Source organism: Arachis hypogaea, chromosome 15 (assembly GCF_003086295.3).
Source record: "Arachis hypogaea cultivar Tifrunner chromosome 15, arahy.Tifrunner.gnm2.J5K5, whole genome shotgun sequence".
Classification (NCBI taxonomy): Eukaryota; Viridiplantae; Streptophyta; class Magnoliopsida; order Fabales; family Fabaceae; genus Arachis; species Arachis hypogaea.
The window spans coordinates 27,190,926-27,263,014 of record NC_092050.1 but is presented as its reverse complement, the minus strand read 5'-3'; the positions used below and the strand labels follow the sequence as shown (position 1 = coordinate 27,263,014).

Genomic DNA, 72,089 nt, shown 5'->3' with positions numbered 1-72,089 from the left:
CGTAATTTTTTTTATAATTGTTAAGGATAAGCATACAAATAGAAAATAGTTTGTTAAAGTAAGCATACAAATAAAAAATAGTTTCTTAGCCAATTGTAGCTAGTGTTAGTTAGTAGTCACTAAAGGTTGGTATTTTGTTATTCTATTTTATTCATCTCAGCAGCTTAACTAGCTCTTCTACTCTAGTGAGTGTGTATATATATACCTCTTCAATGTATGAAAAATAATATGAAGTGATCAATTATGTTCTGTGAGATAACTCTCCCTTCCTCATATTGCGTTTTTAACAAAAAACTAATTGCTTAGTGTTTTCACTGAGATTTTCAACTACTGTGAAGTTCTATCATCGGCTATTCATTCTTGTAACATGGTATCTAGAGATCAGTTGAAAAGATCCATGGCGCTTCGAATTCAACCCCTACTATCAAGAATGCCTTGGTTCCAATTCAAGATAATCTTGAAGAAAATAATTTTTCAACATGGCAGCAAGCTGTTCTCCTTACTCTTGAAACCCTCGAACTTAAAGATCACTTGGATCCTTCAAAAATTCCTTCTCAATTCGATTCACAAAAACCTATTCAAGAAAAGGCAGATTCAGATTCAACAAAATAATTCATCCCTACAATACCGTCAACTACTCCTTCAATCAAGAAAGAATCAACCAAATTTAAAGAATGGAGGTAGAATGATAAAGATCTTATGACATGGATTTTGGCTTCCATGAGTGTAACATTCAAGCATAAAGTGGTGAACTGTACACAATTTTATGAGGTATGGAATAGAATTCATTCTTATTTCACTACATCTTCACGAACCTAAATTCAAAGTTTAAAGACACAACTCCGATCTGTTAAGAAAACTTCAAGTGTAACTGAATATTCGGCTATAATTCGAAAGCTTGTGAATTCTCTTTTAGCCATTGGATATCCTCTCACTGAGGATGATCATATTCAAGCTATTTTAGATGGTCTCACAGAAGAATATCATGGATATGTTACATCGGTAGTGTCGCGCATGTCAAATTTTACGGTTCAAGAAGTTGAGTCATTTTTACTTGCTTACGAAGATTTACTTGAAAGATATAAAAGGCCTGACCAGGGAATTGCTTTGGCCAATTTAGCACAAACTCCTTTAACTCCTTGGTACAATTTTAATAAAAGGGCTGGTGGAAGAAGAGGACGTGGAGGTAGGCTTGGACGTGGTGGAAGGTTTGGTACTTAGCGGCCACAGTGCCAATTATGTGGCAAACTTGGTCATATGATGCAAAATTGCTTCTTCAAATATGATCCTCAATACCAGAACTCAAATAACTCTTTACCCTCCAATCCTCAATACCAGAATTTGAATAACTTTGTCTCATCCAATATACAACCTCCTACACAAGTTCTTTATAGCAATTTTTTTTCACCACCACCCTCCTCATCATTCCACCAACCAAGAGCCTATCTTTCAAAAAATTTAGCTCTCCCAGATACAGCATAGTACCCTGATTCAGGCGCTAGCCATCATCTTACTCTGACTATGCTAATCTTCTCAATACATCAGAAACTTCAACTTTTTCAGAGTAAGTCTTTGTTGGTAATGGCCATGGGATTCCTATTTTGCACCATGATTCATCTCTTTTATATGATAAATGTCGCAATATATGTTTTAAATTAAATACTCTTTTATATGTTCCTAATATTTCTCAAAACTTATTAAGTATTTTTCAATTTGCAAAAGACAATAATGTATTTTTTGAATTTTGGCCTGACTTTTGTGTGATTCATTATCAGGTTACTCGGGATCATCTCCTTCAAGGAATAGCTAAAGGAGGAATCTATTGTTTTAATCATTTAGTTGTTCCAAGAAATAGGATGATTATATCTACTGCTGTTAATTCTAAATGCTTAGCTAATTCAGATAATTCAAAAAAATATATTACTTCTTTCAATTCTGTTGCTGCGTGTAATAATCACATTTGTAAAATGGGATGATTACATCTACTGCTGTTAATTCCAAATTCTTAGCTAATTCAGACAATTAAAAAAAATCTATTACTTCTTTCAATTCAAAAAATCTATACTTCTAATAATCACATTTGTAGTGCTATTAATAAAGATACTAAGATCAATAAAAATGACACTAATTCTTCTATGAACCTTATAAAATCTCCTAGTCTTAACTCTGATCCCTTGTGTGACAAGTATAACTCCTTTTCTACTTTTCATAATACTATTGCTTCTGATGCTACATTGTGTGACAATTTGCATATACCTATATTGTGTGACAATTTGTATATACCTGCATCTTCTGTTAAGAATTGTGCTTTTGCTTCTGCTGATAAAATTCATCATATTAATGATAGTTCTACCAAAGCAAAAGAGGCCCCTAGCAATCTGCATTATAACTACATTCCTATTGCTTTAAATACTCAACATAAGCCTATTAATAAACTACTACTTTATGGTTTATCTTGTGCTCAATTGAGTGGTTTTTATCAAGCACTTGCACACTTATTCACATAATTTGCATGATTTTATAATTCCTTCCTAGTTTTGTTCTATAATTGAAAACTTGCTTTCTGAGCCTTTAAATTGTATATTTTGATTCCCCTTTATACCATTCGATGCTGTGATCTGTGCATTAAGTATTTTCAGGCTTTATAGGGCAGGAATGGCTTAGAGGATGGAGAGGAAGCTTGCAAAAATGGAAGGAGCATAAGAAATAAAGGAGATAACCAGCGAGGAGCGACGCGCACGCATGGCTCACGCGTGCGTGTGAATCGGAGTCTGCACGGCGACGCGTGCGCATGCCTGACGCATACGCGTGATACGCGAAGATGACCAGCGACGCGTACGCGTGACTAACGCGCACGCGTGACATGCGCTACCTGCAGAAATCGCAGAAAATGCTGGGGGCAATTTTGGGCCAAGTTTGGACCCAGTTTTCGGCCAAAAAACACAGACTAGAGCCAGGGGACAAGCAGAGACTCAAGACACATTCTCATTCACATAGTTTTTAGTTTTAGATTGGAATCTTAGAGAAAAACACTCTCTCCTCTAGGTTTCCTTCACATTCATAGATTTCCAGTTCTTATGTTTTTTTTATGCTTTTGCTTTGGATATTGAGAAGAGTCACTACCTCCGTTGAAGTTTTACTATTCTAGTTTGCCTTCTTATTCCTTTACTCTTTTGATTACTTATTAACCCTATTCAGATACATATGTTTATGATTTTGGGATTATTTAATGCAAAGAACTACTTTTACCTTTAATTAATTTCCAGTTATTATCTTATTCAGTTTATCATGTCTTCTTCTTATTCCTTTATGAAAATTACATTCATGTCAATGGAGTAGACTCCCAACTTGACTTGGGGGTTGATTAAAAGGAGACCATTGAGTTGGAATACTCAAGTATTAATTGTAATTAGAAGTTGTTGGCTAATTCTTTATTTACTAACGCTAATCCTTTCACAAGGAGAGGATTAGGACTTGTGAATAAGAGTTAGCTCAATCACTTGACTTTTCTTTATTTAGTAAGAGTTAACTAAGTGAAAACAACAACCACTTGCTATTACACTTGGAAGAATCCAACAAGGATAGAACTTCCAATTAATCATTCCCCCGATCAAGGTTTTTAATTGATTATATAAATTCTCTGGCTAATTTTCATTGCCTTAAATTACAATCATTTATTTTTCTGTTCTCCAACTCTTAAAATTTCTCAAAAACCTCCTGATTAATAAAATAACACTCTTTTGTCAGCTCGTTCGGAGACGACCTGGGATTTTTACTCCTAGTAATTTCATTCTAGTTTTGTGACAACTCTTCTAAATTGATAAGTGAATTTTCGTCGATTAGGAACTGTACTCGCAATGTTATTCCTATATTAATTTCTTAATCGGCTAATTTTCGCCTCGTCAATTTTTGACGCCGTTGTCAGGGAGTTGCAATAGTGTGCTAAATTATTTGTTGGTGTAAATATTTTAAATTTTATATATTTGCATATTTTTATTTTATTTTATTACCATGAGCTGTATGTTTCTTTCATTGAATGACGCGTTCACTACCTGATCCAAGCTTAGCCGCATTTGATCCTGAAATTGAAAGAACTATTTCATGTATTAGGCGAGCTCGGCGTCGGTTAGCCTCTGAGGGCAAATCTGAAGTGCCATCAGAGGAAGAAACAAGCTCTTCTACTACTGATTCTATTGATTTACGTGCAGGTAATATGGCGGAGCCCAGAAGGATTACACTCTAGGAAGCAGGAGCTCCAAACTTTACACTGCAACTGTATCAAGCGCGTCACCCAAATCTGGCTACAGATTTTGAACTGAAGACTGCGCTAATCAACTTACTGCCCAAGTTTCATGGCTTACCTGCTTAGGAGCCCATAAAGCACCTTAGAGATTTTCAGACAGCCTGCTCAACTACTAGGCGCCATGGTACATATGAAACTACTATTTGGCTATATGCTTTCCCATTTTCTCTTGAGGGAAAGGCAAGGGAGTGGTTCTACACTCAACTTGAAGAAGTCGTTACTAACTGGGATCTGCTCAGAAGAGAGTTCCTGGAAAAGTACTTTCCAGCTGAAGTTACAGACAGACTGAGGAAAGAAATTTTCTATATTATTTAAGGTGAATCAGAGACTCTTTATGAGTATTGGGAACGCTTTAGAAATCTCCTAGATTCATGCCCCCACCACAAGATTGACCAGTTGGTGTTGTTCAGCTACTTCACATAAGGCATGAAGCCTCAGGATAAGACTACTCTAGATGCTGCAAGTAATGGTTCTCTGAAGAAGTACAAGACGGCGATAGAATGGCAACTGATCACTGATCTGGCTGAGTCTATCTGGAATGTCAGGCACAGGAACAACCATCCCAAGGCTATTACGGAGGTTTCCTCTAGTAGTGAGACTGTTGCTCTCACACAGATTCTGGAAGAGATGATCAATATACTGAAGCAGCTACAGCTGAGTCAACAACAACCTCAACCTCCCCACAACAACAAAGTCAACAGTTGGTTCCTCAGAGAGTGTGTGAAATATGTGCCTGCTACACTCATTACACTGATGAGTGTCTACAACTCTAACAACAAGAAGACAACACCTTGGCAGCTACTCACAATTTCTATGACCGCCCGAATCAAGGATACTATCAACAAGGAGGCAACTACAACCAGGGTGGGAACTACAACCAAGGTTGGCAAGATAACTCCAACCAAGGCTGGAGGGATAATTCCAACCAAGGATGGAAGGACAACTACAACTGAGGAGGCAGAGACAACAGTGGGAATCAGAGGTGGAACAATAACAATAACAGACAGCAGAACCAAAACCAGCCTTACAAAGCACCACACCTAAGGCAGTCCCAGGCGCCTCAGAACAACCAATAGCAAGCCCCTCAGATTACTTACCCCCTTCTTCTACCAATGATGAGGTGCTTCACTCTCTTGTACAAGGACAAAAAGACCTTCAGAATACACTTACATCTAGCATCAATGGTCTTACCTCCACTTTACAAGCTCTCATCTCCCAGATGGAACCACCTTCCACTCCCAACAATCAACCTTCAAACTCCAGTGCACTGCCTTTTCAACCTTTATCCAACCCCAAAGGTGGAATCAATGCCATCACTTTGAGGTCTGGAACCACACTGCCAGAGAGGAGTCAAGAGGAGCCAAGCTCAAAGGAAGATACTCAAGCTAAAGATATTGTTGAAGTGGAGGATGTTGCAGAAGAGGAGGAAGTATAAGACATGGTTGAAGAAGAAGCAGCTCAACCAGGGAAGGGAACACCAAAAGAAGATGAAGTCACAGGTGAAGCCATTCCCATTCCTTTTTCACACCTTGCTAGGAAGTCCAAAAAGCAGATGGAGCTAGACCCCAAGATGGTGGAGATCTTCAAAAAGGTTAAGGTAACAATTCCCCTTTTTGATGCCATTCACCAGGTACCTAAATATACAAAGTTTCTAAAAGATTTATGCACACATAAAGATAAATTACAGGATTTAGAAATTGTTCCTCTAGGTAGCTCCATATCTGCTTTAGTGGGTGATATACCTGAAAAATGTAGTGACCCAGGTCCATGCATGGTTACTATTACTATAGATGTTGTGAAATTTTCTGACTGCATGTATAATTTAGGGGCGTGTGTTAGTATAATGCCATTATCTGTATATGATGCTTTGAGGCTCCCTCCCTTAAAAAGGTCGGCAGCACGTCTTCTTTTGGCAGATAAAAGCATTATCTCTGTGGTTGGAATTGCTGAGGACGTGCTGGTAAGCATTAAGGGGCTCACATTCCCTATTGATTTTTATATTTTGGAGATGCCCCCTAATGACTCAGAAAGACCATCATCCATCCTGCTTGGAAGACCATTTCTGAAGACTTCAAAGTTCAAGTTGGATGCATTCTCAGGAATTTATTCCTTTGAGATAGATGACAGAGCTGTGAGCTTCAACCTAGATGAAGCTATGAAGCATCCTTCGGAAGATAATTCCATCTTCCAATGCGACATTATTGATGAAACTGTCGCTGCAGTTCACCAAGAAGAAGTAGAATAGAGGCACATGGAGCAAGATGCAAGTGTGGGGACACCCCCTGAGCCTACTGAAGATACCTTGCCACCATCACTAGCTCCAGATGATCAAGAGCCTAGCCATGAGCAGAAAATGGAGTTGAAGCCCCTTCCACCCCACCTCAAGTATGCTTACCTTGAGGATCATCAGAAGCTTCCAGTTATTATTACAAGGGAACTCACTTCCCAACAGGAGGAGCAGCTGCTTAGTGTGATGAGAAGACACAAGAAAGCAATTGAGTGGAGCTTGGCGGATATAGTAGGCATCAGCTCTCAAGTTTGCGAGCACAGAATATTTTTAGAAGAGGGAGCAAGGCCTGTCCGTCAACCTCAAAGGCAGTTGAATCCCACCATCTTAGAAGTTGTCAAGAAGGAAGTGACCAGACTGCTTGAAGCTGATATCATCTATCCCATCTCAGATAGTGAATGGGTCAGTCCAGTATAAGTAGTGCCCAAGAAGTTTGGAGCCACAACAGTGAAGAATGAGCATGGAGAGCTCCTGACAACTAGAGTACAGAATTCATGGAGGGTGTGCATTGATTATAGGCGCCTCAACCAGGCTACTCGTAAGGATCACTATCCCCTGCCATTTATCGATCAGATGCTTAATCGTTTGTCAGGCAAATCACACTACTACTTTTGAGATGGTTACACAGGATATTTTCAAATCTATATAGCTCCTGAAGATCAGGAGAAAACTACTTTTACATGTCCCTTTGGAACGTATGCTTACAAGAGGATGCCTTTTGACTTATGTAATGCACCGGCTACTTTCCAAAGATGCATGATGAGTATTTTCTCAGATCTTATTGAGAACTGTATGGAAATTTTCATGGATGACTTTAGTGTGTATGGTGATTCATTTACCCTTTGCTTGGATAGTTTAGCTAGAGTATTAGACAGGTGTGTTAGTTCAAACCTTGTATTAAATTTTGAAAAATGTCACTTTATGATACAACAAGGTATTGTTCTAGGACATATTTTTTCTAATACTGGTATTTCTGTAGATCCAGCAAAGGTACATGTGATTTCTAGTTTACCTTACCCCTCCTCCGTGAGGAAAGTCTGTTCGTTCCTTGGTCATGCAGGTTTCTACCGGAGATTTATCAAGGACTTCAGTAAGGTAGCATTGCCTTTATCCAAACTACTACAGAAGAATATTGAGTTCGAGCTGAGTGAGGACTGCATGGAAGCGTTTGATAAGCTAAAGATCGCCTTGACTTAAGCTCCGATTGTGAGAGGACCCGACTAGAGCCAGCCTTTCGAGATTATGTGTGATGCCTCCAACCATGCAGTGGGAGCGGCGCTGGCTCAACGCAAAGGTAAGAACCCTTTTGTAATTGCTTATACATCTAAGACCTTAGATGCTGCTCAGTCTAATTATACTATAACTGAAAAAGAGCTTCTGGCTATTGTTTTTGCTCTGGATAAATTCTGAGCCTATTTACTTGGCACTAAAGTGGTAGTATACTCAGACCATGCAGCTCTAAAATATTTATTAGCTAAAAAAGAGTCCAAACCAAGGTTAATACATTGGATATTGTTGCTGCTAGAATTTGATTTAGAAATTAAGGATAGGAGTGGTTCCCAAAATTTAGTGGCGGACCACTTGAGTCGCCTAGAGCACATTAAGAATGACTCCACTCCTATCAATGATGCTTTTCCATTTGATAACTTGCACGCAATATCTGAAGTAGTTCCTTGGTATGCACCTGTAGCTAATTATCTAGTTAGTCACACCTTCCCTCCTAATTTTACTAAGCATCAAAGAGACAAGCTGAAAAGCGAGTCTAAATATTATATATGGGATGACCCATATTTATGGAGGTATGGTGCTGACCAGATAATTAGGAGGTATGTGCCTCAATCAGAATTCTAGTCCATTTTACAGGCCTGCCACTTCTCTGAGAGTGGTGGACATTTTGGCCCTTAAAGAACAGCTAGAAAAATGTTAGACTGTGGATTCTGGTGGCCCACTCTTTTTAAAGATGCTACTGCCTTCTGTAAATCATGTTCCCCATGCCAAAAATTTGGTAATATATCCAAGAGAGATGAAATTCCCTAACAGCTTATGCTATTCTGTAAAATTTTTTATGTTTGGGGCATTGACTTCATGGGTCCGTTTCCAAACTCTAGTGGTTTTCTGTATATACTGTTAGCTGTAGATTATATTTCTAAATGGGTGGAAGCAATTCATACCCATACTGATGATGCTAACATTGTTGTCTCCTTTGTTAGAAATTATATTATCTGTCGCTTTGGATCACCACTGGCAATAGTGAGTGATCAAGGCACTCACTTTTGTAACAGGAGATTAGCAGGTCTACTGAAGAAGCATGGGATTGTTCACAAAATAGCAACAGCCTACCATCCTCAGACCAATAGGCAAGCCAAGGTGTCTAACAGAGAGATAAAGCGCATACTGGAGAAGATAGTCAAGCCTCATAGGAAGGACTGGAGCACCAGACTTGTAGATGCGCTCTGGGCTTATTGGACAGCGTACAAGACACCCATCGGGATGAGTCCCTTCTGCTTAGTCTATGGCAAAGCTTGTCACCTCCCAGTGGAGGTGGAACACAAGGCTTTCTGGGCGGTAAGGGAATACAACATGGGATTTGAGAAAGCTGGTGCTGAAAGGAAGCTGCAACTAGCAGAACTGGAGAACCTTCGACTCGAAGCATATGACAACTCCAGACTATATAAAGAGAAGGTGAAGGCTGTACATGACAAGCATATTAAACAAAGACATTTCAAACCTGGGGAGCTAGTTCTCCTCTACAACTCAAGGTTGAGACTTATGCCAGGCAAGCTGCGTTCAAGATGGGAAGGCCCCTACAGGGTAGAAAAGGTAGAGCCATACGGAGTCTTTCACCTTAGTCATCCTTCAAGTTCCAAATTCATCAAGGTCAATGGACATCGCTTAAACCTATATCATGGTGAGAAGATGAAGTACAATAAAGAGCTAGAGGTCTTTCTCTTGGAGGATCCACCAATAGAAGCAGATTGAGCTTGAGGACCGTCCAACTTAAGGACGTAAAAGCAAAAGTGCTAGGTGGAGACAACCTACCATGGTATGATCGTCCTTTTTCATTCCTAGTTTTAGTTTCTTTTTTTTTCTTAGTAGTCATTCATAATTTCTGCATATTCATCTGCATTCTGCATTTTGCATTTTGCATATATATATATAAAAGGGCACACGACGCGTACGCGTCATATGTGTGTGCGTGAAATAAAGGAATTGAACAGAAAGATGTGTGGGAGTGGTGCTGGACACGTGCCCTGCGCACAAGCAAGTCCACGCGTACGCGTCCCTCACGCGTACGTGTCGCATTGCGATTTCAGCCCATCACGCGTACGTGTCACTGACGCGCACGCGTGACCATGTAAAATTGGCGTAAATAGTGTTTACCCAGAGTGTTATGATGGTGTGGGGCTGAAATTGTACTGGGAGCACAAGCCCCATCACGCGTACGCGTCCCTGACGCGTGAGCGTCGTTTTCCCATCCAGGCCATCCACGCGTGCGCGTCCCGTACGCGCACGCGTCGTCTGCAATTGTGGCACATGTGCATATTGAACAGAGAGTTGTGTGTGCGCGGGGCTTCCTTCGCACCATTTGCACAACCACTATCACAGGACGCGTACGCGTTGCCTGAAATTTGCGCGACCCATGTGTACGCGTGATGCACGCGTACGCATCGCATGCGACGCACAATTAAGCCACCTCAGCGCCTGATTTCAAATTACCCTCCCCCAATCCTAATTCTTTTCCAACCCTAATTATTTTTTCATATTTCTTTCTTTCTTCTTCTTTATTCTTTCTTACTTTCTACTACTTTCTTCCTCCCTTATTCATCTTCACCATAAGGTTTCTTTTCTTCTTCCCATCCACTCTTTCATTATTACATTAATTTATGTTTCTTTCTTTTCTATTTTTTCTTTTAAGTTTAAATTATCCATGGTTTCTTTTTCTTTCTTTTTCATGCATTCTTATGTTAGTATTGGAGCTTTCTTTGGGTATTACCCTACTATATTGAAGCTTGTGGATATTCTAAGAAGTGATTTGACAATTGATATTTTAATTTGGCTCTCACATACATTTGGATTATATTATTTTCATTCCTACTTTAACTTGCTCACCAAGTGTTTGTGAAAAAGCACCTATGGCATCTTGAACTCTATTTTGTTTCACTTTTTTCCTTAAATGCCTCTTTTTCACAACACTTACACTCCACATGTATTTGGGATTATCATTCACAATTGTCATCATCTACGTACTCTGTAAATTGGCACATTTAATTATTGATGCTTGAGTTATGCTTCTCATGCCTATTCCTTGCATGCTTTCACCTCTTGCATCTATTTAATTATGAATTGCCTTCTTTCTCTTAATTGTTGTCTTACCTACATGTTGTAGCTACCATGTATTTAAGCTATTATATTTTCTTTGGCATTCATTATCACTTGGAATTTCTTCCTTCCGGTTGTTTGGTTATCTATATTTAACAATCTTCCTCTTTCCTTCTTCCTTAGGCATGGGTACCAAGAAAGGAAAAGAGAAGGCCACTAACAAGACACCAGCAAGGAGAGGCACCAAGAGAACACTGGCTAAAGCACTATCATCTACTAGTGTTAAGCCACCAACAAAGTGGGTGAAGAGGATCATTCAGGTTGATGAAGCAGAGAAAGCCTTTCCTGCATGAGACTCCACACGGTTCAGTAACCGTTATTGCGAACATATGTTCCCCATCCTGGCCGAGAGGAACTACAACAATGAGCATCTACTCATTGTTCCAGCACACTTTATTGATTTTGTGGATCCCCGCATAGAGAGGAGACAGTGGGGATGTTTGAGATGGCAGCCGCGAGAGGCCAACTTATCATGGCTAGTTGAATTCTACTCCAACTTCTACTCGCCCACTCTGCAGACTGTCTACATTTGTCAACAGCAAGTCCCTGTCTCTGAGAATGCCATACAGAGAGCACTGGACCTTCCACCTAGTCCAGAGGGATGGGATGCATATCAAGAAGCATCTCATAAGCGCCAGATGTATCAGTTCAACTGGAATAGCATCCTTGGAGTTATAGCCCGACCTAGCAGCACCTGGATCTACGGGCAGCATCGTTCAAAACCCAAGAGCATCTCAGCTCAGTCACTCACCCTGGAGACTCGCGTATGGGCACAAATTATGTCCCACTATGTCTTTCCGAGCACTCACGAGTCGACCTTCACAGCCGACATGGCTGTTCTCATCTGGTGCATCCTGACAGAGCATCCCCTCAACCTGCCCCGACACATCCGGCAAGCAATGGGACATGTACAGATTGCGGGTAACCTACCGTTCCCTGCCTTGGTTTCAGATTTAGTCTCTGTAGCAGGTGTGTCATATCGGGCAGGAGACACGAAGGTCATGATCTCTAGAGCTGACCAGTATATCCCGAATGGGAAGTACATCAGGCCACCAGTTCTCTCTGTGAGCCGGCCTGCAGGTCCATCTTTGGATACTCCTCCTACTTCTACTCCACCATCATCCACACCACAAGCACCATCCATTCACCAGATGCTCCTTCTGATCCTCGAGAGGTTCGACCGGTAGGACCGGCGAATGGAGCAAATGAAGCGCCGTAACAAGCGCCGATACAACTACCTAAAGGACATCATAGTTGGTACACACCCACCTCCAGAACCGAAGGACACTCCGGACTCCCCTTCATCCACTAGCACAGGGAGCCATGGCGAACCAGACAGCGGAGGCGATACTTCCAGCCTTACCTTGCTCTTTACTGATGGCACGGAGGACCGTGCCAAGCCTTAAGTGTGGGGAAGTCAGTCCTTGACTTCTGGAGGTAACTTCTCTCTCTTAATACCAATATTTGACTTTTTCTTTTGTTAGGTAGGATAGATTGCATGATAATAATTGTTTGTATGTATGTTTTGCTTGGTTAAAGTAATGAGTTTCCCTTCAAGACTCTTTTTATAGCATTTCACTAATTTAAATTGAAAATTTTGTGTTAAACCTGTTTGAAGATTGTAATTTTGAACATGAATTATAGCTAAGAACACACAACCTGTGAGATTTGAGCTTAATTATATGGTTACACTATTTAACCATGAATTTTATTCTTGTGTGTTTTCTTCTCTATGATTGTAATCTATAATTTGTTCCATTCTATATGTCCATTGTTTAGTGTATTTACATGCATACATATGATTGAAGCCATCATTTGTTATTAGCTCACTTATCCCAAATAGCCTACCCTTTCAATCACCTTTGTTAGCCACCTTGAGTCTTTTAATCTCCATTTGTTCTATATTTTACCACATCACTAGTCTTAAATGGAAAAATAATTAACTACCTCAATTGAATCTTTGATTAGCTTAAGTTAGAGATTGTGTGTCAATTAAGTGTGAAAAACTGTGGGAACTTGGGTTGATGAAAGTGTACAGTGTTTCATTGACAAAATATTGAGAATTTGGGTGCCTACTCATGTGAGACCAGAAAAATTGAAATACCATGTGCATTGATATATTATGTTTATTTTTTACCTTAAAAAAATATTCAAATAAATATAAGTAAATGAATAAATAAGGGGACAAAATTACCCCAATGCTAAGTTTAATAAAAGATCAATGCATATGTGGTGAAATTAAAGAAAATTTGGTATATGAGTATGTGAAATATACAAAAGTGGGAATTTTGGGTAGCTAGGCATGAATTTAGAGTTACATAGAGTGTGTGTGTGTGTGTTAGGTGATAGCTTAGGTTAGTCAAAGATTCATATTATAGCTCACTTGGCCATACATATATCCTCACCCTTACCTTAGTCCCATTACAACCTTGAAAAGACCTCATGATGTTTGCATTGGTATACTAAATTTTTCTTGATTGGTTAGATAAAGAACAAAGTTTTAGAAAGCATGACTAGAGAAGAGTAGAGTGATTAACCCTAGACACTTGAGCGATTAGAGTGCATATACACTACCAATGAGGGTTCAATGCTTGATTTTATGTTCCCTGCTTTCATGAGCTATCTTCTTACAAGTTTACTTGCCTTTTATTATGTGATTTGAATTAGTGGAATCTAATTTATGTTTGTCTTAGGAGAACTTATTTACTTTTAACCAAGTAGACAGAATCATCTTGTCATATAGTTGCATTCATAGGTTGCATCTCATGAGTAGGGGTGTTCATGGTTCAGTTTTTTCATAAACTGAACTAAAACTGTACTAAACCATTTTAAATGGTTTAAAAACTGAACCAAACTACTTTGTCAAATAAGAAACTAGTTTTAAACCAGTTTACAATACAGTGCACCAGTTTAAACCAGTTCATAAAAATAAAACCAGTTTTAATTGAAAAAACCAATTTAAACTGGTTTATAGGCTAAAACTAGTTTTAACTTTTAACATATATAAAATTAGTTTTTTTTCATTTTCTCTCTCCCCCTCTCTCTCTTCTTCTCTCCCTCTTTTCTCCTTCTTTCTCTCTCTCCCACTCTCTCTCTCCTTCCCCTCTTCCTCTCTCTCTTCTTCTCTCCCTCTCTCCCTCCTCTCTCTCTTTTCCTTTTCTCTCCCTCTCTCTCTCTCTCTCTCCCCACTCCCCTCTCTTTGTCTTTCTCTCTCCCCCTCCTCTCTCCCTCTTTCTCTCTCTCTCTCTCTCTCTCTCATTCTCTCTATCCCCTATCCCTCTTCTCTCTCTCTCTCTCTCTCTCTCTCCCCCTCTTCTCCTTTCCTCTCCCCCTCCTCTCTTTCTTTCTCTCCCTCTCTCTTTCTCTCTATCTCTCTCTCGCACCCTCTCTCTTAACATATATAAAATTAGATTTTACATTCTCTTTCTTCCCCCCTCTCTCTCCCTCCTCTCCATCTCTCTCTCTTTTCCTCTCTCCTTCTCTCCCTCTCTCTCCCTCCTCTATATATATATATATATATATATATATATATATATATTATATATCTCTATCTCTTTCTCTCCCTTTCTCTCTCTCTCTCTCTCTCCCTCTTCCTCTCTTTCTCCTCTTCTCTCCCTCTCTCTCCCTCCTTTCTCTCTATTCTTCTCTTCATTTTTCTCTCTCCTTCCCCTCTCACTCTTCCTCTTCTCTCTCTCCCCCCTCTTTCTCCCCTTCCCCTCTCTTTGTCTTCCTCTCTCTCCCCCCGTTTCCTTTTCTCTCTCTCCCTCTCTCTCTCTCCTCCTCTCTCTTCTTATCTTCCTCTCCTATCTCTCTCTCCCCTGCCCCTCTTTCTCCCCCTCCCCTTTCTTTCTCTCTCCCTTTTCTCCCTCTATCCCTTTCTCTCATTCTCTCTCCCCTATCCATATTCCTCTTCTTCTCTATCTCTCTCTCTCTCCCTCTCTCTCCTTCCCTCTTTCCCTTCTCTCTCTCTCTCTCCCTCTCTCTTTCTCACTTTCTCTCCTTCCCTCTCCTCTCTCTCTCTCACTCTCTCTTTCTTTCTGTCTCTCCCTTTCTCTCTTCCTCTCTCTCTCTCTTGCCCTCTTTCTCCCTCCCTTCTCTCTCTTTCTCTCTCCTCCTTCTCTCTTTTTCTATCTCTCATTCTCCTCTATTTTTCTTTTTTCTCTCTCCCTCCTTCTCTCTCTTATTTTGGAGAAAAAAGGGAGAGAAAGAGAGAGAGAAGAGAGATATAGAGTGAGAGAAGGTTGAGAGAGAAAGAGAAAAGAGAGAAAGAAAGGGAAGAAAGAGGAGAAAGAGAGAGAGGAGGCGAAGAAAGAGAGAGAAGAGGAGAGAGAAAGAAGGAAAGGGGAGAGAGAAAAATATAAGAGAGAAAAAGAGAAAAGGGAAAAAGGAGAGAGAAAAAGGAAGAGAGAAGGAAGGGAGAGAGAGAGAGAGAGAAGGGGAAGGGAGAGAGAGAGGGGAGGGGAGCGAGGGAGAGGGAGGAAAAGGAAAGAGAGGGAGAGAGAGCGAGAGGAAAAAGAGAGAGAGAAAGGAAGGGAAGAAAGAGAAGAATGAGAGAGAGAGAGAGGAAGAAAGACGGGAGAGAGAGAGAGAGAGAAAGAAAAGGGGAGAGCTAGGAAAAGGAGGGGGAGAGAGAGAGAGAGAGAGAGAGAGAGAGAGAAATGAAGAGAGATGGGAAGGGGAAAGAGAGAGAGGAGAGGGAGAAAGAGGAGGAGAGAGAGGAAGAGAGACGAGAAGGGAGAGGGAGGGAGAGAGTGTGTGAAAGGAGAGAGAAAGAAAGATGAAGAGAGATGAGAGGGGGAGAGAGAGAGAGGAAGAGAGACGGAGAGAGAGAGGAAGAGAGACGGAGAGGAAGAGAGAGAGAGAGAGAGGGGGGGGAAAGAAAAGAGAGAAGGGTGGAGTGAAAGAGAGAGAGAGAGAGAGAAGGGGGAGAGAGAAAAGAGGGAGACAAAGAGGAGAGAGAGAGGGAGAGAGAGAGAGAGAGAGAGAGAGAGAGAAGGAAGAAAGGGGAAAGAGAGAGAGAAGGGGGAGAGGGGGGAGAAAGAGGAGAGAGAAGGGAGAGAGGGGGGAGAAAGAGGAGAGAGAGGAGAAGGGGAGAGAGAAAGTGAAGGGAGAGAGAGAAAAAGTATGTAAAAACTAACTTTAGAGTTTAAATAAAACCAGTTTTAATTTGGTTTAAAACTAAACTGAACCATAAAAACTGGTTTTTAATAAACTGGTTTTCATAAAAACTATGGTTTCAGTTCAGTTTTTTATTTAAAAAAACTGGTTTATTTAAAACAGTTTCAGTTCAGTTTCAATTCAGTTCAGTGAAACCAGTTTTTTTGCACACCCCTACTCATGAGTCTTACTTCCCCCATTCATTATTTTCATCTCCTTGAGCTTAGCATGAGGACATGCTAATGTTTAAGTGTGGGGAGATTGATAAACCACTATTTTATGGTTTATCTTGTGCTCAATTGAGTGGTTTTTATCAAGCCCTTGCACACTTATTCAAATAATTTGCATGATTTTACAATTCCTCCCTAATTTTGTTCTATAATTGAAAACTTGCTTCCTGAGCCTTTAAATTGTATGTTTTTTATTCCCCTTTATACCATTCGAATCTGTGATCTGTGCGTTAAGTGTTTTCAGGCTTTATAGGGCAGGAATGGCTTAGAGGATGGAGAGGAAGCTTGCAAAAATGGAAGGAGCACAAGAAATAAAGGAGATAACCAGTGAGGAGCGACACGCACGCATGGCTCACGCGTGCGCGTGAATCGGAGTCTGCACAGCGACGTGTGCGCATGCCTAACACGTACGCGTGATTGACGCATACGCATGACATGCGCTACCTACAGAAATCGTAGAAAATGCTGGGGGCAATTTTGGACTGAGTTTGGACCCAGTTTTCAGCCCAGAAACACAGACTAGAGCCAGGGGACAAGCAGAGACTCAAGACACATTCTCATTCGCATAGTTTTTAGTTTTAGATTAGAATCTTAGAGAAAAACACTCTCTCCTCTAGGTTTCCTTCACATTCATAGATTTCCAGTTCTTATGTTTTTTTTATGCTTTTTGCTTTTGATATTGAGAAGAGACACTACCTTCGTTGAAGTTTTACTATTCTAGTTTGCCTTCTTATTCCTTTACTCTTTTGATTACTTATTAACCCTATTCAGATACGTATGTTTATGATTTTGGGATTATTTAATGCAAAGAACTACTTTTACCTTTAATTAATTTCCAGTTATTATCTTATTCAGTTTATCATGTCTTCTTCTTATTCCTTTATGAAAATTACATTCATGTCAATGGAGTAGACTCCCAACTTGACTTGGGGTTAATTAAAAGGAGACCCTTGAGTTGGAATACTCAAGTATTAATTGTAATTGGAAGTTGTTGGCTAATTCTTTATTTACTAACGCTAATCCTTCCACAAGGAGAGGATTAGGACTTGTGAATAAGAGTTAGCTCAATCACTTGACTTTCCTTTATTTAGTAAGGGTTAACTAAGTGAAAACAACAACCACTTGCTATTACACTTGGGAGAATCCAACAAGGATAGAACTTCTAATTAATCATTTCCCCGGTCAAGGTTTTTAATTGATTATATAAATTCTCTTGCTAATTTTCATTGCCTTAAATTACAATCATTTATTTTTCTGTTCTCCAACTCTTAAAATTTCTCGAAAACCTCCTGATTAATAAAATAGCACTCTTTTGTCAAATCGTTGGGAGACGACCTGGGATTTCTACTCCCAGTAATTTCATTCTAGTTTTGTGACAACTCTTCTAAATTAATAAGTGGATTTTCGTCAATTAGGAACTGTACTCGCAACGTTATTCCTATATTAATTTCTTAATCGGCTAATTTTCGCCTCGTCACCTTTCCTGCCTACTGAACTATGGTACAAGAGACTTGGCCATAGCAATCTAGGAATTATCTAAAAAGTCATGTCCCAATGCAATATTCCTTTTTCCAAGTCTGATTTATCATACCAAGTTTGTGAATTTTGCACTATAGTCAAAATGCATCAGTTACCTTTTAAATACTCTAATTCTATTTATAATAATCCTCTAGAACTGGTCTATGTTGACATTTGGGGGCCAGCTCCTTTTATTTCAAAATCTGGTTTTAAATACTATATGTGTTTTCTTGATGCATGTACAAAATTCTCATGTATTTTTTTTTCTTGTCAACAACACAGGCTCTTGTTGCTCTTCAAAATTACAAAAAACTTATGGAAAACTAAACCAACATGAAACTAAAAAGTATTCAAAGTGATTATGGCATGGAATTTATGTTAAAATCTTTCACATCATTCCTACAAGAGCATGGTATTTCTCATCGTCTATCATGTCCCTACACTCACCAACAACAAGGGAGTGTAGAGAGAAAGCATAGACATATCACTAAGACTAGTTTATCTCTTCTGGGCTACTGCATCCATGCCCTTAGAATATTGGGATGCTGCCTTTACTACTGCATACTTTCTTATAAACAGATTACCTATAGCAAAACTAAATTTTCAAAGTCCTATGAAGCTCTTTTTCACAAACCACCAGATTATATGTCTCTAAGGATATTTGGATGTGCTTGTTATCCCTTGCTACGACCATACAATAAAAGAAAGTTCAATTTTAAATCTGAGATGTGTGTATGTTTTTGGGTTACGATTCGAACCATAAAGGTTATAAATGTCTTAATAAGGAAGGCACGATTTTTATCTCTAGAAATGTACTATTTGATTAACTTATTTTTCCATTTCAGGGATGGAAACCTTCACATTTTGCTGCACTATACTCACCTCCCTCTCCTAACAATGCAGCTGCTGGAGTCATCCCCTTGATTAGTCAACCTATTCAATCCGATTCTACTTTTGTTTCTAACATACAACCCTTCCCTTTATCTAATCCACACCTATCTCCCACAGTCAGTCCTCCAAACTCTCACACTAATACCTCAACTCCCACTCCCACAACCACCACTAACACTACATCAGGGAATGATGATATTTGTAGTTCATCCACCATTGATCTAACTACAGCAACCAATACTATCCCAATCTCTGGGATAGATATTCAACTCCCTCCTAGTATAGCTACTGCTACAACAACTCCATCTCTTTCTTCCAATATTCATCCAATGACTACTAGACTAAAATCTGGTGTTATAAAGCCAAAAAACCTGGTGGCTATTGCTAACTTCTCTGATTTAGTCAATCAAGTACCAAAAAATGCTAAACAGGCCCTCACTTGTCCTCATTGGAAGCAGGCTATGGACAACGAAATTGAGGCTCTAACTAAATGTGGGACATGGTCCCTAGTTGATCCTCCAGCCAATGCAAACATTGTTGGTTGCAAATGGGTATATGCCATTAAAAAGAGTGCAGAAGGTAAAATCCTCAGGTATAAGGCACGATTAGTTGCTAAAGGTTTTCACCAAGTGGAGGAAATTGATTTTGAAGAAATTTTCAGCCCTGTGGTGAGGCCAGTGTCAATACGAATCATAATCACTATTGCACTCACCCATAATTGGTGTTTAAGAAAGTTTGATTTTGATAATGCATTCTTAAATGGGACATTATCAGAAAATATCTATATGCAACATCCAGTTGGATACAATGAGAGGCAGCCAATGAAAGTTTGCAAACTGCACAAGGCCATCTATAGTCTCAAGCAAACCCCATGTGCTTGGTATAATACTCTTGCTTCTACCTTAAAAAATCTTGGCTTTCGAAATACAACATCTGATGTGGCATTGTTTATAAGAAAAACAAATTCTGATGTCACTTACATGCTGATATATGTGGATGATATCATTGTCACAGGGTCAAACTCTATTGAAATAGACAACTTAATCAAGCAATTGAACTGTATTTTTTCTTTGAAGGATCTTGGTTTATTTTACTTCTTTTTAGGCCTTGAAGCTTATTATTTATTTGACCAGAAATTGTTGCTCAGTTAAACAAAATATGCAAAAGACTTGCTAAATCGTGCAGGAATACATAATTCAAATCCTATGCCTACACCTATGATGACATCTTTAAAGATGAGCAAAAGTGACTGAGATCCTTATGAAGAACCTAAGCAATACAGATTCATTGTAGGAGCCTTATAGTATCTCACAATTACAAGACCAAATTTAGCATTCGCTGTAAACAAAGTTTCTCAATTTATGCACTCACCAACTATTCAACATTGGAAGGCAGTCAAGAGGATACTTAGATATCTACAAGGTACACTTCATGAAAGTTTAATTTTTTTCCAAATGCATTGACTATCGTATTCTATCTTTTGCAGATTCAGATTGGGCTTCAGACTTAGATGATCGGAGGTCAACTACATACTAGCTATTGTATCTAGCTTGGCACAAATTTAATAACTTGGAAGAGTGGCAAACAGTCCAAGATTAGCAAGTCTACAACTGAAGCAGAATATAGAATGATAGCCTCAGCTCGAATTGAGATCATGAGCATCCAACAGCTATTGGAAGAACTAGGAGTCCCACAACCAATATCTCCAACAATTTATTGTGACAATCATAGCACATGTTTACTTACTGCCAATCCTGTACTGCACAGCAGATGCAAGCATTTGGAGATGGATTTACATTTTATCAGAGACCTGGTTAATTGTAAATAACTCTTTGTGGTTCTTATCCCTGCTCTTGACCAAGTGGCAGACTTGTTAACAAAACCCCTCTCAATCACCCTCTTCACTAGATTTAAGAGAAAACTTAAGATAGGAACTCATTCCTCACTAAGTTTGAGGGGGGGGGTTATATTGAGGATAAGCAAACAAATAGAAAATAGTTTGTTAGGGTAAGCATACAAATAGAAAATAGTTTGTTAGCCAATTTTTTTTTTTGAAAAAAAATTTTATGTAGCTATTGGTCAAAAGTTTTAGCCAATTGTAGCTAGTGTTAGTTAGTAGTCACTAAGATAGGTATTCTGTTATTCTGTTTTGTCCACCTCAACAGCTTTACTAGCTCCTCTGCTCTAGTGAGTGTGTATATATATACCTCTTCAATGTATAAAAAATGATATGAAGTAATCAATTCTTTTTTGTGAGATAACTCTCTCTTCCTCATATTGCGTTTTTAACCAAAAACTAATTGCTTAGTGTTTTCACTGAGATTCTCAACTACTGTGAAATTCTATTACTAGCTATTCATTCTTGTAACAATAATGATACACATATTTCGTTTACAGTATAAATGAGATAATTATGAATGTATCTCAGTTACACTGTAAACGATCGAGATATGTGTATTTTCTAAAACTTTACATATCTCGTTTGCAAACGAGATAAAGCCAAATAAAAGCGTCACTTATCTCGTTTACACAGTAAACGAGATACATTTATAATTATCTCGTTAACATGGTAAACGAGATAAATAATGTTACTTAAAATTGGTAATACCTCCTAAATTATATATATTAGTAAATAAAATATTTGATTTATTTATATAAAAAAATTTTCTCATCATCATTCTTCAACCAACTCCACGACACTTTTTGTCTAGCTTCTAATCTCAACCTTTACTACCAATCCGTCTAGTGATGGTACATGGGACCAAATTTAGAGAAGGTCTGGAGATAGCAAAGATAAGTTGGGGATTATAATTCTAAAAAGGAAAGTAAATTGTAAAAGTAAAATTTTCTTCATCACATTAGCTAATTGTTATAGTGCCAGCATAACAGGGATCAGTCCAATTCATTTTTTCGATAGCAAACGATGGATGAAAAATGCCTTAAGGACTACTATGAATTTCAGAATACAACTTTAAAGATAAATTTAGATAAGTATTAACTGAATCACTTTATAATTTCAAGGATCACATAAGGACGTCTTTGAAAAACACAAGAATGTGTTTAAATGAGTACAAAAGTTTTTTTATTAAATGAATAATATTAGGTAATTAATTCTTTTTAGTTAATATTAATTCACTTTTTAAAAATTATATTTATCTTAAATTGTAGATTCTAAATCTATATCCTTAACCATATACCCTTTTATATATGTATCTTTTGAATCTTGTATTCGTATATAAATAAATTAATGTGTCGATTCAAAATAATTCAATTTAAACTTTAAAACTAAGAGTGAATATTCATCATTGCTAGCATTATTCAATGTAACATATACAAAGAATTTCCAACAATAAATAAAAAATGACAGTAGCTCAAAATTTGTGATAGAGAAGATCCCAATATGATCAATAAGAAAGAAGAGATTAGTTAGTATTATATGTATTGTGCAGTTATTATGTGACTTAATTGTCAAATAATTAATTTTTGTTACAAGTCTGTTACGACTAAATTGTATTAGCTCTCTATATAAGCTTTCATATGCATGTTGTAATACACAAGATCATTTAATAATAGAATCTCTTCTCACATTTCATTCTCCCTGCATCATAGCTCTGTTCTTTCATCATCTCAACACTCATTCCTTCATGGTATCATGAGCCACTGATTGAGTATCTATGGCATCTATAGTTCTATTTCAATCATCATCTCCTTCCACATTTCATGCTCCAGTCTTGGATAAACTGATAGAGGATACATTCAAGACATGGCAGCAATTAGCTTTCCATGTAATCAATGAATTATGTCAACTATCATGGGTAAAATTGAATCTTTATCCCTGATTGAGATTGAAGCTCTTTTACTTGCACATGAAGAAATGATTGAAAGATTCAAGAAGACAGAATTAGCTGCAATTCAAGCAAATTATGTTCAGACCTCTTTTCAATTTGGTTGTGGTAACTTCAATTCAAATTTTTGGAGGAAGAAAAGGACGTGGTACACGCACTGGCAGAGGAGGCCGCTTCTCGAATTGAGATTCTTGCCCTTAATGTCAAGTGTTGCTAAAATGGGACATATTGCTATTTCATGCTTCCACCGATTTGATAATAATTTTCAATCCTCTATCCTTTCTTCCCAAACAAGTCAATCTTCAAGCTCAGCCCCGTCACCACCACCAGCAACATTTGATACTCCTCGTGCATATTTTGCTACTCCTTCTACATTATTTGGTTCTTCATAGCTATCAGACACAGGTGCTAGTCACCATATCACACCAAATTTATCAAATTCGTACTCAGCATCAGAATACATGGTCCAGATCAAATTATGTTAGGTAATGGCTTAGGTAGTTGTATTTCTCATCTTGGTAGATCCTTTCTTGTCAATCTTCACTCTCATAAGCATTTTTTGTTAGATCAATTGATGCACTCACCTGACATTGCTCACAACCTTATTAGTCTGGACAAATCTACTAAAAATAATTAACATTTTTTTTTTAATTTCATGCTGATTTTCGTTGTGTCAAATCTCTGGAAATCAAGGAGTTCTTAAAAATGAGGTGTATCAATTTAAAAATGTTGTTGTTATTAAAAGTGTTCCTAAGAATGTTAATACTTTGAATTCTATTTTGATACCTATTGATTTTACACATATTACTGCACCTCTTCTTTGTAATGTTATTTCAGATTCTTACTCTCTATGGCATAGGAGATTAGGTCATTTTGCATCTAAAATTATGTGTGCAGTGATGAATCAATGTAATCATTTTTCAGAAAATGCAATAAATAAATCTCTTTGTTAATTCTGTTGTGAGGCTAAAATACATAATTACCTTTCAACCATAATGACTATAACTTTGCTGTCCCTTTAGACATGATATACTTAGCCATTTGAGGCCCTACACGTATTACATCTTACCGTGAATTTAGTTATTACATTTCATTCATTGTTGCATGTACAATTTAAAGCTACAATTGAAACTCATACAGGTTTAAAAAAATCTCTCCAAACATATCATGAGATGAATATTTATCATCTAAATTTATTGGATTCTTGGTTGTTAATGATATTATATATTACTCACCATTTTTCTTGCCATTATACCCATCAACAAAATGGGAGGGCTGAAAGGAAGCATAGACACGTAGCTGAAATGGATTTAGCCATGTTGGCCACTGTCTCACTTCCTCTCCTTTACTGGGATAAAGCATTCCTCTCAATCACTTATGTGATAAACAAGTTACCCTCTCCTAACACTCAATTTATCACCCTATGAGTTTCTTAACAATCATACACCAGATTATTCTTTTTTGAAAATCTTTAAGTGTACATGTTATCCTTGTTTAAGATTCACTACAAGAAAAATGCTTAATATTGTCGGATTTATCGTCGAAAAAACGAATAAAATTCGACGGTAATTTAATTATCGTCGGAAATAATTAGACGATATAAACTTCATCGGTAAATGTTTATCGTTAGAATTATTTTGTCCGATGGTACTTACTGTCAGATTATCAACTCGGAAAATTAATTAGTTACTGTTGGATTCTTCTGACGGTATTGTTAGTGTCAAAAAATATTTTTTTTTTGCGTACTATTATCATCGGACTATTCCGACGGTAATGTTATTTTTTTTTAATTTAAAATAAATGATCAATTTTAATTTTAAATTTAATTTTTTTACACAATTAGTGGTATATTCATAAATAATAAAAAATATTTATTTAAAATAAATAATACAATGTTCAAATAAATTAACAGTCAAGTACATCAAATAAATATAAACAGTAAAACAAAAAACTAATAACTACAGATCTAGGTAGTTGTCATCGTCGTTGTCGTCATCGGTCCCGTGGCCCTGACTCGGCGGCACAGAAGGCGGTGATGTCTGTATGCCACCAGCAAGACCGTTGCCACCTGCAGCAGGACCGCAACCACCAGCAACGGTGTTGCCACCAGCAAGGTCGATCCAACGACGTGCATCTGGGCCTGATACACCTCCATCTGAGCCTCCATATGCTGCATGCTCTCCAGCGACTCCCTCCACTCCAGTCTGAGCTCATCCGTAGACGTCACGTGGGTGAGGATCTCCTGATACTTCTCCTGATAATCGTTAAGCTCATGAGCCTGCTGCTGAATGATGCGTTGGAGCTCATGCACCTGCAACCTCAAATTCACGCCTTCATCGGATTCGACTGGTGGTGGAGCCTGATGATGGCCTCAACGTGGAGGTACGGAGGCTACTGGAGAAGAACGACCCCATCCCGTATACGTGGTTCTTGTACGGCAATATGGCCATCTCGTGCCAAACCGCATCGGGATCGATGATTGAAGCTGCAAAGTCATCGGTGGCGTCTTCCCCACTTTGCTGAGACTGTTGAGTCGTAGCTTCTAGTATCTGTGTGTAGGACTCCTGTGTAATTACCACAAGTTATTGTGATTAGAACGACAGATATATATTAATCTCTAATAATTTTATAGCAGAAGATAATTAGATGTATGTTTGCTCACAAAATGGTCCTGATACCGCTGATCAGCAATTGTCTCTTTGTTCTCCTTCAGCGTGTGGGTGTACTTGAACGTCTCCACCAACGTTGCCTCGAGATCCAACGACTTCGACTATACATGTTGCATTGAAACAATATGATTAGGATGACTAGTAATGATATGTAGAATAATATAACGAAGTTATTAACAAAATCAAAGTCACTTTACATACCAGCCTAGTTTTACTCTTCATGAAGGTCGCTGAGCCGCCAGTATACTTAGACGACCTGACCGAGGCCCTGTTAGCTCAGTTAGTGAGACGCCGATGTCGGAACCCCTCATCAGATTCCCAATGAACAAACAGAGCCTTCTTTATGTCCGGTCGGAGCCATTGTGTCCAGTGGTCCCGTCCCTGACGAATATCATCCAGCATCTGCTGGAGCCGCCGACCCATTCTATAGTCGAATATCTTCTTCATGGTAAGGTCATGCTCAGCATCACACCTAAAGTGCAACTGCAATAAAGAAACTTTGAATTTATTTAAGCAAGATAGAAGATATAAACTAATTAAAAAGGTTTGTACCTAAAAAAAGAAATATTAATTACCGCTTATTTCTGAAATATCATTGCTTTCTGGTCTCAGCGGGAATCTTTATGTAGCTGAGGCAGGGATGGTCGTACATCAGCTTAATAACATTGGTCGTCTCCTGAGTACACACATTGTTGTTTGACACAAACCTAACAACCTACAAACAAGAATCAACCTAAATCCATTAGACAGGAATTAATTTTCAAAAATTTTTAGCAATAAAGTTAATCATAATCATTGAAACTTAAAAACACTAACCAAGCAACCAAATCAACATAAATCCACTAAACAGGAATCGATTTTCAAGAACTTTCCGCAATAAAGTTAATCATAATCATTGAAACTTAAAAAACACAAGCCAATCAAACCAAAAAACTTAAAAACACTAACCAGACAACCAAATCAACCAAAATTTACTAAACAGAAATTAATTTTAAAGAACTTTTAACAATAAAGTTAATCATAATTGTTGAAACTTAAAACACAAGTCAACCAACCAAATCAACCTAAATCTACTAAACAGGAATCAATTTTTAGGAACTTTCAGTAACAACCATAATCATTGAAACATGAAACACTAAACAGGCAACCAAATCAACCTAAATATATTAGACAAGAATTAATTATCAGGAACTTTCAACAATAAAGTTAATTATACTTGTTGAAACCTAAAAACACAACGTGATACTTACCCCTTGGTGCCATCAGGCCAAATCATCAACCGTACGATGGGAGGTGGTGGAAGGGCATCAGCTGTTGCCTCACTTCCGTGGTTAGACTCTGGGGCCATGGCATCCGTCGTTGGAGGCAGCGTCGACATGGATTCAGGTTGCTGAGCGGTAAGAGGCAGCGTCATCGTTGTAGACGGAGATACGTAGTTAGGGTTAGGGACCATGATGAATGGTTGGTCCGCTAAACCCGCAACATGTGGGGTCACCAGAGTGATCGGAGTAGTGGGAGAGGATCCAGAAGTTCCGAGGGGTACCGAAGAAACCTCCCTCTACCCCGACCACGGTTACAACCATGACCAGCAGCCTGATCCGCAACACCTCTTCTTGTCGATATGTCTACAAATATAAAATTATTATCAAACAATCTCAGTAATAATTTCTCAGCAAAACATTCATCAACGCAGCAATTAATACAATCAGACAATTTCAAACACCTCAACAATTCAAAACATAATGTATTGAATCTAACCTAACTTAATCATCAATCTAAATCTACTAAGATTAGAAAACTAAACTAAACTAACTTTGAAACTGATTCAAAATTAAAATTAAAATTCTAATCAAAGTTAAAGTAAATTAAACTAAAATTAAAGAATTATTAAACAATGTAAGCAATAATTTCTCAACAAAACAATCATCAACACAGCAATTAACACAATTAGACAATTCCAAACACTTCAACAATTCAAAACCTAATGTATTGAATCTAACCTAACTTAATCAACCTAAATCCACTAAGATTACAAAATTAAACTAAACTAACTTTAAAACTGATTCAAAATTAAAATTGAAATTCTAATCAAAGTTAAACTAAATTAAACTAAAATAAACAATTATCAAACAATCTCAGCAATAATTTCTCAGCAAAACAGTCATCAACGCAGTAATTAATATAATTAGACAATTCCAAACACTTCAACAATTCGAAACCTAATGTATTGAATCTAACTTAACGTAATCAACCTAAATCCACTAAGATTAGAAAACTAAATTGAACTAATTTTGAAACTGATTCAGAATTAAAATTAAAATTTTAATCAAAACTAAACTAAATTAAACAATTAGCAAACAATCTCAATAATAATTTTTCAGCAAAACAGTCATTAACGTAGAAAATAACAAAATTAGAGAATTCTAAACACTACAACATTTAAAACCTATTGTATTGAATCAAACCTAAATTAATCAACCTAAATTCACTAAGATTAGAAAACTAAATTGAGTTAAATTTGAAACCGATTCAAAATTAAAATTGAAATTCTACCCAAACCTAAACTAAATTAAACTAAAATTAAAGGAATTGGAGAAGAATTGCTCAAGAACCTGTAATGAAGAACGTAACAGGAAATAAGGATAGAGGTAGATGTTGCAGTAGTCTTGGTCGCCAAAGTTACGGTGGCTGCAGTTGATGGTGACGCTAGATGGTGGTGACGGAGAAGGAGAGAGAGAGGGAGGGGAAAAAGGAGAAGAAGGAGGCATCGGTGGTGGGGGTTGACAGCAACGGAGAGGGGGTAGCGACGGCGGTGGTCTCAGTGGCGGCGGTGGCGGCAGATGACGTTGATGGCTGAGCCAAAATGCGAGAAAGAGGGATGGTGGTGATGGTGGTGAGGGTTCGAACGAGGGAAAAGAGGTTCGTGATTTGAATTTACACCATATTTATTGTCAGAAAATTTTACGGTAAACCATTCGGGTTACCAAAACGCATCGTTTCACTAAATTGAGTTACTATAAGATTTTTTTGACGTTAAAGAACGTACTAATTTAATTTATTTTCCCTTCAAATATTATCGGCGGATATACCATTGAAAAACAGAATCCTCTGGTAATTATTTAACCTTACAAATTCAATGTGATTACTATTGATAAATCTGTCACTATTCTGCGATACTAAATCCGATGATAAATCTAACGGTACTCAATATTTTTCTCATAGTGATCTTATAATTCACAAAAATTTGCATATAACTCTCAAATATCAGTTTTTCTTGGTGATGTTCTCAATCATAAGGGATATAAATGTTTAAATAAGGAAGGTAAAATTTTGATTACTAGGCATGTATTATTTAATGAGACAAATTTTATAAATCATGATTTATTTGATTCTTCTACTCCTGCTTATGTGAAACCACAATTTCCACACATTGTTATTACATATCCATTGAGGCGATTCTATAAATCCCAATAATAATAATTCTTCACATATCTCTTCTAATTCACCTATTCTACTAGTGACACGATTACAAAACAACAAAGTTCAGTTTCTTTGCCTGTACAGACTAGATAACGAGCCTGCATCTCCTAATCCAACTGCTGGCCTAATTTCACCTCATAGAGCCACATCATCTCATAGTTGACCTATTGCCTCTCCTCATTGGTACAAGGAAATGCTTGAGGAGATTCAAGCTCTTCATAAAACTAACACATGGTCCATTATAACTCCTCTACCAAACTCTAAGATTATCGGCTATCATTGGGTTTTTGCCATTAAAAGACATCCCAATGGTGAAATTAATTCAATCAACCATCAGTGAGGTTAATAGTATTCTCTCACTCAAAAATTTGGGTGAGTTTAGCTTCATTTTAGGAATTGAAGCTTTCTTTTTATGCACACACCTTTGAATTCTCTTGGAATTGTATGAAGAGAATTATAAGATACTTGGCAAGAAGTGTTGATAATAGAAGTACTTTTTACTCATGCACTAATTTGAGACTTTTTGCATTTTACAAAAGTCGTAGACTTGAATGATCTTTTTTCATTCGGTTATTTGATATCAAATATGGCAAATAAGATAGTCTAGGGTTTCAGTATTCTCAGATCTTGAAGTGATGATTGCACATCTATGAGATGACATCCATTGGCTTCCAATGAAGCCTTGTAGGTGGTGCCATGGTATTCCTTTGGGTGTTCATCATCAACAAACTCTATCCCTGGGCTAATGACTTTGTCCAAGGATGGTCCATGAAGGCTCACCACGGAGATCCTCTTAACCTTGTTGTTGTCAACAATTACTCGATGGATATGACTCTTGTACTTCCCATTCGTCAATATCTACAATTTATGGTTGAAAAGAAAAAAGAGTTAAATATATAAGGTAGAAAACAATTGTTGAAATAACTAGTGAGTAAAATTTGAATGATGTTTTATATATAATAAAATTTAAATAATGTTACATGATTGGTAAATATTATTATTTTTTTGTCAATATTTAACTAACAATAATTTATATTTATATTTACAAAAATTTTGTATACATAAATTAGTAAAATTTATTTGTTAATAATTTAGTATTTATGTTAATTAAATAATAATAAAAGATACTAAAAATTATTAATCCACAACAATTTCTTTTAAAATTTTTCACGTGTATATTTAAAAAAAAAAAAGTAGAGTTTATTAAATACAATATTTATTGTATATCTCATCACTTCTGCTTAATTATTGACGTTGTTAACTGTGAAGAAAATACTGAGTCACATTTATAATGTTTGAAAAAAAAAAAAAGTTCAAGAAAACTAACGCTTAGTTGATACTTAACCGAAACTTCATAGAATTTGAAATCAATTTGATATTTTATAATGCCACCACTTTATGCTGACATATATTATGCATTTAAAATTAGATGAACATAATTATCAAGATCTTATAATATGATTCAACAATTTAATGGATGAAATTATCAATATATAAAAGAGTAAATGTCTAAATTAATCTTTAAATTAAAGAATTTTAGATGAATATTTTAGTTTTTAATAAATTTTTATTTTTAAAAATTTTTTAGAATTATTTTTGTCAATAATAAATTAGTTATTTTTGTCGAATAAAAAATAAAAATTAAATATCCAATCTAAAATATTTTAAAAATTAATTTAAATATGTATAAAAAGTTATTTGACAGTGTAAATCTATACACTCGGTAGATCGATCTCGCTCATATAATCTAGATAGAAATTAAATGGAATTGATTAATAGCGTACCTCAAGATGATCACCAAGCTGAATGAGGATACCATGATGTGGAATATAAGAGTTAATCCATTTTCCTTTATGTGACAGGATTTGGAGACCACCATTTACATCTTGGATGAGTGTGATAACAAATCCAGGGTCAGTGTGTTCAGGAAGACCAACAGGCCCCTTTGATGTTGAATTTGGTGGATAAAGATTCATGGCCATCACATCAAACCCTGACTTCAAGTTGAATGCCTTTTCTATGTAGTGTTCTTCAAACCCTAAGGTTTTAGAAACAGCCTTTGCTAATCCGTCCACTACTTTTCTCATTTCTTTGGAGTATTCTTCTATAATTTTGCTGATAAACAAAATAGAAAACTCAAATTAAATATACATGAAGTATAATATTACTTATCAAAAAATGAAAGAGTGGATTAATTTTAATGTATTGTTAATACTTTTACCTTGTGATTATTTAGTCCTATACAAATAACATGATTATAGGAGGGTTAAAATCATAGTTAAAATTGTGACTATAAAAATACTAAAATTACGGTTGTAAAACGTGATATTTGATCTATAGTCATGTTTTTTAGTTTTTAAAGAAATGATCATGACTTTTTTTAAAATTCCGTTACCATTGAGTTATAGCCACAGAGGTATTAATCACAGTGAAAACTGTGATTGATCTTACTAAAAAAGCATTACTAAAAATCAAAGGTTACAGTTTTTTATATCTATAGTCACAGTGTTTAAAAGGCTAATTAAAAAATATTGTAGTGTAAACCAATCAAAATTCTTTTAACAAAATGGAAACTATATTTATCGTAAGTAAATGTGTTTAACTTGGTTCATGTACACACCTAAAAGCTGATGCCTTGGCCGGAGCATGGAATTTGGGGTGCGCAAACAACTTGAGATATTCCCTGTTTTCACCGGAAGAGGAGTTTTGGTCCCATCGGATTGTATCTAATGCCCCTTTTTTTCTGTAGATCTTTCTTTCATTTAAAGTTGTTGGATCAAAGTAATTAGATATTCCCTTCAAAATGCCCTCGAAAACCGCGTCTGGGATTGTATGATTTACTAGCTGCATGCATATGGTAATTTTTTATATAAAGGAAATTACATTAATCAGTACTCCCTCCCACATTAAGGAAAATGATTGAGATATTAAAATAGTAAAACATCTATAAAAGTAATTTACAATAATATAATTCTTAAAAATAGAATAAAAGCACAATAAATAACGGCAATAGAAAAATATTTGATGTTACTCAGACTCCTAAATGAACGATTAATAATTTGTTAAAAAATAAAAATTTAAAAATAGGTAATTATTTGATAACAAAGAAAGTATTGTCCACCCACGTTAATTTCAACTCACCAATTAGTAGTGTAAAATTAATTCTAATAAAATATGAAATTACTTTTTTTTTTTAAGTTTAAACAAAAGAGTAAAGATATATTAGTAATTATATTTCTGGTATATTTTTTTACATAGATTTTTTTTTTGATTAACAAGGATGAAAATCTAAATTTTTAGATTATAAAAATTTTAAATAAGTATATGAATGATTATATCTCAAATATACTATACTTTAAAATATAATTTTCTGTAGTGATTATGAAAAAGTCTAGAAAATCAATTACAATATAAACTAACTAAGCTAATTCTTTTTTCTTTTTTATTTTAAAATTTAAAAAATTAAGATAGTGGAAAGTTTTTTTTTCTTTTTTTATTTATAAAAGATCTATTTTTCAACTAATTGACTAGAGTTAACTTCATCTTTAATTTGGTTCTCTATTTTTATAGTCATTTTTTATATATTTAAAAAATATTAATTTAGATCAGTTCAAAATTTGGTTTACCAATTTTTTAGTCAAACTGATTTATTTAATCTAATTTTAATAAAAATAACACAGTTTAATCGATTATATAAGTTGAATTTTAATTATTAAAAAGCGTTTTTTAAAAAAGATATTTTAAGCATTTTTAAAAAAGATATTTTAACGGTTTTCAGAATAAGTTTAGAAAAGATAAAACGAGAATGCATGAGAAATGGTGTAATGCTTGTAGATACAAAAGAAGAGTTCAAGAGAAAGTACTTTACATAAAAGAAGCCAAATTCTTGGCAAGCATGGCGAAGGAATTCGAGGGCCATGAATCGTTGAGCAGGGTCATGAGAAAACAAGAGAGAGTAATCAACAGTGGGTATTTCATCATCAAAAGCTGAATAAGAGTTCCATATCTGGGTTTCATCACAGGGTGCCATTTTTTAACGCTAATGGAGATAAAAGAAAATGAGAGAAAGCAATAACTATGAACTAATTAGTTATATTTTGAGATGCATGAATGGGTGATTCTCCTTCCAACTATTTATAAGCATGGTGGCTTCACTTCATTTTCTGGTTAACACGCCAAGTTGGCATTTTATATTCTTTTCTTCTCAATGAATAAATTTATTTGGTGTGGCTTAATTCAAATCAGGTTGTTAGGACCGCTTTGGGGTTTTAATAATAAAAAATGTTATTTGTACACTAAAATCAGTTATTAAAATTAATCATTAAAATATCTGTATATAAATACATATGTAGTTTAATTTATTTTTAATATGCATTTATATTGTAGCATATATTTTATATTGATAGCTGACTTTAATAACTAATTTTAATGTACAGATAACATAACTCTTTAATAATATACGTTCATGTGATGTTATATATATGTATATGCATATGTATGCTGCATTTCGTCTGAGTTAAAAAAAGTTCGTATGAGAAGAGAAGTACCTAACGAAAAACCATGAAATAAAAAAGCTAATTTTATAGTGTTTTTTGTTTGGTATTTAATTTTTGTTTAAATTATTTTTTATAATAATTTTAAAATATTTAAAATTTTTTATTTTTTATATTTTTTAATTTAAAATTAATTAATTATTTAATATATTTTAATAATTAAACAACATCTTTTAGACATCATGGCAAACACTAATAAAAAATAAGAAAAGACAAAACCAAGTTTGGTAGCCGAAACTACTCGAATGAAATTACCCGGAAAAAATGTCTCGATACCCATGAAATAATATTCTTGGTTCTATCAATTTGAAGTACTTTTAGTATAAATAGTAAAATGAGAAATATTAATAATAAATATTTTTTATGTGTACTTTCCGTCGATACAATTAATTTTCACTAAAAATATCCGTTCGTACTATAATAATAATAATAATAATAATAATAATAATAATAATAATAATAATAATAATAATAATAATAATTGAAGGATTACCATGTGTTCATAACACGCAGCGGAAGAAAAATAAGGTAATCCTAAAGATTTATTTTGTGCTTAAACTTTATTCCAATAATATATATAGATCAGATCTAAATACCTTTAGATGCTTTAGTAAAAATCACTTTCTCCTTCGATGGTACGAAGGCGCTATGCATATCCACACTGAGACCAACCTTTGCTGTCAACTCCTTGACCAATGGACATCTGATCTAAATTGAGAAACCTCTTGCAACTCTTTGCACGCCATAAAATTCTTCTCTAAGAATTAGGCTCACATACGTTTGTGTGTAGAGGTAAAGGAATAAAATCCTTGTGTTTTATTCTCATCTGTCACTTTCCTCTACTTTTGGCATACATATATATAGTATGAAATTTGTTACTGATTTTAAATTTGATTCTCATTTCAAATTTAAATCATATCTTTAAATTTCAAATCTGAATCCTTTAAATTTTATGAATCATATCATAACAATTTAAAACATAATCGATTTGGATCTCATCCAAATTTATAATTCAAATTCAGAAATAAAATAACTAATTATTCTCAAATCTCATTTAATATTCTCAATTATCATATTATTATATTCTTGGTGCTAGCAAAGAATATAATAATATTCCATTTGAATTAATATAATTATTTATTTGATCAAATCAAAATAATAATTAAATAATTCTATAGCAAAGATTAGAACACTCGTTAGTGTGTGACCCCATAGATTCAATACTAAGCGGGTAGTAAATTAGTCATACTAAATTTACTAATCAAAGTTGGCGTCTAGCAACACTCTTCAACGACCCGATAGTATGAAGTAATATATATTTTTAATAAGAACCTTAGAAGAACAAAGTATAATTCCTTCCATCTTTCCAGCTCTTGGTTAACCTTTAGAGTATGGTTTAATTGTCAAACTCTAACTTGTTACCATTATTATAATGAACTGTGAATGACTTAAGAAACTCATTTCTTCATTCATTCAATCCCCTTAGCCAAGGTTTTATTCATCTCAGTCATTATAATCATAGAGCTCAAACTCTTTACCGAGAGTTGACGGATTCCTTATTGACTAATCATTAATTTTACAAGTATTTAAATTATACCCAATATCTATTCAACTAGCACCCTAGGGTATTAGGTGTCCGGAATCAAAGTATAATAAATACATTGTTAATTACTATGATAGTCGCAGGTCAAAGGAAACTCTATTACTATGTTCATCTTGAGAATATCCTATTGACAAATATGCGGTAATTATAACCATTAGGAATTCTCAGAGTGAGTTAGTTCAATGGTCATATTTCTATATGCACCATCTATATATATAATTTAATAAATGAGATCTATTAATCTTCATCTAATGAATACCATTATATATATATTGATCTTTCCGGATTATTAATGTCCCTTTTAATAATCTTATGACCAAGAACAATTTAGATTAAATTATAAAAGATTTATCTCTCAATATTATGATCACTATCACAATGACAAATCTCTAAATTTAATGAAGGACGTTATTATATTAACATTTTAATATAATAACAATAACAAATTATTTGACACGTGATTGATTGGATTATGGTAATACTACTTAATCCCAACAATAATAATAATAATAATAATAATAATAATAATAATAATAATAATAATAATAATAATAATAATAATAATAATAATAATAATAATAATAATAATAATAATAATAATAATAATAATAACTTGTTATAGATTTTTAACTTTCGAACCGTTGAATTAGGACATTCAACTAATATATTTTAATTAGATTGTTAACTTTCATAAAACTTAGAAGCAATTTGCTATTCATCACGCTATTTTATATTGACGTAAAATATAATTTTGAAAATGTAAGCTAATTAATGTCAATTATTAAATTATGTTCGGGTGTGCGTCGGACTCGTAGAGTGTGAATTGTTGAACGTGAGGAGTGAAACCTGAACGCGAGAGTTGAGATGAGGTATGGAGCCGAGAGCTGCCGATGGGTCGACAGATCGAGTCACTTGTAAGGACATTCTGTTAAAGTAACTGTCTGTACAAAGAGACGGTTACTTAAAGTAAAAATGATGTATCTGCGGGAAGCGTAGGTCCCTTTCCTTTATTTTTGGTTCTCGAGTTGACTCTTCTGTTTAGGCCCATTTGTTTGGAAGCTTCTACCAGCTATCCAGACTTCTGCTAGGGAATTGTGTTATGCGAGGGACACCTTGACTTAAGCAGATCGGGAATCCGTTGGACTATGAGACCGTCGGATGAATCTCTGACTTTTATTAGGTTAGGCCAGAACAGTGCCTCCAGTGTGGCAAGTCGTAAGAATTACGGTTGGTGCATTAACCTGACTCGTGTCTTTGTGTGTAGTTGTCTTCTTCTGATTACGATCTCGTCGACGGGACTCACGCTTCTCGCGCTTTCTTCGTGCACGTGAGTTGCCCCAAACCGTTACTGGGAGAAGTCGCTTCGGTTTTCGTGCCCAGAGCATTTAATGCTCTTTAAGGGTGATTTGAAAGACGTAGAAAAGTCCATTTTGCCCCTAGGCCTTTCGCACTTCTTCTTCCTCAGTTACGGTTACCTTTTCATTTTCTCCATTCCCTTTTCTCCTTCGTAACTACCACCACCTTAGTTTTCCTCATTTCGCTTACTAACTTTATCATTCCTTCCTTGCCTTCTTCTTTGTTGCCGGATTCACTCTGCCACGGTAGTACCATCAAGTATTCTCCTGCAACTTTTTCTACTCATTTTTTTGGTAAGTAATCTTGTTTACGTTATTTTGCTTCATTTTTTGGCATTGCAATCACGATTTTATCCATTGCTTTTGGCTTTTAGGTTTAAAAACTGGCTTTGTTAGATAGTTTCTAAGAAGGTGCCGTAAGTGTCTTTTTCTTGAGGTTTAGATTAGAATGGTTTAATGCAGAATGATATTAGTTTAGGTGTAGGATAACTTATTTTTTGGCTTAGGACCTTCTCCCAACCTCACGGTTTAAGTGGTACCCTCACTGTAGGTATGGTGCAGCGACTCTCCATGAATCGTTATGCCTGGTGTACTACTGATGTCACAAGCACGTCTTCTAAAGTGACCGCGGAGGAGTTACAAGAGATTCGTGATTCGGAAGCATTGTGCCGCGGTGGCGTCGAGGAGGCGAATTATGAGGTCTTAGTACTGGGCCTCTGGGAACGCATTTGCCAGCTTAACCTGGAGGCTCCTGATGTCCTGGAGTGGATGTGGGTATATAAACTCATGTTCACTTCATTGGGTGTTTGGCTTCCCTTCTCCCCTTTTATCATGGCTCTCTTGAACATATGCGAGATCGCTCCTTCGTAGCTCCACCCAAATAGGTGGGCCGCCATCCGCTATTTTCGAGATGTTTTGTGACTACTTGGACCTCCAGGCCACCATGGAGATTTTTCTCTATTTCTTCCTCCTTACAAATCCTTCTCGGGAGGGTAAACACAACAAGGGATACCTCTCTTTTCGAGCCGTGCAGAACTAGAGGATCTTCAGTCTCTTCGAAGACTCTTTCCATGACTTTAAGAAAACTTTGTTTAAGGTGAGATTGGCTCGAGATCGTCACCCCTTCTGGCTCACCCTTAAAGGAAAAAAGTGTGTCCCAACCTACTAGAGCTTTGATGACAGCTCTAATTATATGATTAAGGTCACTTATGATGGTATAGGTCGGCAGAACCAACAAATTGCTGATGTCTTATTGGCAATCTTTGGTTTTAACAGCATTAACCCCAGCTTTATTGCCGATTTCGTAACTTTTTTTTTCTTTTGTAGTTGGAATAACTGCTGGGAATACTTCGATTAGCCGTTTGATGACCCACTTCTTCCCTGAGAATGATCACAACTCTGATCCTTCCACTCCCCAAGTCGAGGTCCCTCAAGCTGACGAGTTAGACGTTCAATCTCAGCCTCTATCTGGACCACCTTCCGGGATCAGTGCTAGTGGCGAGGTCGAACATGGCCAAGTGGCAGGGATTGCTCAGTCTTTGGATGCTCAGGTTAAGGGACCCGAGGTAATCGTGATTCCCAATCCCAAGAAAAGGAAATCCAGCTCTAGCCCGGGTCAAGTGCTCTCCTTGTTGGAGAAGAACTTCAACGGGGCTTCTTTATTGATTTCCAACTGTTTCTAGGCACTGAGAGTTTCTTCTTAGATGAGGACCTGGCCACCCAAGCGAGGTGGACGTACTGGAGCCTTCTTTGAGATGCTGCCATTGCGAGGAAGGTAGAACCACTCAGCGTGAAATTGCCAAGTTAAAAGCTAAAGGAGAGACCTCAGAGGCCAAAATGGGCAAAGCTGAGAAGAAAATAAAGGAGGCAGGCGACGAGATCTAGCGCCTTATTGATTAGGACCTTTCCCTTTCAAAACAGCTCAACGCCACTCAAGGTCGGGTCGAGGCGGCCGAGGGTAAGGTGAAGGAACTGGAAAGGGAGCTGGTGGAGGCCATGAGATTGACAGATGCTGTAACACCCTAATTAACCTAAGCCTTACCTCATGCCGTAAAGCAAAGGTTAATTAAAGGTTACGATAATCCTAAAGCTTATACATAAATACATAAGAAAGAAATAATGATTCTAGAAGCCTAATGTGTGAATAAGCTCAAAAACTGATTTACAAAGCGCAAACGTTCACACGAAGCTAAAAGCATAAGATACAAGGTATAGATACAAGAGAATAGAACATATATGGATATAAGAGTATAATAGTCATAAAGAACTAGCCGCAACCCGCGGAGTTTAAGCCGACTAGTATATAAACAGACATACAGAGTTTTGAAAACAAAATAGCTTATACAAATATCTCTCTCAAGTTAAGCCTCTAAGGCAAAGTAAATACAAAAGCGAGAGAAACTAAACAAATAATCAAAAGAGACTTCAAAACAGGATAACGGTCCTCCACTCTGTCACCACCAAAGCAACTCACCGAGATGGGTTGCGACCTGCATCTGAAAAATAACAACAGAATATGGTATGAGAACCGGAGGTTCTCAGTATGGTAACAGTGCCCAGTGATGTAAGATATAAGACTCCGGGACACCAGAGGCAATCCTAGAACTTCATATCCATCACAAGATTCAAGCTTAAACCATAAGTAAATTTAAAACATTAACTTTAAAACCACATTGAAAATGGGGTAATCTAACTTAGGGAATTCTAAACTAACAATTCTCGCTGTCCCACAGCCTTCGCCTGCCAAACTGCCATGCGATCCCATCGCCACCGCCTTCCGAACCTCCTCAATCCCAGTAAAATACACAAATAAATAACAATGCAATTAAAGCACAAGTATAGCATGTATATCAAGAAATTCATGTAGCAATTAATCATATTATACAATTAGGCAAGCAATTTCAAGTCAGCAAAGCAAACAAGTAGATAGAAGATGCACATGATGAATACCTGTCCTATTGGTTGTGATACCACATCGTCGATTCAACTGCCAACCTGACACACCTACATGGAGATGTCGCCCTTCGGTCTCATAATGGGAACCCCCAAGATATTGTGCCCGGATCACGGTCTAGGATGTCAGTGCCTGCACACTATAGTGATTCCGAAGGGATGCGAGCAGAATACTCTTGCCACGGACCTCACATTTCAACGTAAGCGGGACTAACCACTGTCCTTACGCCACTGCCGCGACCTCGACATGCGGGATCCAACCGCCGTCCCTGCCAGGCGCATAGCGTCTCAACAATTTCAGTATAAAAACGATACATCAGTGGTTTTCAAAATCATTTCATTCGGTATATCAGTGATCCATCATTCCATTCCGAGTCCCAGACTAATCTCAACTACCATCAATTCATAACTTTTGACAATTCATTGTCAGTGATCATCAACACAATACTCCACCTTCCCACTGAACCAAATCCGTTCTCAGTACTCCAAAAACCTAAGTCTCCGTTTTCTAAACTTTTTACAAGAAAAATATCTAATTAAACTTACCTAAAGCATCCCCCATGTGTTGACACCTAAAAACAAGCTAAAGGATCTTAGATAAGTGTCACGGAAGTTTACAAGCTTGCCGGGAAGGTAAAACAGGCAAAAACAATATTTTTATTGAAAAACAGGGCAATGTGCGTACGCATAGGGTTGTGCGTACGCATGCACAGAAAGATTTTCAAGAAGTGTGCGTATGCATAGAAGTGTGCGTACGCGTAGAAGGTAAAAATTTTCATTTTAAACGCACGAACAGATGCGTGTGATCACCCTGAACAGACTGCCATTCCCAGCGTGTGCGTGCGCACAAGGTGTGTGTGCGCACTAGAGTGTGCTAGCGCTCCCAACAGTAGGCACCTCCCTGTGTGTGCGTGTGCACAAGAGTGTGCGTACACACGTTTTCAAAATTTTCACAGGGTGTGCGTGCGCACAAGGCTGTACGTACGCACAAGTCAAAAATAGCCATTGTTCAGAGCACGCACACAGCAGTGTGCGTGCGCATACAAACCAGAAATCATAAATTCTGTAACATCACAGAATTCAGATTTCTGACAACTTCCGACAATCATATCTTTCGCTACAAAATTCAAATTTTTACAAAGTCTATACTGTTTTAAATCTCTTTAGATTATCTTTAATTTGATATAAAATTCATTTAATTTTAAAAACTGTACCTCAAGATACGATCCATCAAAGTTCACTAAATTCTCAAAACTTCAAAATTCTCAACCAAACCAATTCCAAGCCTATTAAATTCACCATAAAGCACAACCAAATGCTATACTTTACCTTTTCATCCCAATTCAACCAACTCAACACCTATATCAATCCATTCCACCACTAAAACCCAACAATTTCATAATTTGCACCTCAACATTCAATATTAAACACTAGCACCAAAATCTCACTACTTATAAGCTTCATCTATCACACCTCATCGTCATTCTCATCTCAACATATCAAAACCATCACAAGCATTAAAATCATCACACATTATCAATTTTAACAACATCATCAAGCATTTATCCAATCCCACAATCAAATCAATCCAACCTATCCTATGGGTCACTAGCCTAAGTGTCTAGAAATATTATATATTATATAGAAAAACTGAAACCATACCTTAGCCGATTCTCAATATGCACAAAACCCAAGATTGAGTACAAATCAAGCTTCCACAAGTTCTCAAGTCACCAAATCCACTTCCAAGCTATTCAAGTCACCAACATTCTCCATACAACACCAATTCAAGCTATATACACATAATTCATAACTAAGTCAACCTAGGGTTCATCAAAATTACAATTTCACAAGGATTAAGAGTGAACTTACCTTACCCACAGTTGATTAGGATTAAACTAAAAAATAATCAAGTGCTAGAGTGTAACTAAATAATCAAAATCACAAGAACCACTCATACACCATAGCCAAATTCGAATCTGTTATGGGAGGAAGAACTGGGCAAGAAATTGGAAGTTTCTTATCACTTTATTCAAATGAAGTCGAAGAGCTCGATGAGAGTTTCACATGGCAATTGACGGCACGCGAATCGGAGCTTCAGAGGGTGAGATATGGCTCCAAGAAGAAGAGGATGAATAGTGAAAGGAAACCTTGCTCTCTTCTCCTTCAATTCACGTTTCTGCTGCTGTATGGTGTTAAAAGTGACTGAGTTTGCCACTTAATGGACTTATATAATGTTGGGCTTGGGTCCAACTTGGGCCCGGTTTAATCCGTTAGCGTTTTTGGTCTGTTTGGCTTAACTTTGGGCCAAACCTTTAAAATTAGTGCCCGATTTTTAATTCTAATTATTTTTCTAAGGTTTTCTATTGTTTTTATTATTTTCACACAGTACCGGACAGACTTAAGCTGATACTACCGGTTAATTTACCGGTACGCGTTTTTACGTAATTTTTCGAAGAAAATTATATTTTCCAACTCATAAAAATCTACTGAGTCCAATGATCATATTTAAATTTTCTAATTAATATTCTAAAATTTTGAACCTGTTCCGGGTAATTAAATTTTTATTATTTTATGTTAATTAATCGATTAATTAATTCGCAGTTCTTACAGATGCAGCTCACCTCGAGACCACAAATATCAAGAAAAAGAACAAAGAGATTATCAAAGATGCTCGGGACACAATAGCTGCTACCGAGGAGGCGATCAAAGCCCAAGTCTTGCTATTTGTCCCTGGATTCGACACCTCAACTATTGGTGCTTTTAAGATGATCCAAGATGGCAAGATCGTCGTTATAATTGTTTGATTTTTTCCAAGTACTTTTGCAGTAGTGGGTCCCGAGCTTGGTACGTCCCTTTTACTTGGGCCGTCACAACCTAGGAATCACTGTTGACTTCAAGCTTTGTTACACCGACCTCTTTTGCTAGTATCAAACCTTTAATCATGGCTTCATACTCTGCCTGATTATTAGAGACTGAGAACTCAAACTTGATGGATTGCTCGTAAGTCACTCCCTCTAAGCTTTCTGATAAACCATTATTTTATGATTTATATTGTGTTTAATTGAGTAGTTTTTATCAAGTCTTTACCCACTTATTCATATGATTATCATAATTTTATAATTCCTTCCTAGTATTGTTTATGGTTGAAAACTTGCTTCCTAGAAACCTTTAATTAGTACATTTTAATTCTCCTTTATCCCATTCGATGCCGTGACCCGTGTGTTAAGGGTTTCAGGCCTCATAGGGCAGGAATGACTTAGAGAATGGAGAGGAAGCTTGCAAAAATGGAAGGAACACAAGAAACTAAGGAGATGACCAGCGAACACTGACGCGAGCGCATGGCTCACACGAGCGCGCAAAATGAGGAAATCGCAACGACGATTGGAGTCTGCACGAATGACGCGAACGCGTGAACGACGCAAACGCGTGACAAGGAAAATCGCTGAATGACGCGAACGCGTGGACGACGCGTACGCGTGACCTACGCGATCTGCAGAAATAACAGAATACGCTGGGGGCAATTTCAAGCCGCGTTTTAACCCAGTTTTCAGCCCAGAAACACAGAATAAAGCCCGGGAACATGCAGAGACTCAACACACATGAATACACACCCATAGGCATCCACACATATTGAGATAGATTGATATTAGGATTACTTTTAGTTTTAGATCTGAATCTAGATTCGCTTTACATTGATAGTTTATGCTTTTGCTTTGGATTTTGGATGTTGAAAAGTCATCACCTCCGCTGAAGTTATTACTTTAGTTTGTTTCCTTATTCCTTTACTCTTTTCAGTTGATCATTGACCCTATTCAAAGAATTATATTGCATTTTGGATTTATTAATACATAGAGTTACTTTTACTTTTAATTAATTTTAAATCTCTATTTTATTTTATTTTATTTAATTATGTCTTCTTATATTTTTATGAATATTAATTCCATGTCAATGGAGTAGATTTTCTACTTGACATGGGGGTTGATTAAGAGGAGACACTTGAGTTGGAATGCTCAAGTGCTTAGTTAAATTAGACATTGTTGGCTAAGTCTGTATCTACTAACGCTAGACCTTCCCAAGGGAAAGGACTAGGATTTGCGGATAAGAGTCAGTTCCATCACTTGACCTTCCTTTACTCAGTAAGGGTTAACTAAGTGAAAACAACAACCTCTTTACACTACACTTGAGAAGATTTCAACAAGGATAGAACTTCCAATTGATCAATTCCCCAGTCAAGGCTCTTTATATTAATAATAATTCTTAGTTTTATTGCTTTAATTTACAATTATTTTAATTACTCATTATACAACTCAAACCTTCTGGAAAATTTCTGATTAATAAATTAGCACTCTTTCCTGCAACTCGTTGGGAGACGACCTAGGACTCGTACTCCCAGTATTTTTAATTCTAATTTTTGTGACAACCCGTTTTAAATTGAGAAGGCGGATCTTAGCTGGTTGAGAACTGTACTTGCAACGCATTTCGTTTATTAATTTCTTAACTGGTCAATTTCCGCCACCATCAATTTTTGGTGCCGTTACCGGGGAGTTGCAATAGTGTGCTAGATTATTAATTAGTGTACATATTTTTATTTATTTGCATATTTTATTTTTATTTTTGCTACCATGAGCTATATGTCTTTCTCATTGAATGACGCGTTCATTGCCTGATCCGAGCTTAGCCGCTTTTGATCCTGAAATTGAAAGAACTCTTTCACGTATTAGGCGAGCTCGACATCGGTTAGCCTCTGAGGGCGGTGAAGTGATTATTATCGATTCACCAGTCTCATATGAGGGCGAATTTGAACCGCCATCTGAGAGCGAGACAAGCTCCTTTACTACTGATTCAGTTGATTCACGTGCAGGTAACATGGCAGCACCTAGGAGGATTACTCTCCAGGAAGCTGGAGCCCCAGACTTCACCCTACAACCGTATCAAGTGCGTCATCCAAATCTGGCTGCAGATTTTGAACTGAAGACTACACTAATAAACTTGATGCCCAAATTTCATGGCTTACCTGCTCAAGCGCCTATCAAGCACCTTAGGGATTTCCAGACAGCCTGTTCTACTGTTAGGCGTCAGGGTGCAGATGAAACCTCTATTCTGTTAACCGTCTTCCCGTTTTCTCTTGAAGGAAAGGCGAGAGAATGGTACTACACTCAACCTAAAGCGACTGTTACCAACTGGGATATGCTCAGGAGAGAATTTTTGGAAATATATTTTCCAGCTGAAGTTACAGATAGATTGAGAAAAGAAATCTCCTGCATTGTTCAAGGTGAATCGAAGACTCTCTATGAGTACTGGGAGCATTTTAAGAACCTTCTAGATGCATGCCTCCATCACATGATTGATAGACTAGTATTGATCAGCTACTTCACTCAAGGCATGAACCCACAGGATAAGACTACACTGGATGGTGCTAGTAATGGTTCTATGAAAAAGTACAGGACCGCAGATGAAGCATGGCAACTGATCAGCGACTTAGCTGAGTCCACTAGAAATCACAGGCAGAGGCGCAGCCACTCAAAAGCTGTTGCAGAGATCTCCTCTAGCGTTGAAACTACTGCTCTTACACAGAGTATATGTGAAATGACCAACCTACTGAAACAGATGCAGTTAAATCAACAACAAGCACATAAAGCTTAGCCTTCCCCACCACAACAAAGCCAACAGTTGGTTCCACAAAGAGTATGCGGGATCTGTGCTGATTATAGTCATTTTACTGATGAATGTTCGCAGCTCCAACAGGAAGACAACACTGTGGCAGCCACTCATAACTTCTATGACCGCCCAAATCAAGGATATAATCAACAAGGTGGCAACTAAAATCAAGGTGGAAACTAAAACCAAGGATGGCAAGACAACTCCAACCAAGGTTGGAGGGACAACTATAACAGAGGAGGCAGAGATAACAATGGAAATCAAAGGTAGAATAACAACAACATACAGCAGAATCAGAATTAACCTTACAGAGCACCTCACCTAAGACAATCTCAAGGGTCCCAGCATAACCAACAACAAGTTCCCCAGATCACCTATCCTAATTCCTCATCAAATGACGAGATGCTTCGTTCTCTTACACAAGGACAACAAGATATACAGACACAGCTAAACTCTACTTTAAATGGTCTGAATGCCACTTTACAAGCTCTCGCCTCTAGGATAGATTCATTACCTAATCCCATTAACCAACCTTTAAACTCCAGTGGAATTCTTTCTCAACCCTTACCTAACCCCAAGGGTGGCATCAATGCCATTACTTTGAGGTCCGGAACTACACTGCAAGAGAGAAACCATGAGGAGCTGAGCCTACCAGAACACGCCCCAACTGAGAATGTAGTGGAAATGGAAGATGCTGAAGAGGAAGAAGACGTACAAGACATAGTTGAAAAAGAAGCAGCTCAACCACAGAATGAAGCACCAAAGGATGCAGAGGCTGCAAGTAACGCCCTTCCTATTCCATTTCCACAACTTGCAAGGAAGCCCAGAAAGCAGATGGAACTTGATCCCAAAATGGTAGAAATATTCAAAAAGGTTGAGGTAATTGTTCCCCTTTTTGATGTCATTCAGCAGGTACCTAAATACGCAAAGTTTCTAAAAAATTCGTGCATACATATAGATAAAATTAATGAATTAAAAACTATTCCTTTAGGTAGTTCTATATCTGCTTTAATGGGAGGTATACCTGAAAAATGTAGTGATCCAAGTCCATGCATGGTTAACTGTACCATTGGAGGTGTAATATTTTCTGACTGCATGTGTGATTTAGGAGCGTGTGTTAGTATAATGCCATTGTCTATATATGATACTTTGAGGCTCCCTCCCTTAAAAAGGTCGGCAGCTCGTTTTGTGTTAGCAGATAAAAGTATTATTATAGTAGATGGAATTGCTGAAGATATATTAGTGAGCATTAAAGGGCTCACATTTCCTATTGACTTCTATATCCTGGAAATGCCCCCTAATGACTCAGGTAGACCATCATCAATCCTGCTGGGAAGACCATTCCTGAAGACTTCAAAGTTCAAGCTGGACGCATTCTCAGGAACTTACTCCTTTGAGATAGATGGTAGAACAGTGAGTTTCAGTTTAAATGAAGCTATGAAACACCCTCTGAAAGATCATTCTATCTTCCAGTGTGACATTATTGATGAAACTGTAGCTGAAGTTCACCAAGAAGAAGTGGAAGAGAAGCACATGGAGCAAGGTCCAAGTGTGGGGCACAATGAGGACACTTTGCCATTATCACTAGCCCCGAATGATCCAGAGCCTAGCTATGAGCATAAATTAGAATTAAAGTTCCTTCCTTCACACCTCAAGTATGTTTACTTTGAGGATAATCAGAAATTCCCAGTTATCATTGCAAGGGAACTCACCTCTCTACAAGAAGAGCAACTGCTCAGTGTGCTGAGAAAACATAAGAAAGCAATTGGATGGAGCTTGGCGGATATAGTAGGCATCAGTCCCTAAGTTTGTGAGCACAGAATATTCTTAGAAGAGGGAGCAAGGCCTATCCGTCAGCCTCAAAGAAGATTGAATCCCACCATCTTAGAAGTTGTCAAGAAGGAAGTGACCAGGCTACTTAAAGCAGATATCATTTACCCCATCTCAGACAGTGAATGGGTCAGTCCAGTACAAGTAGTGCCCAAGAAGTCTGGAGTCACAACAATAAAGAATGAGCACGGAGAGCTCCTGATAACTAGAGTGCAGAATTCATGGAGAGTTTGCATTGACTATAGGCGTCTCAACCAAGCCACTCGCAAGGATCATTACCCCTTGCCATTCATTGATCAAATACTTGATCGCCTGTCAGGTAAATCCCATTATTGTTTTCTAGATGGTTATACAGGATATTTTCAAATTCATATAGCTCCTGAAGATCAGGAGAAGACCACTTTTACATGTCCCTTTGGAACGTATGCTTATAAAAGAATGCCTTTTGGATTGTGTAATGCACCTGCTACTTTCCAAAGATGCATGATGAGTATCTTTTTAGATCTTATTGAGAATTGTATGAAAGTATTTATGGATGATTTTAGCGTATATGGTGATTCATTTTGCCTTTGCTTGGATAGTTTATCTAGAGTATTAGATAGGTGTGTTAGTACAAACCTTGTGTTGAATTTTGAGAAATGTCACTTTATGGTAAAACAAGGAATTGTTCTAGGACATGTTGTGTCTAATACTAGTATTTCTGTAGATCTAGCAAAGGTAGATGTTATTTCTAGTTTACCTTACCCCTCCTCCGTGAGGGAAGTCCATTCATTCCTTGGCCATGCAGGTTTTTACAGGAGATTCATTAAGAACTTCAGTAAGGTAGCATTGCCTTTATCCAGATTGCTGCAGAAAGATATTGAGTTTGAGTTCAGTGAGGATTGCATGCAAGCATTTGATAAGCTGAAGATCTCCCTGACTCAAGCTCCAATCGTGAGAGGACCAGACTGGAGCCAGCCATTTGAAATTATGTGTGATGCTTCCAACCATGCAGTGGGAGCGGCGCTGGCTCAGCACGAAGGTAAGAATCCTTTTGTAATTTCTTATGCGTCTAAGACTTTAGATGCTGCTCAATCTAATTACACTACTACTGAAAAAGAGCTTCTTGCTATTGTTTTTGCTCTGGATAAATTCTGAGCCTATTTACTTGGTACTAAGGTAGTAGTATACTCAGACCATGCAGCTTTAAAATATTTATTAGCTAAAAAGAAGTCCAAACCAAGGCTAATACATTGGATACTGCTGCTGCAAGAATTTGATTTAGAAATTAAGGATAGGAGTGGTAACCAGAATATAGTGGCAGACCACTTGAGTCGTCTTGAGCATATTAAGGATGACTCCACTCCTATAAATGATACTTTCCCATTTGATAGCTTACATGCAGTATCTGAAGTAATTCCTTGGTATGCACCTGTAGCTAATTATCTAGTTAGCCACACTTTTCCTCCAAATTTCACTAAGCATCAAAGAGACAAGTTGAAAAGCGAGTCCAAATATTATATATGGGATGATCCATATTTATGGAGGTGTGGTGCTGACCAGGTAATTAGACGGTGTGTGCCTCAATCAGAATTCCAGTCCATTTTAGAGGCCTGCCACTCATCTGAGAGTGGAGGACATTTTGGCCCTCAAAGAACAGCTAGAAAAATTCTAGACTGTGGATTCTGGTGGCCTACTCTTTTTAAAGATGCTGCTAAATTTTGTAAATCTTGTTCCCCTTACCAAAGGTTTGGTAATATATCCAAAAGGGATGAGATGCCTCAACAGATTATGCTTTTCTGTGAAATTTTTTATGTTTGGGGTATTGACTTCATGGGTCCATTTCCAAATTCTAATGGTTACTTTTATATACTGTTAGTTGTAGATTATGTTTCTAAATGGGTGGAAGCAATTTCTACCCATACTGATGATGCTAACACTGTTGTTTCCTTTGTTAGAAACCATATTATTTGCCGCTTTGGATCACCACGAGCAATCATGAGTGATCAAGGCACTCACTTTTGTAACAGGAGACTAACAGGATTACTGAAGAGGCATGTGATAATTCACAAAGTAGCCACAGCTTACCATTCCCAGACCAATGGGCAAGCAGAAGTCTCTAACAGAGAGATAAAGTGTATTCTGGAGAAGATAGTAAAACCTCATAGGAAGGACTAGAGTGCCAGGCTACAAGATGCACTTTGGGCATATAGAACAGCATACAAGACACCCATTGGGATGAGCCCCTTCCGCTTAGTATACGGAAAGGCTTGCCACCTTCCAGTAGAGGTGGAACACAAGGCTTTCTGGGCTATGAGGGAGTGCAACATGAATCTTGAAAAAGCTGGTGATGAAAGAAAACTGTAACTAGAAGAACTGGAGAACCTTCGCCTAGAAGCATATGACAACTCCAGGAGATACAAAGAAAAAATGAAGGCTATCCATGACAAGTACATAAAAAGAAGAGAATTCAAACCAGGAGAGTTGGTTCTTCTTTATAACTCCAGACTGAGGCTTATGTCAAGTAAACTGAGATTAGGATGGGAAGGTCCATACAGAGTAGAAAAAGCAGAGCCATACGGAGTTTTTCACCTGCGTCATCCTTCTAGCTCCAAATTCTTAAAGGTCAATGGACATCGCCTAAAGCTTTATCATGGTGAGAAGATGAAGAATAACAAAGAACTAGAGATCTTCCTCTTGAAAGACCCACCAACAGAAGCAGAATGAGCCTAACGAGCGTCTAACTTAAGGACGTAAAAGCAAAGTGCTAGGTGGGAGACAACCCATCATGGTATGATCCTTCAGTTTCAGTCTTAGTTTTATTTTACTTTATTTCCATTTATGACGATGACTCTTCTCATAATCTCTGCATATAGCTGCATATAGTTTACATTTGCATTTGCATTCTGCATAAAAAAAAGAGCACGTTGACGCATCCGCGTTATAGGTGTTTTCGCAACAAGGAGAAAAGAAGCAGAGAGTCACACGACAGCGTGGCTGGAGGCATGCCTTAGGCATAAATATGCCTACGTGACCACATCGCTGACGCGTCTGCGTCATTTTGCAAAAAGAGCTTCCCCACGCGTCCGCGTCACCCACGCGAACGCGTGCCCCTAAAAATCGACATAAAAGAGGTGTATGGCAGCAAGTTTTGATGGAGTGGGACTGGAATGATGCTGGAAGCACCAGCCCTATCACGCGAACGTGTGCTCCACGCGTCCGCGTCGTTTTGCAAATATGGCCATTCACGCGATTGCGTCACCCACACGAACGCGTCACCCTAAATCTTGGCAAAATGAGTTTGAAACAGAGAGTTGCGCGAACGGGAGGTTGCACTCGCGCCAATCGCACAAATCACACCACGCGACCGCGTGACCCACGCGTCCGCGTCACTTGAAAAACATCGCACACCACGCGACTGCGTGACTCACGCGTTCGCATCACATGCGGCGCACAGCTTATCCAAATCAGCCAAATATCATATCTTTTCTTCCCAAATCCTAATTTTTATTTTCCCTTCTTATTTCTTTCTTCTTCCTTCTTCCTTCTCTATTCTTTCTTACTTTTTACTTTCTATTTTTCACATCATCATCAAGGTTATTTTCTTTTCTTCTTCCCTTTTTACTTTTCAATCATTATTATTACTTTTATTTATGTTTTCTTCTTCTTCTAATTTTCACTTTTATTATCTATATCTTCTTTTTCTTTTCTTTTCTTTTTATTCCTTTAATTGGTGTTAGAAATTTAATTAGGTGATTATTTTCTTTTATATTTTGCTTGTGAATTATTGTGGAATTGTTTGACAACTATATTACTTCTTAAAGGGTTGCTTGCATGTTCAAATTAATACTTTCCATAATATCTTTACCATGCATGCTATGTATTTGTGAAAAAGCCCGTATGACATTGCACACTAAATTTTTCTATTCTACTACTTTAATGCATGTTTTTCACAAAAACCCTTTTATATTTTATTGATTAAATATAATTGTCAATACAAACAGATTGTTAGTTTGAAAGGGTTGGTAATCTAACTTGGACATTGAATGCTTGATCTATGCTACTCATGCCTTTGCCGGCATGCCAATAAACATCTTGCATCTAATTGCCATCACATGCACTTGCTATATTACCTTTGATGAACTTTTCACATGTAGTCTAGACCGTGTGTTAACGACATCCTTCTTTACCGTGCATTGATTATCACCCATAATATTCGCTCCCTTACTCGAACCCTTAGCTTTACATATTACTTTCTTTTTCCTTTTTCAGGATGGCCACCAAGAAAGGTAAAGAGAAAGCTACTCCCAAACCACCAGCAAGGAGAGGAACAAAAAGAACATTAGTGGCTGAGCCATCTTCAACAGCGGTGAAACCCTCAACAAAACGAACCAAGAGAATCATCAAGGTCGATGAAAAAGAGAAAGCCTTTCCAGCAAAGGACACTGCGCGGTTCACTAACCGCTACTGTGAGCAGATGTTTCCCATCCTGGCAGAGAGGAATTATAACAATGAGTACCTTCTTATCCTCCCAACCAACATTGCTGAATTTGTTGAGCCCCGCATTGAGCGAACACAATGGAAATTCCTACGGAGACAGCCATGGCAGGTTAATCTATCATGAGTAGTTGAATTCTACTCCAATTTTCACATGCCAACCATGCAGTCTGTCTATGTTCGTCAGAAGCAAGTCCCTATAACAGAAAAAGCCATTCAACGAGCTTTAGATCTTCCCCCTGCTCCAGAAGGATTGGAGGCATTCCAAGAAGCCTCACTCAAGCACCAGACATACCAATTTAACTGGGACGCCGTTCTCAGAGTTATTGCACAACCTGGCAGCATATGGATCTACGGATACCATCGTTCCCGACCTAAGGGCATATTGGCTTCAGCACTCACCTTGGAGGCTTGAGTATGGGCACAGATCATGTTCCATTACGTCTTGCCGAGCACTCATAAGTCCTCCATCACTGTAGACATGGCTGTTTTACTCTGGTGTATCCATACAGACCAGCACATCAATTTACCAAGACACATTCGGCATGCCATGGGACACGTACAAATTGCGGACAACTTACCTTTTCCCGCCTTGGTTTCAGATCTAGTTTCAGCAGCTGGAGTCTCCTACAGAGCTGGGGACACCAAGGCCATGATTCCACGAGATGATCAATACGTCCCTAACGGGAAGTATATCAGACCTCCAGCAGCCACTATCAACCGGAGCACAGAACCAGCAGAAGATATCCCTTCTTCTTCCACATCACAAGAACCTTCAACAAACCAACTGCTCCATCAGATACTTGAGAGGCTAGACCGGCTTGACCGGAAAGGAAAGCAGAGAGAGCGTCGTAACAAGCGCAGATTTACATACCTCAAGGAGCTATTTGTTGGTAACCACCCACCTAAAGAAGACCCAGACACCCCGGACTCCACTTTATTTACCAACACAGGGAGCCATGACGGTCCCGATGGTGGAGATGCTGCTACCAGCCCCCCCTTTGTTCCTGACAGATGGCACCGAGGACGGTGCAAAGCTTTAAGTGTGGGGAGGTCGGTCAGTACCTGACTTCCGGAGGTAACTTCTTTTCCTTAAAACACCAATAAAATAGGATATTTAGTTAAATTTTCTTTTCTAGAAATAGGTTAATTGCATGCATGTTCTACTTGATTGAAAAATAATAAGTTTCTTTTTAAGACCCTAATTTTGATGAATTTCACTAATTTAAATCAAAATTTTTGTGTTAAACTTGTTAGATGTTGTAATTGGAACATGGTTTAAAAAGCTAATAACACACAACCTGTGAGACTTGAGCCTAATGACATGGTTACATTATTTAACCATAAATATTATTCTTGTGTGTTTGCTTCTCTATGATTGTAATCTTTATTTTATTCCATCCTATATGTCCAATGTTTAATGTGTTCTATGTATGCATATGATTGAGGCCATTAATTGTTTTAACTCACTTACCCCAAATAGCCTACCCTTCCATTTACTTTTGTTAGCCACTTTGATCCTTTTAATCCCATTTGTTCTATATTTTACCACATTACTAGCCTTAAGCGGAAAAACAAGTAATACCCCAAATTGAATCTTTGGTTGGCTTAAGATAGAAAGTGTATATCAATTGAGTATGGGAAGTTGTGGGAACATTGGTTAATAAGGGAATGTGTCATGATAAAATAATGGGAATTTGGGTACCTACTCATGTGAAACTAGAGAAATTGAAAATCTATGTACATTGATAATGTTATGTTTATTTTTATGCTAAAAAAAATCCAAAAATAATAATAATAATTAAGTAATTAAATAAGGGGACAAAATTACCCCAATGTTAAGTTAATGAAAAATCAATGCATATGTGATACAAGTTAAGAGAAAAAGTTAATACATGAGTATGTAATGCAAAAGTGAGAATTCTGGGTAGCTAGGCATGATTCTAGAGTTATATAGAGTGTATGTATGTTAGATGAGAGCTTAGGTTAGTCAAAGATTCAATTTATAGCTCACTTAGCCATATGTATACCCTTACCCTTACCTTAGCCCCATTACAACCTTAAAAAGACCTCATGATGTTTTGTATTAGTACATTAAATATTGTTGATTGGTTAGGTGAAGAACAAGGTTTAGAAAGCATGGTTAGAGAAGGAAAGAGTGATTACCCTATACACTAGAGTGACTAGAGTGCACATACACCATCAGTGAGGGTTCAACGCTTAATTCTATGTTCCCTGCTTTCATGAGCTGTCTTCTTACAATTTTACCTGTTTTTACTATATAATTTGAATTAGTAGGAATTTAATTTACGTTTGTCTTGAAGAACTTATTTACTTTTAACAAAGTAGACAAGAATCATATAGTTGCATTTATATATATAGGTTGCATTGCATTGCATGAGTCTTGCATTCCCCTACTCATTTATTTTATCTCCTTAAACTAAGCATGAGGACATGCTAATATTTAAGTGTGGGGAGGTTGATAAACTATTATTTTATGATTTATATTGTATTTAATTTAGTGGTTTTTATCAAGTCTTTACCCACTTATTCATATGATTAGCATGATTTTATAATTCCTTCCTAGTATTGTTTATGGTTGAAAACTTGCTTCCTAGAAACCTTTAATTAGTACATTTTAATTTTCCTTTATCCTATTCGATACCGTGACCCGTGTGTTAAGTGTTTCAGGCCTCATAGGACAGGAATGGCTTAGAGAATGGAGAGGAAGCTTGCAAAAATGGAAGGAACACAAGAAACTAAGGAGATGACCAGCGAACACTGACGTGAGCGCATGGCTCACGCGAGCGCGCAAAATGAGGAAATCGCAGCGACGCGAACGCGTGAATTGGAGTCTGCACGAATGACACGAACGCGTGAACGACGCGAACGCGTGACAAGGAAAATCGCTGAATGACGTGAATGCGTGGACGACGCGTATGCGTGACCTGCGCGATCTGCAGAAATAACAGAATACGCTAGGGGCGATTTCAGGCCGCATTTTAACCCAGTTTTCGGCCCAGAAATACAGAATAAAGCCAGGGAACATGCAGAGACTCAACACACATGAATACACACCCATAAGCATCCACACATATTGAGATAGATTGATATTAGGATTACTTTTAGTTTTAGATCTGAATCTAGATTTACTTTACATTGATAGTTTATGCTTTTGCTTTGGATTTTGGATGTTGAAAAGTCATCACCTCCGCTGAAGTTATTACTTTAGTTTGTTTCTTTATTCCTTTACTCTTTTCAGTTGATCATTGACCCTATTCAAATAATTATGTTGCATTTTGGATTTATTAATACATAGAGTTACTTTTACTTTTAATTAATTTTAAATCTCTATTTTATTTTATTTTATTTTATTTAATTATGTCTTCTTATATTTTTATGAATATTAATTCCATGTCAATGGAGTAGATTTTCTACTTGACATGGGGGTTGATTAAGAGGAGACACTTGAGTTGGAATGCTCAAGTGCTTAGTTAAATTGGACATTGTTGGCTAAGTCTGTATCTACTAACGCTAGACCTTCCCCAGGGAAAGGACTAGGATTTGCGGATAAGAGTCAGTTCCATCACTTGACCTTCCTTTACTCAGTAAGGGTTAACTAAGTGAAAACAACAACCTCTTTACACTACACTTGAGAAGATTCCAACAAGGATATAACTTCCAATTAATCAATTACCCAATCAAGGCTCTTTATATTAATAATAATTCTTAGTTTTATTGCTTTAATTTACAATTATTTTAATTACTCATTATCCAACTCAAACCTTCTGGAAAATTTCTGATTAATAAATTAGCACTCTTTCCTACAACTCGTTAGGAGACGACCTAGGACTCATACTCCCAGTATTTTTAATTCTAATTTTTGTGACAACCCTTTTTAAATTGAGAAGGCAGATCTTAGCTGGTTGAGAACTGTACTTGCAACGCATTTTGTTTATTAATTTCTTAACTGGTCAATTTCCGCCACCATCACTTTCTAATATGATCTCTGTCCCACCGAACGCTTGGTTGGATGCTCTGTCAACATGGAACTTCTACCGTGTGCTCAAGGACTCGAAAGTTTTGCTAGCCACTTCGGCCAAGAAATTAACCATTGCCTGGGCTTTAATAGCATGGCAGGGTTGATGAGCGGATAATTTATACGCTTTTTGGCATTGTTTTTACATAGGTTTTAGTATGATTTAGTTAGTTTTAATATATTTTTATTAGTTTTTAAATAAAAACCACATTTCTGGACTTTACTATGAGTTTGTGTATTTTTCTGTGATTTCAGATATTTTCTGGCTGAAATTGAGGGACCTGAGCAAAAATCTTATTCAGAGGCTGAAGAAGGACTGCAGATGCTGTTGGATTCTGACCTCTTTGCACTCAAAGTGGATTTTCTGGAGCTACAGGAGTCCAAATGGTGCGCTCTCAATTGCGTTGGAAAGTAGACATCTAGAGCTTTTCAGCAATATATAATAGTCCATACTTTTCTCGAGTTTAGACGACGCAAACTGGCGTTCAACGCCAGCTTTCTGCCCTATTCTGAAGTTAAACGCCAGAAACAGGTTGCAAAGCAGAGTTAAACACCAGAAACAGGTTACAAACTGGCGTTTAACTCCAAGGAAGACCTTTACACGTGAAAACTTCAATGCTCAGCCCAAGCACACACCAAATGGGCCCTGGAAGTGGATTTCTGCATCATTTACTTATTTCTGTAACCCTATAGTAACTAGTTTAGTATAAATAGGACTTTTTACTATTATCTTTGGATCATCTTTTGATCATTTTAGATCTCTAGACCTCCATGGGGGGCTGGCCACTCGGCCATGTCTACCCTATTTTCACTTATATATTTTCAATGGTGGAGTTTCTACACACCATAGATTAAGGTGTGGAGCTCTGCTGTTCCTCATGAATTAATGCAAAGTACTATTGTTTTTCTATTCAATTCAAGCCTATTTCTTCTCTAAGATATTCATTCGCATACAAGAACATGATGAATGTGATGATTATGTGACGCTCATCATCATTCTCACTTATGAACGCGTGCCTGACAAACACTTCCGTTCTACATGAAAGCAAGCTTGAATGCATATCTCTTAGCCTCCTGATCGTGAGATCAGAGTCTTTGTGGTATAGGCTAGAATTATTGGCGGCCATTCTTGAGACCCGGAAAGTCTAAACCTTGTCTGTGGTATTACGAGTAGGATCTGGGAAGGGATGGCTGTGACAAGCTTCAAACTCGCGAGTGCTGGGCGTAGTGACAAACACAAAAGAATTATTGAATCCTATTCCAGCATGATCGAGAACCGACAGATGATTAGCCGTGCGGTGACAGCGCATTTGGACCATTTTCACTGAGAGGACAGGATGTAGCCATTGACAACGGTGATGCCCAACATACAGCTTGCCATAGAAAGGAGTATGAAGGATTGGATGAAGACAGTAGGAAAGCAGAGATTCAGAAGGAACAAAAGCATCTCCATACACTTATCTGAAATTCTCACCAATGAGTTAGATAAGTATCTCTATCTTTATTTTACGTTATATTTATCTTTTAATTATTAAAACTCTATAACCATTTGAATCCGCCTAACTGAGATTTACAAGGTGACCATAGCTTGCTTCAAGCCAACAATCTCCGTGGGATCGACCCTTACTCACGTAAGGTTTATTACTTGGACGACCCAGTGCACTTGCTGGTTAGTTGTGCGAAGTTGTGACAAAGAACTAAAATTATGAACGTGCGTATTAAGTTTTTGGCGCCGTTACCAAGGAATGAACGATCACAATTTCGTACACAAAGTTTTTGGCGCCGTTGCCGGGGATTGTTCGAGTTTGGACAACTAACGGTTCATCTTGTTGCTCAGATTAGGTAAATTTCATTTTAATTTTAAGCTTTTTGTTTTTATTATTTTTATTTTTATTTTCAAAAAAATTTTCAAAATAAATTTATATTTAGAAATTAAATTATTCTATGACTTCAGAATTTTTAAGAATGAATTCTAGAGTTTCTTCATGATCTGTTGAAGCCTGGCTGGCTATCAAGCCATGTCTAAATTTTTGGACTGAGGCTTCCACTTATCATGGCAAGAGTCCTTGGACTCTCATCTAATCAGCTGTTATATGCCTGATTTGTATCTGCTGAAGCTTGGCTGGCCATTGGCCATGTCTAGTGTTTTGGATCGGAACTTTCGCTGAAAGCTTGGCTGGCTAGTGAGCCATGTCTAATTCCTGGACCGGAGCTTTAGACTAACATTGAATGATTCCTAGAATTCTCATTAAAAATTTTGAAATCCTTAATTTTCTTTTTCCAATTAATTTTCGAATAATCCAAAAAAAATTAATAAAATCATAAAATCAAAAATATTTTATGTTTCTTGTTTGAGTCTAGTGGCAATTTTTAAGTTTGGTGTCAATTGCATCTTTTTAATTTCATTAAAATTTTCGAAAACTCATGCATGGTGTTCTTCATAATCTTCAAGTTGTTCTTGATGATTTGGTTTTTTGATCTTTGCATTTTTATGTTTTGTGTCTTTTCTTGTTTTTCATCTGCATTTTCAATTTGTTAGTGTCTAAAGTTTGAAAATTTCTAAGTTTGGTGTCTTGCATGTTTTTCTTTTCTTAAAAATTTTCAAAAATAAGTTCTTGGTGCTCATCTTGACATTCAAAGTGTTCTTGGTGTTCATCTTGACATTCAAAGTGTTCTTGCATGCATCATGTGTTTTGATTCATAATTTTCATGTTTTGAGTCTTTGGGTTGTTTTTCTCTTTCTTCATTAAAAATTTAAAAATAAAAAAAAATATCTTTCCCTCATTTTCTCATAAATTTTCGAAAATTTGACTTGACTTTTTCAAAACTTTTTAAAATTTAGTTGTTTCTTATGAGTCAAATCAAATTTTCAATTTAAAAATTTTATCTTTTTCAATTCTTTTTTTTCAAAAATCAAATCTTTTTCATCTTTTCTTTCATAATTTCGAAATTTTCAAAATTTATTTTCAAAATATTTTTCTTATTTCTATTTCATATTTTCGAAATTAATGCTAACAATTAATGTGATTGATTCAAAAATTTTAAGTTTGTTACTTGCCTAGTAAGAAAGGTTCAATCTTTAAATCTTAAAATCATATCTTTTTGTTTCTTGTTAGTCAAGTAATCAACTTTAATTTTCAAAATCAAATCTTTTTTAAATTTCTTTTTCAAATCCTTTTCAAAATAAATTTCAATCACATCTTCTTCAAAATCAATTTCCAAATCTTTTCTAACTTCTTATCTTTTCAAAATTGATTTTCAAATCTTTTTTCAATTAATCTTATCTTTTTGTTTGATTCTTATCTTTTTCAAAACTACCTAACTAATTTTCTCTCTCTAATTTTCGAAAATCACTAACCTCTTTTTCAAAATTTCTTTTCATTAACTAATTATTTTAAATTTTAATCTTAATTTTATTCCTTTTCATATTTTCGAATTTTAACTTTAATTTTAAATTAAAAACAAAAACAAAAATATTCTTATTTTATTTTATTTAATTTTCAAATTCTTCTCTCTCTCACCCCCTTCTATTTATTTATTTATCTACTAACACTTCTCTTCTACTCAAAAATTCGAACCCACTCTTCTCCTCTGTGTTCAAATTTTTATCTTTTCCTTCTTCTATTCTTCTCTTCTTATACTTACATAAGGAATCTCTATACTGTGACATAGAGGATTCCATATTTTCTTTTGTGTTCTCTTCTTTTTCATATGAGCAGGAACAAGGATAAGAACATTCTCGTTGAAGCTGATCCTGAACCTGAAAGGACTCTGAAGAGGAAGCTAAGGGAAGCTAAAGCACAACTCTCTGGAGAAAATCTGACAGAAATTTTCGAAAAAGAAGGAGACATGGTCAAAAATAATAACAATGCAACGAAGATGCTTGGTGACTTTACTGCACCAAATTCTAATTTACATGGAAAAAGCATCTCAATCCCTACCATTGGAGCAAACAATTTTGAGCTAAAGCCTCAATTAGTTTCTCTGATGCAACAGAACTGCAAGTTTCATGGACTTCCATCAGAAGATCCTTTTCAGTTCTTAACTGAATTCTTACAGATCTGTGATACTGTTAAGACCAATGGGGTTGATCCCGAGGTCTACAGGCTTATGCTTTTCCTATTTGCTGTAAGAGACAGAGCTAGAATATGGTTAGACTCTCAACCTAAAGACAACCTGAACTCTTGGGATAAGCTGGTCACGGCTTTCTTAGCCAAGTTCTTTCCTCCTCAGAAGCTTAGCAAGCTTAGAGTGGATGTTCAAACCTTTAAACAGAAAGAAGGTGAATCCCTCTATGAAGCTTGGGAGAGATATAAGCAATTGACCAAAAAGTGTCCTTCTGACATGCTTTTAGAATGGACCATCCTAGATATATTCTATGATGGTCTGTCTGAATTATCAAAGATGTCATTGGACCATTCTGCAGGTGGATCCATTCACCTAAAGAAAACGCCTGCAGAAGCTCCGGAACTCATTGACATGGTTGCAAACAACCAGTTCATGTACACTTCTGAAAGGAATCCTGTGAGCAATGGGACGCCTCAGAGGAAGGGAGTTTTTGAAATTGATGCTCTGAATGCCATATTGGCTCAGAATAAAATATTGACTCAGCAAGTCAATATGATTTCTCAGAGTCTGAATGGATTGCAAGCTACTTCTAATAGTACTAAAGAGGCATCTTTTGAAGAAGAAGCTTATGATCCTGAGAACCCTGCAATAGCATAGGTGAATTACATGGGTGAACCCTATGGAAACACCTATAATCCCTCATGGAGAAATCATCCAAATTTCTCATGGAAGGATCAACAAAAGTCTCAACAAGGCTTTAATAATGGTGGAAGAAATAGGTTTAGCAATAGCAAGCCTTTTCCATCATCCACTCAGCAACAGACAGAAAATTCTGAGCAGAATCCATCTAGCTTAGCAAATATAGTCTCTGATCTATCTAAGGCCACTTTAAGTTTCATGAATGAAACAAGGTCCTCCATTAGAAATTTGGAGGCACAAGTGGGCCAGCTGAGTAAAAGAGTCACTGAAACCCCTCCTAGTACTCTCCCAAGCAATACAGAAGAGAATCCAAAAAGAGAGTGCAAGGCCATTACCTTACTTGGTGTGGCCGAACCCAGAGAGGAGGAGAAGGACGTGAATCCTAGTGAGGAAGACCTCCTGGGATGTTCACTGACCAATAAGGAGTTTCCCTTTGAGGAACCAAAGGAATCTGAGGCTCATCTAGAGACCATAGAGATTCCATTGAACCTCCTTTTACCATTCATGAGCTCTGATGACTATTCATCTTCTGAAGAAGATGTAGACATTGATGAAGAGCAAGTTGCTCAGTATTTAGGAGTAATCATGAAGCTGAATACCAAATTATTTGGTAATGAGACTTGGGAGGATGAACCTCCATTGCTCATCAAGGAACTAAATGCCTTGGTTCAGCAAACTCTACCTCAAAAGAAATAGGATCTTGGTAAATTCCTAATTCCTTGTGACATAGGTACCATGACCTTTGAGAAGGCTCTGTGTGACCTGGGGTCAGGCATAAACTTAATGCGACTCTCTATAATGGAGAAACTAGGAATCTTTGAGGTACATACTGCCAAATTCTCATTAGAGATGGCAGACAAATCAATGAAACAGGCTTATGGATTAGTAGAGGACGTGTTAGTAAAGGTTGAATGCCTTTACATCCCTGCTGATTTCATTATCCTAGACACTAGGAAGGATGAGGATGAATCCATCATCCTTGGAAGACCCTTCCTAGCCACAGCAAAAGCTGTGATTGATGTGGACAGAGGAGAGTTAGTCCTTCAACTGAATGAGGACAACCTGGTGTTTAAAACTCAAGGATCTCCTTCTATCAATGGAGAGGAAGCATGAAAAGCTTCTCTCACTGCAGAGTCAACCAAAGCCCCCACAGTCAAACTCTAAGTTTGGTGTTGGGAGGCCACAACCAAACTCTAAGTTTGGTGTTGAACCCCCACATTCAAACTCTAAGTTTGGTATTGGGAGGTCCCAATAATGCTCTGAATACCTGTGAGGCTCCATGAGAGCTCACTGTCAAGCTATTGACATTAAAGAAGCGCTTGTTAGGAGGCAACCCAATGTTATTTAATTTCATTTATTTATTTTCTATTGTTATATTATTTTTTAGGTTGATGATCATGTGGAGTCACAAAAACTACTGAAAAATCAAAAACAGAATAAAAAACAGCATTAAAAACAGCTCACCCTGGAGGAAGAACTTACTGGCATTTAAACGCCAGTAAGAAGCATCAAACTGGCATTTAATGCCAGAAAGAAGCATCAAGCTGGTGTTAAACGCCAGAAACAAGCACCACACTGGCATTTAACGCCAGAACAGAGCATGGAATTGGAGTTAAACGCCAGAAATAAGCAGCAAGCTGGCGTTTAACGCCAGACATGCATTCTAAGGGCGTTTTGTACGCCTACTTGGAGCAGGGATGCTACATCCTTGACCCCTCAGGATCTGTGGACTGGTGCACGAAATTACAATCACACTTTTGTAACTCCGCACAACTAACCAGCAAGTGCACTGGGTCGTCCAAGTAATACCTTATGTGAGTAAGGGTCGATCCCACGGAGATTGTCGGCTTGAAGCAAGCTATGGTTATCTTGTAACTCTTAGTCAGGATATCAATAATTCTCAGATTTAATTGTAAAAAGTAAAAGAACATGAAATAAATACTTGTTATGCAGTAACGAAGAATAGGTTGAGGCTTTGGAGATGCTTTGTCTTCTGAACCTCTGCTTTCCTACTGTCTTCTTCTTCATGCACGCAAGACTCCTTCCATGGCAAGCTTTATGTTGGGCATCACCGTTGTCAATGGCTACATCCCGTCCTCTCAGTGAAAATGTTCCAAATGCGCTGTCACCGCACGGCTAATTATCTGTCGGTTCTCGATCATGTCGGAATAGGATCCATTGATCCTTTTGCGTCTGTCACTACGCCCAACACTCGCGAGTTTGAAGCTCGTCATGGTCATCCCTTCCCAGATCCTACTCAGAATACCACAGACAAGGTTTAGACGTTCCGGATCTCAGGAATGACCGCCAATGATTCTAGCTTATGCCACGAAGACTCTGATTTGAATCATGAGGCTAAGAGATATGCATTCAATCTAAGGTAGAACGGAGGTGGTTGTTAGGCACGCGTTCATAGGTGAGAATGATGATGAGTGTCACGGATCATCACATTCATCAAGTTGAAGTGCGAGTGAATATCTTAGAATGGAAGCAAGCGTAATAGAATGGAAAACAGTAGTAATTGCATTAATTCATGAAGAACAGCAGAGCTCCTCACCCCCCAACAATGGGGTTTAGAGACTCATGCCATAGAGAACACAACAAGAAACATGTAAAGTGTCATGAGGTACAATATGAATCACTGAAAGTAGTATTTATAGTAAACTAGTGACCTAGGGTTACAGAAAATGAGTAAGCTAGGGTGTTTATTGTAAAATTCCACTTCCGGAGCCCACTTGGTGTGTGCTTGGGCTGAGCATTGAAGCTTTCATGTGTAGAGACATTTTTTGGAATTAAACGCCAGCTTTTATGCCAGTTTGGGCGTTTAACTCCAGCTTTTGTGCCAGTTCTGGAGTTAAACGCCAGAATTCTTGAGCTGACTTGGAACGCCTGTTTGGGCCATCAAATCTCAGGCAAAGTATGGACTATTATATATTGCTGGAAAGCCCAGGATATCTACTTTCCAACGCAATTGAGAGCGCGCCAATTGGGCTTCTGTAGCTCTTGAAAATCCACTTCGAGTGCAGAGAGGTCAGAATCCAACAGCATCTGCAGTCCTTTTTCAGCCTCTGAATCAGATTTTTGCTCAGGTCCCTCAATTTCAGCCAGAAAATACCTGAAATCACAGAAAAATACACAAACTCATAGTAAAGCCCAGAAAAGTAATTTTTATTTAAAAACTAATAAAAATATAATAAAAACTAACTAAAATGTACTAAAAATATACTAAAAACAATGTCAAAAAGCGTATAAATTATCCGCTCATCACAACACCAAACTTAAATTGTTGCTTGTCCCCAAGCAACTAAAAATCAAATAGGATAAAAAGAAGAGAATATACAATGAATTCCAAAAACATCTATGAAGATTAGTATTAATTAGATGAGCGGGGCTTTTAGCTTTTTGCCTCTGAACAGTTTTGGCATCTCACTTTATCCTTTGAAGTTCAGAATGATTGGCTTCTATAGGAACTCAGAATCCAGATAGTGTTATTGATTCTCCTAGTTAAGTATGTTGATTCTTGAACACAGCTACTTTATGAGTCTTGGCCATGACCCTAAGCACTTTGTTTTCCAGTATTACCACTGGATACATAAATGCCACAGACACATAACTAGGTAAACCTTTTCAGATTGTGACTCAGCTTTGCTAGAGTCCCCAATTAGAGGTGTCCAGAGCTCTTAAGCACACTCTTTTTGCTTTGGACCATGACTTTAACCGCACAGTCTCAAGTTTTCACTTGACACCTTTACGCCATAAGCACATGGTTAGGGACAGCTTGGTTTAGCCGCTTAAGCCAGGATTTTATTCATGTGGGCCCTCCGATCCGCTGATGCCCAAAGCCTTGGATCCTTTTTATCACCCTTGCCTTTTGGTTTAAAGGGGTATTGGCTTTTTCTGCTTGCTTTTCTCTCTCTCTTTTTTTTGCAAGCTTTTTATTCACTGCTTTTTCTTGCTTCAAGAATCAATTTTATGATTTTTCAGATTATCAAATAACATTTCTCCTTTTTCTTTCATTCTTTCAAGAGCCAACAATTTTAACATTCATAAACAATCAAATTCAAAAATATACACTGTTCAAGCATTCATTCAGAAAGACAATAGTATTGCCACCACATCAAAATAATTAAACTGTTTTAAAATTCAAATTCATGTATTTCTTTTTCTTTTTCAATTAAGAACATTTTCCTTTTAAGAAAGGTGATGGATTCATAGGACATTCATAGCTTTAAGACATAAACTTTAATTTTATTGATTATGGAATAAAAATAAGACTCAAAAATAAATATAAAGGCAGACCCATAATTAAAAGCAGAAAAATAAATGACTCTTAAAATAGACTCTTAATAATAAAGGTTATCACAGAGTTAGGACTCAACAACCTTGATTTTGAGAAGTGGATGCTCCCTCTTTTTATGGGGTGCTTGGTCCTTCAAGGGAGAGCTTCTGGCGCTTCAGCTCCTGTAGTTCACGCCCCTGCTTCTCCTGTTCCTTCAGCAGCTTGCAGAGCATGCAGTTTTGATTCTACTGTTCTTCCTTAAGTTGTTCCATAGCTTCCTGCAGCTTGGTAACAGATGCTTCTAAGCGGGTCCAGTAGTCAATTTCAGGAATTTCTGGGAGGAACTCCTGCGCCCTCTTTTTGATGGAGTTGTCTTGCACTTGTCCTTCTATTGACTTCTTGGTGATTGGGTGTTCAATTGGGATGAATTCATCTACTCCCATTCTCACCCCAGCATCTTTACATAGCAGAGAAATTAAGCTTGGGTAGGCCAGTTTGGCTTCAGTGGAGTTCTTGTTTGCAATTGTGTAAATCTCACAAGAAATCAGATGATGAATCTCCACTTCTTTTCCAAGCATAATACAATGAATCATCACTGCTCTTTTGACAGTGACCTCAGAGCGGTTGCTAGTAGGCAATATAGAACGCCCAATGAAGTCCAGCCAGCCTCTTGCAACTGGTTTGAGATCTCCTCTCTTGAGTTGGTTTGGGACACCTTTGGAATTGGTTATCCACTTAGTTCCAGGGAGGCATATGTCCTCTAGAACTTGATCCAACCCCTTATCTACTCTCACCATTCTCCTATTAAAGGATTCAGGATCATCTTGTAGTTGAGGTAGTTTGAAGACCTCTCTTATTTTATCCAGATGGAAGTAAATAATTCTTCCTCTGACCATGGTTCTGTAGGTATGAAAGGCGGTTCCAGTCATTCTCTGCTTATCTGTTAGCCACAGATTTGAGTAGAATTCCTGAACCATGTTTCTTCCAACCTTTGTCTCAGGATTGGCTAGAATTTCCCATCCTTTGTTTCGAATTTGCTCTTGGATCTCCGGATATTCATCTTCTTTCAGATTGAATTTAACTTCCGGGATCACTGACCTCAGACCCATTATTTTGTAGTAATAGTCTGCATGTTCTTTGGTTAGAAACCTCTCTTGATTCCAAAGACTCTTTGGAGTATTCTCTTTCTTGCCTCTTGATTTGGTTTGTTTTCCCTTAGGTGCCATGATCTTGATGAGTCTTAGCTTAGTGATCACGAAAAAGTACACCAAACTTAGAGGTTTGCTTGCCCTCAAGCAAAAGAAAGGAAAGGGGAGAGAGAGGAGAAGATGTAAATTCGAATGGTGTAGAGGAGGGGATGGCCGAAACTATTTTTATAGGAGGAGGGGATGGCTTTCGAAAAATTTGAGAGAGATATGAAAAGATATGGAAAGAATTTGAGAAGATATTTGAGTTTTTGAAGAAGATTTGGAAAGGATTTGAAAGAAATTTGAAAAATAATTTAGAAAATTATTGAATGATGAAAATTGAGGGTGAATGATGAAAGTTTGAAACATGTTTATGCAGAAAATTATGAGCCAAAACATGAAAATTTGAAAAAATTTGAAGTTGGAAACAAAATCTCCTCTCCCTGCCTTTATGGCGTTAAACGCCCAGAATGGTATCCATTCTGGCGTTTAACGCCCAGTTGTTGGCCATTATGGGCGTTTAACACCCAGCCAGGTACCCTGGCTGGCGTTAAACGCCAGAAACTCCTTTATCACTGGGCGTTTTGCTGAACGCCCAGGATACTGCAATTCTGGCGTTAAACGCCCAGAATGGTACCCATTCTGGCGTTTAACACCCAAAATGGTACCCATTCTGGCGTTTAACGCCCAAAATGCCCCTTACTGGCGTTTTCTTGCCAGCAAGCTCCTTTTCTCTGCTTTTTGCACTGAATCCTTCTGTAACTCTGTGAATTCCTTCATTTTTGATGATTAACCTTTAATGAAAATGTATATCAAGCCTCTACAAGTATTAATTTAAAATAAATAACTTGCTAATGGCTGGGTTACCTCCCAGCAAGCGCTTCTTTATTGTCTTTAGCTGGACCTTTACTGAGCTTCATTCAAGCCTCAGTTTTGAGCATTCTTGCTCAAAATTGCTTTCAAGATAATGTTTGATTCTCTGTCCATTGACAATGAACTTTTTGTCAAAATCAATATCTTGAAGCTCAACATATTCATATGGTGACACTCCTGTAATAACATATGGTCCCCTCCACCGGGATTTTAATTTCCCAGGGAATAATCTGAGCCTAGAGTTGAATAGTAGAACTTTTTGTCCTGGCTCAAAGACTCTGGATGACAATTTCTTGTCATGCCACTTTTTTGCTTTTTCCTTATAAATTTTTGCATTTTCAAAAGCATTGAGTCTGAACTCTTCCAGCTCATTTAGCTGGAGCAATCTTTTCTCACCAGCTAACTTAGCATCCATGTTTAGGAATCTAGTTGCCCAGTAGACTTTATGTTCCAGTTCCACAGGCAGATGACAAGCCTTGCCATACACAAGCTGGTATGGAGAGGTTCCTATAGGAGTCTTGAATACTGTTCTGTATGCCCACAGAGCATCATCCAAGCTCTTTGCCCAATCCTTTCTACGGGCAATTACAGTCCATTCCAGGATTCTCTTTAGTTCTCTATTAGAGACTTCAGCCTGCCCATTTGTCTGTGGATGATACGGAGTTGCTACTCTATGGCTAATTCCATATCGAACCATAGCAGAGTAAAGATGTTTATTGTAGAAATGGGTTCTCCCATCACTGATTAGTACTCTGAGAACACCAAATATGCTGAAAATATGTTTCTGGAGGAACTTCAGCATAGTCTTGGTATCATTAGTGGGTGTGGCAATTGCTTCCACCCATTTAGATACGTAGTCTACTGCCACCAGAATGTAAGTGTTTGAGTATGATGGTGGGAAAGGACCCATGAAGTCAATACCCCATACATCAAACAACTCAATCTCTAAGATCCCTTGTTGAGGCATGGCATAATCATGAGGCAAGTTACCAGCTCTTTGGCAACTGTCACAGTTACGCACAAACTCTCGGGCATCTCTATAGAGAGTAGGCAATAGAAGCCACATTGGAGGACTTTAGTGGCTGTTCGCTCACTTCCAAAATGTCCTCCATACTGTGATCCATGGCAATGCCACAGGATCTTCTGTGCCTCCTCTCTAGGGACGCATCTGTGGATCATTCCGTCAGTGCATCTCTTAAAGAGATATGGTTCATCCCATAAGTAGTACTTTGCATCAGAAATTAGTTTTTTCTTTTGCATCTTGCTGTACTCCTGGGGTATGAACCTCACAGTTTTATAATTTGTAATGTCTGCAAACCATGGTGCCTCCTGAATGGCAAAGAGTTGCTCATTCGGAAAGGTCTCAGAGATTTCAGTGGAAGGGAGGACGCCCCAGCCACTGGTTCTAACCGGGACAGGTGATCAGCTACCTGGTTCTCTGTCCCTTTTCTGTCTCTTATTTCTATATCAAACTCTTGCAAAAGCAACACCCATCTTATGAGCCTGGGTTTTGAATCCTGCTTTGTGAGTAGATATTTAAGAGCAGCATGGTCAGTGTACATAATCACTTTTGATCCTACTAAATAGGATCTAAACTTGTCAATGGCATAAACCACTGCAAGCAGCTCTTTTTCTGTGGTTGTGTAATTCTTCTGTGCGTCATTTAGATCACGACTGGCATAGTAAATGATGTGCAGAAGCTTGTTATGCCTTTGTTCCAACACTGCACCAATGGCATGGTCACTGGCATCACACATTAATTCGAATGATAATGTCCAGTCAGGTGCAGAGATAACTGGTGTTGTGACCAGCTTGGCTTTCAGGGTTTCAAACGCCTGCAGACACTCTGTGTCAAACACAAATAGCGTGTCAGCAGCTAGTAGGTTGCTCAGAGGTTTTGCAATTTTTGAAAAATCCTTTATGAACCTCCTATAGAATCCTGCATGCCCCAGAAAGCTTCTGATTGCCTTTACATTGGCAGGTGGCAGTAATTTTTCAATTACCTCTACCTTGGCTTGGTTTACCTCTATTCCCTTGCTTGAAATTTTGTGCCCAAGGACAATTCCTTCAGTCACCATAAAGTGACATTTTTCCCAGTTTAAGACCAGGTTAGTTTCTTGGCACCTTTTCAGGACAAGTGCTAGATGATCAAGACAGGAGCTGAATGAGTCTCCAAATACTGAGAAGTCATCCATGAAGACTTCCAAGAACTTCTCTACCATATAAGAAAAAATAGAGAGCATGCACCTCTGAAAGGTTGCAGGTGCATTGCATAGACCAAAAGGCATTCTTCTGTAAGCAAATACTCCAGATGGACATGTGAATGTTGTTTTCTCTTGGTCTTGAGGATCCACTGCAATTTGGTTGTAGCCTGAATAGCCATCCAAAAAGCAGTAGTATTCATGACCTGCTAGTCTTTCTAGCATTTGGTCTATGAATGGTAAAGAAAAATGATCCTTTCTGGTGGCTGTATTGAGCCTTCTGTAATCAATACACATACGCCACCCTGTAACTGTTCTTGTGGGAACCAGTTCATTCTTTTCATTATGAACCACTGTCATGCCTCTCTTCTTGGGGACAACTTGGACAGGGCTCACCCAGGGGCTATCAGAAATAGGATAAATAATCCCAGCCTCTAGTAACTTAGTGACCTCTTTATGCACCACTTCCTTCATGGCTGGATTTAGCCGCCTCTGTGGTTGAACCACTGACTTAGCATCATCCTCCAATAGGATCTTGTGCATACATCTTGCTGGGCTAATGCCCTTAAGATCACTTATGGACCACCCAAGAGCTATCTTGTGTGTCTTTAGCACTTGAATTAGTGCTTTCTCTTCCTGTGGATTTAAAGCAGAGCTTATAATCACTGGAAAAGTATCATCTTCTCCCAGAAATGCATATTTCAGGGATGGTGATAATGGTTTGAGCTCGGGTTTAGGAGGTTTTTCTTCTTCCTGAGGGATTTTTAGAGGTTCTTTTATCTCCTCCGGTTCCTCCCGACCAGGCTGAACATCTTTAAAGATGTCCTCTAGCTCTGATTCAAGACTCTCAGTCATATTGATCTCTTCCACCAAAGTGTCAATAATATCAGTGCTCATGCAGTCATTTGATGTGTCTGGATGCTGCATAGCTTTGACAGCATTTAACTTGAACTCATCCTCATTGACTCTCAGGGTCACTTTCCCTTTTTGTACATCAATAAGAGTTCGTCCAGTTGCTAGGAAAGGTCTTCCTAGAATAAGAGTTGCACTCTTGTGCTCCTCCATTTCTAGCACTACAAAATCAGTGGGAAAGGCAAATGGCCCAACCTTGACAATCATGTCCTCAATGATGCCTGATGGATATTTAATGGAGCCATCAGCAATTTGAAGACATATCCGGGTTGGTTTGACTTCTTCAGTCAAGCCAAGCTTTCTAATAGTAGATGCAGGTATTAGGTTAATACTTGCTCCAAGGTCACATAGGGCTGTCTTGGTACAAGCACCCTCTAATGTGCATGGTATCATAAAGCTTCCTGGATCTTGAAGCTTCTCTGGTAAGCTTTTCAGAATGACTGCACTGCATTCTTCAGTGAGAAACACTTTTTCAGTTTCTCTCCAATCCTTCTTATGACTTAAGATCTCTTTCATGAACTTAGCATAAGAGGGTATTTGCTCAAGTGACTCTGCAAACGGAATCTTTATTTCAAGAGTCCTGAGATAGTCTGCAAAGCGGGCAAATTGTTTATCTTGTTCCGCTTGGCGGAGTTTCTGAGGATAGGGCATCTTGGCTTTATATTCTTCAACTTTAGTTGCTGCAGGTTTATTTCCTACAGAGGTGATTGGAGAAGCCTTCTTAGAGGGGTTATCATCAGCACTTGCAGGTGTCTGATCCCTCATTGGCGTTTGAACGCCAGGAATGGGTAAAGAATGGGCGTTTAACGCCAACTTTTCCCCCTTTTCTGGCGTTTGAACGCCAGAATTATTCCTCTCTGGGCTCTTGATGTCCTCAGAGGGATTTTGGGCAGTGGTTTGGTCATCCTCTATCATTTGTTCTTTTCTTGACTTTTTGCTATTTTGAGCTGAGTTTTTCAATGTCTTCCCGCTCCTTAGTTGAACAGCTTGGCATTCTTCTGCTATCTGTTTAGATAGCTGCTGTTTTGTTTGATTCAATTGTGCTTCTATATTCTTGTTAGCATCTTTAGTGTCTTGGAGCATCTCTTTGAATTCTGCTAATTGTTTTGTCATAAGAAGTAATTGCTGATTAAGTTCAACAATCTGTTCTTGAGGATTAGGATCAGTAGTTACTGCCATAGCCTTTTCTTTTATGGAGGACTCACTGTTTGAGTACAGATGTTGATTTCTAGCAACTGTATCTATGAGCTCTTGAGCTTCTTCAATTGATGTTCTCATGTGTATAGATCCACCAGCTAAGTGGTCTAGGGACATCTGAGCTTTTTCTGTAAGCCCATAGTAGAAGATATCTAACTGTACCCACTCTGAAAACATTTCAGAGGGGCATTTTCTCAACATCCCTCTGTACCTCTCCCAGGCATTATAAAGGGATTCATAATCCTCTTGTTTAAAGCCTTGGATGTCCAGCCTTAGCTGTGTCATCCTTCTTGGAGGGTAAAATTGATTCAGGAATTTGTTTGTTAATTGTCTCTATGTTTTTATGCTTGATGTGGGTTGGTTATTTAACCACCTCTTAGCTTGATCTTTTACAGCAAATGGAAACAATAATAATCTGTAGACATCCTGATCCACTTCTTTATCACGTACTGTGTCAGCAATTTGTAAGAACTGTGCTAGAAACTCAGTAGGTTCTTCCTGTGGAAGACCAGAATACTGGCAATTTTGCTGCACCATGATAATGAGCTGAGGATTTAACTCAAATCTGCTTGCTTTGATGGGAGGTATACAGATGCTACTCCCATATCCAGCTGTAATGGGGTTAGCATATGATCCCAGAGTCCTTCTGGACTGTTCACTTCCACTTATGTCCATGATGGAGAAAAGGGAATTGATATGAATTATATTTTTTTTTTGTTTAAGAGTAGCCAAAAATAATAAGTAAAATAAATGGAAAATAAAATAAAATTTCGAAAACAAAAATAAAATAAAATAAAATAAAAGCAAATTGAAAACTAAATTAATTAATTAATTAAAAAGATTTTGAAATTAGCAATTAAAAAGATATGATTGAGAATTATTTTGAAAAAGATATGATTGAGAAGATATGATTGCAAAATAAAAAAAAGATATGATTGAAAAGATATGATTGAAGAAATTAAAAAGATTTGATTTTTGAAAAAAATTTGAAAAGATCAATTTTTGAAATTAGAATATTGACTTGACTAAAAAAAGATATGATTTTGAAAATCTTTGACTAAATTAATGCAAAATTTCGAAATTTATGAGTAAAATAAGGAAAGGATATTTTTTTAAATTTTTGAATTTTAATGCGGAAAGAGAAAAACAACAAAATGATACTAAACTTAGAAATTTTAGATCAAAACACAGAGAACAAACAAGAAAACTTTGAATGTCAAGATGAACACCAAGAACACTTTGAAGATCAAGATGAATACCAAGAACAAATTTTTAAAAAATTTTTAAGAAAATAAAAGCACAGGGGACACCAAACTTAAAATTTTTAGAAAATCAAACACAACTTTTTGAAAATTTAAAGGAAAACACCATGAAGACACCAAATTTAGAATTTTTAAAGATCAAGAAAGAACTAAGGACATGCAATTTCAAAAATTAAAAGAAA

General features: G+C 37.4%; 1 protein-coding gene and 1 non-coding gene across 2 annotated transcripts; both read right to left on the bottom strand.

Moving 5' to 3' along the window:
- Window positions 1-29,238: 29,238 nt before the first annotated feature.
- Window positions 29,239-32,866, bottom strand: LOC112746966 (2-oxoglutarate-dependent dioxygenase 19). The gene is made up of 4 exons (XM_025795066.2): window positions 32,629-32,866; window positions 31,381-31,604; window positions 30,545-30,875; window positions 29,239-29,618 (listed from the first exon to the last, which is right to left on the bottom strand). The coding sequence occupies exons 1-4, from the start codon at window positions 32,788-32,790 to the stop codon at window positions 29,364-29,366; spliced, it is 972 nt and encodes a 323-aa protein (XP_025650851.1). The 5' UTR covers window positions 32,791-32,866; the 3' UTR covers window positions 29,239-29,363.
- Window positions 32,867-59,471: 26,605 nt separating this feature from the next.
- LOC112753709 (small nucleolar RNA R71) lies at window positions 59,472-59,579 on the bottom strand. Its single transcript, XR_003178081.1, has one exon. It is a non-coding gene; the product is annotated as a small nucleolar RNA R71 (small nucleolar RNA).
- Window positions 59,580-72,089: the final 12,510 nt, after the last annotated feature.

Excerpts from the sequence above, each read along its gene's own strand:
- LOC112746966 (XM_025795066.2), bottom strand. The coding sequence starts at position 32,790 with ATGGCACCCTGTGATGAAACCCAGATATGGAACTCTTATTCAGCTTTT. Across the intron at positions 31,605-32,628 it reads AAGAATTTGGCTTCTTTTAT|CTAGTAAATCATACAATCCC; the intron begins GTAAAGTACTTT and ends ATATGCATGCAG. Across the intron at positions 30,876-31,380 it reads GCCAAGGCATCAGCTTTTAG|CAAAATTATAGAAGAATACT; the intron begins GTGTGTACATGA and ends TTTGTTTATCAG.